Below are 72,089 nucleotides of genomic sequence, written 5' to 3' on the forward strand. Positions count from 1 at the left end.
CCCTGTTTCCTGCTGAAAAAAATCACACTGAGACTGACATCACTAGAAAAGGACTCTTGTCACAGCAGGCAAGAGCGGACCCTTACAGAAGTTTTGAAATTGACCAATCCACTGTGGCAGAGAATGTATAAGACTTGTGACCCACCTTAACCTTAAGTTGAAACATCTTTGGACTTCAGAAGAAGACAGTTTCCCCAGGCTCTTTACTAGGGTACGGTCTGTACAAAGTCCTCTGTCATGGAGGAGAAGATAAAGACTCCAGGGGAGAAGGGCAGCCCTCTGAGAGGACCATTTAGTGTTAACTGCTGTTTGGACAATTCCTGCCTGCTGTCTGAAAAGTGTTAACCAGGATCCTGTTCGTTGCAGGTGACAGATTCTGCAAACGTTCTAAGGCAACCTTCCTGGTTTGGAAGGGAAGGCAAAGGACTCACTCCATGTGTACCTGGGAAGGAGATCCCTCAGCAAACACGAAGCCAAGGAACAGTTCTGTGCTTCCTTTCCCACCTCAATCCACTTTCAATGCAACTTGACCACTTTCTAGACATCCTTCAGAAACTGCAGACCCCCTGGAACAGCCTTTTACTCGTACTATTTTTTTATCCGCTTTGAAGTGTGAAACTACTGACTCGGCCATTGCCTGCCTCTCCTCCATCCGCTTTCAAGATGTTCACCACTGCAGAAGCGTATTGCATCGTTGTACCTCGTCAAACTGTTTTGACAGCTTTAAGAAACCAACTCGGCCATCGACTGCCTGTTCTTCAGCCAGTACCTGGTTATCACTGCTGTTGGTCCGCATCGCATTGCTGGACGGCATCCAACCGACCTGACCATCTCAACAATGACTCAATTATTGGTAACATCTGACTCATCACGATACCGACCCATGGCAGAGTGCCAAGAAGCTTAGCTCGAGGCCATGAAGCCGCAAAAGAAGAAGACAAATGTATTCACTATGGTTCTGTGCCCTGGTCTGGTTTTAAGGACACTAGAGACAATTATGACATCACTCTTTACCTTCTAAAGACATATCCTTTGAACTTGATCATTGCCTGGGTTCAGCTGTCTTTAAATCCTGAGTCCTGCACTTCATTCAGAAGTCTGCATATTGCGTATCTTTCCTTAGAGGGGTGTTTTTTTGTTGTGTTTTTATTAGTTGCTTGTATTTTTTGTTTAATTAAAGACTCTTTTTCTTGATGGAAACTTTGTGGGACATTCTTTTATTTCGGTAACCCAGTACTATGGTTGTTTTGAAGCTTCTTTGCTAGCTCATGCCCCTCCAGAAGAGTATAGGCTGAACCTCGGCCCACGTTACCACAAGAGGTGAAGGAGGTACACCTGTCAGGTGGTTCTTGTTTCATTGTCATTGCTTCTGGTTTTATAGCAGAGCGGGGCTCAGTAGGGGCTCAGTAGGTGTGTAGTCCACTTCCTATCCCTGTCCTCCTACAGAGCAGTAGTCGTTTCACCCCAGGATGGCTGCTTGGGCGCTAAACATATCCGTACCCTGGGCCAAAGTGCCTGCAGCAACGAGCCTCAGACATGGGTGGAAACATCACTTTGACTGATCAGTGAAGACATGCTAAACAAGAACATGCGCTACTCTAGGCTTGGCAGCTGGAGAGGGTTGGAAGAGAGAGGGATAGGTGAGCAGGAGGGTGTGTGCAAGAGTAGGGGGAATGGCTTGGGCTAGAAAAGGTGTTACTGTCTTTTCATTGGAAATCTGCATTGGTCAAAATATATTCATCAGAAGAGCTACTTGCATGTGGGAAAGTCATTTCTCAAAAATGTTCAACAATCACAGAGATGTAGGGTTACTGAAGTAATATTACAGATAGATATACACCTGTCAACCAGGGTCGGACTGGGCATAAAATTGGCTTGGGCACCGATGATGTAGGTGCCCCACACTTGCAAATGTCAATTCATTCTTTTTGTGACAGTCTGTTTGAGGAGTACCGAAGGGGGAGGTTTTTGATAAAAGTGTGATGGAAATTGTGCTTTTGAAACAATGTTTATTCAGTAACACTGGTTAAACTACTAGCCGCATGGTGAAGTACCTCATCAACCTGGCCCACATGCCCACTTTGACCACCGGGCCCACGCTAGCATTTTGTGTTTTTAGTTCGGGCATGGCCCTTTTGTCCTATAGGCCAGTCCGAGCCTGCACTCAACTCCTTCAATGCCACTCCTATAGCTCAAGCCAGGTAGCTTTACAGGCAAAGGTGCCTGCTGTGCAGAGCTGCTTGTGTTCTGAAAGGTGCAGGCTCCACTTCAAATGAAATAACTAATGGGGTTCACGTGCCTGATTCAGCTATCTGTTTGTGACCTTGTGTTCGAATTCCGTAAAATAGTCCCTATGATTAATGTGCTTGCTAACCAGATGGTGAGTAGCATGCAGGGGACATGGTCTAAGACAGCACTGCAGGTTAATATCCTGGTGCAGAGAGCTGTGTGAAGTCACAGGTTCCAATTCTCGATCCCAAGAAATAGGAGTGACAGGGGATACCAGGATTATCTCAGTACTATGACCTGGCCTGGATAGAACCAATATACTTATATTAACATCAAAGATCATAGCACTAGTATTTCTATGTGGTGAGATCTGACATAGTTTACTCATTTAGATAGTCATAATTTCATCATTACTCAAAACAATTATAAAGAAACCATGTCTTTACATAACCAATCAATGAGATGAAAAACATTCAATTCAAATCAATAGACACTCTCTAATAATTCAACATTTTTATTGACATGTAGAAAAAACATTATAAAAGACTAATCTTATTATTCTAAAAAACATCTCATGTGTCAATGTCAGTGCACTCATTTACCAATTGGAATAATTAATAGTTCAACTGGTATGGCACATCATTCTCATCTCAACCCACAACAAACCGCAACAAACCACATGCTAAATATACCTCATTCATACTCAATCAGACAATTCATCATTTCATTCAATTGTAACATCTAAATCACCAATGTAAAACAACATACTAAAATACAACAATACAACCTCTTGTTCATTACAAATATGAACAATAAGAGTATCACAAATAAGCCACGTCAATTATACGGTCTAGTACAACAGAAAAAAGCTCAATATCATCTTTATCAGAGCTGTCACCAATGACAGAAAATTCCCCAACCCCAATTCTTGATCAGCAGCTAAATGGGCAATTGCACCTAAAGAATCCCGTTAAAGACCTGCCTGCACATAACACTTTGGAATCCTAATGGGGTCAGCTTAGCCTCTCATCTTTCTTTAGAGGACAGAATGAGTGCTTAATTTGGCCATCGCTTACACGGATGGGCTTGGCGGGTGGGACCAGAATTGGCTCGGGCTTGACTTGAGCTTCTAGGCACTGCTCAGTGAGAATGGAAGCGACCCAACCCCCCTCACCCACCAGCCCCTTGCTCCAGCATGTTGCTCCTGAGTGTCAGAAATATGTAAGTTTGCAGAAAACATACTGAGATGCGGAAGGTGCGTGGGCATGTCTAGTCCGCAACCATAGGGGTTCCAAATGTTTCGACTGAGAACCCCATGATCCCTTGCCTTTGACTTTACTTGCTAAGTCTTATGGGAGTTGTAGTCCGAATCATCTGGAGACCCAAAGGTTGCAGAAACCCTAGAAACCCTAGGGTACTTTAATACTACACCCTACATCACTCATTAACGTTGTTTTATGCATATTAATGGTCAATATGTTTGCGTTTGTAGGTGCAGGAAATAACCTAATTTTCCTAGAATCACATTTTTTTTTAATGAACTTTGATTATTTATTTAGAATTTTTGTAGTGTGCCAAAGCTCAAAACACGCTACTTCATTGATCAAGGATAAGGAGGCAGATCATCAGGTGTGTAGGTTCCAAGGCCAACAGCTTCTCTCTTATGTCATCCACATATCACTCTAAGCTGCTTATGTGAAATGACAGGCAACTGTGTGCCCATCACCCCACTGCTACCACGCTCCCCTCCTTCAATCATCCATCCCCGACCACGTAGGTTTCAGGAAAGTCTCCCATTCAGGCGTGATCTCACCTGTGACGACTAAGCAATAGACTGTGCTCTGGCACACATGGTGCGCACACTGTCTATATGTACAAACAGTGTTGGAAATCGAAAGAATGTAAAGGGGATCCCACAAGGGCCGGGGTGGGGGTGGATTTCCGAGGGGCGTAGCTAGCGGTTGGATTCTGCTCAAAGGAAATGTTCAAAATAATAGTTATAAAATGATGCAATTTCTTTCATGCTGCTTCTTCCCAAGATGTACATCAATTCCACTTTAAATCACTTCCATGGAAGTGCTGCACCCAAAGTAATGTTGGTAATGCAGTGATTTTGAGTACATTAAGAGATCCATAGACTCGCTCTACAGTAGCAAGCTACCATTGTAGCTCAGCAGGTTGACAGACTCTTGCTGAGATGTTATATTTTCAAAACGTGCTGTTAATCGTGTGACTTTAGAAATTCCTTATACAAAAAAAGTGCTATAAAATTATGAAATGGGTTTGGTCAAGGGGTGGGTTTGGCTGGTCTATGGGTTGGACTGTGGATTGGATGGGCTACTTATATTTAGGGCAGATGTGGGCGGTATTTCTGCCTAATTTTGCACCAATGAACCAACAGTTTAATTTCCTAATAACTGTCAGCGCAACAGAAGCATTTTGTAAGTGATTTCAATCCAGCAATTCACCTAAATCAATGCCTAGCGTGGAATACTCAACTGAAACCCTTATTTATTTATTTGTGTCTATAAGTTCTTTTATTTCTGAACGATGTACCACTTATATCACGCCCCTCTCTTGGAATCCCCTACCACCCTCCCCCCCCCCCCGCCCCAGTCACAATGAACTAGGAAGCAGGCTGGTTTGCAAAGTTAAAATATGTATTTATGTATTTCACAATATATATATCACATTATCTTTAATGGGCATACAATAATCAACAATGGGGTGATGTCACACTAAACAATCTCTTTAATCTCAAGGAGTAATGATGGGCAAAAACAATGCAGCACAGCAATAATACTTTTGTGGGTGTATATTCAAATCAAATAGCAGTGTGGTTACTATTTCCCCCCTGCAAACTCCATAATCCCCCATAATGCAATATAAAGAAATGGAAGGGGAGAGCAAAGGTTTAAGGAATGCAGAATTCAATACAATATATCAATCTCAATTTCCCCCAGCAAACACAAGAGAGAAACAGAACTGATTGGCAGACTTGTCAAAAATGGTTTTAAAGTTGGCTCTGAATGAAATGGGAAAAACACTGAAAATGGTTTTAATTCACTGAAACGGTTTAATTCTAATGGGAGCTGCTTTATCTGGTTTCAGACAGACACTAGCAATGATTTGAGAGTAATAAGCAAGTTGAAAACTTAATTTTGAGGTCGGGTGCAATGAAAAGCTATTTTACACGTTATAGATTTTAGCCAAAGGAAACAATTGCGGCAAACTTTTCTGCGCGTAGTAAGCGCGATTGCGGAAAATCTGAGATGTGGTTTGGGGTTCTTTAGAAAGCTTAGGATGTTAGCTACAAGTGTACACTTAAATTCCATTTCTAGCATAAAATATGAAGAAGTTATGGACGTTTCGTGGAGGTCGTTTTTTTTCAGAAAGAGGCAAAATTGTAAAACAAGGATTTGCTTTTAAAATACAAACAAGGTTTCTTTACACTAGGGATGGACTATGAAGAAACAAACTGCACGGATGCTCAGCCACTTGATCAAGGCAACTGCCAGCCGAGACGCTTGCCTTCTTCAGATGCAATATATCAGCACAAAGATGATTTTAACAATATGATTACAGAAGGACTATAGGATAAGAGAGAGAGTTCAGGCAAGACAAAAAGGATGTCTAACAATACAGTTCTGGATATAAGATAGATTTGATTTGTATAGGGATGACTATGGACAGTACATAGGCTAGTGACAATCCTATACTCCCTGTCCACACTCCCTGTGTTCTCATTCTGCTCGATCTCTCCTCTGCCTTTGACACTGTCAACCATGCCATCCTGCTCAACTGTCTCCGTGATAACCTGGGTATCACTGGTCAGGCTCTGGCCTGGCTGACTTCTTTCCTCTCCGGTCGACCCTCCCAGGTCCAAATGGGATCCTTCCTCTCTGACATCTTTTTCTCCACCTGTGGTGTCCCCCAGGGATCCAACCTCTCTCCCTGGCTTTTCAACCAGTATCTGGCACTCCTTGCCCACCACATCGCCGCTCTCTGCCCCTACTTCCAGTGCTATGCAGACGATACCCAGCTCATTTTCAGGCTACCCTCGGCCTCCTCCTCTCCTTCCCTCATCTCCGACTGTCTGTCTGCTATCCAGGAATGGTGTGCCGCCAATGACCTCTGCCTCAATGCCAGTAAGACTGAGATTCTACTCATCGGCACACCCACTCCCTCCTTCCCTGCAGCTCTCTGGCCGGCCTCCCTTGGCCCCCTTCCTGCCCCTACCTGCAAGGCTAAAAACCTTGGGGTCATCTTCGACTCCACACTCTCCTTCTCTCCTCATATATCTGACGTCTCTAAGAAGTCACACTACCAGCTGCACCTCCTCAGAGGTATTCTTCCCTTCCTCTCCTTCCCCCAGAAGCTCACTGTCTCCCGAGCCCTGGTTCTCTCTAGGCTGGACTACTGTAACAGCCTCTATCTTAATCTGCCTACCTCCACTCTCCGCCCTCTGCAACTTATCCAGAACAGAACTGCGAGACTTGTCCTTGGCCTCAAGCCTAGGGACCGTATCTCTCCAGGACTGAAATCTCTTCACTGGCTCCCAGTGGCTGCGAGGATTAAGTTCAAAACCCTCTGCATTGTCCACAAGGCCTTCTGGGGCCTGGGACCTAAATACCTTCAACTCTCTCTTCCTAAATATCTTCCTTCACGAGCCCTTCGCTCATCCGTCTCCAACTCCCTCATGGTCAGCCGCTTCTCGAAGCAACGAGCTGGGGGTAGATCTCTCTCCGCAGCAGGGGCCTCCCTCTGGAACAGCCTTCCTGCCTCCCTGAAACTTGAGGAGAACCATCTCCGGTTCCGGAAGCACCTCAAAACCTTCCTCTTCGCTTCTGCCTTCTCTCTCCCTCTCCCCTGCTAATCCTGCTTAACTCCCCACTGAATTCAGCACTAAACCTGCATCTGGGCCACTCTCAGCAACCTCGGTCCAGGGCCCAGCCACTCTCCACTTGCACTGCCTCCCTGGCTCCCCCTGCACTGTGGGACTGTCACTGTATCCCTACAGCCCCCTTCCCAGCACTTGCTCTGCACTTACCTCGCACTTGCCACCAGCTGGCCCTTTTTATTTATTATTTATTATTTATTATTTTTTACGCTACTTACCTTGTACTGCACTTCCCCCCCACCTCCTCCCCCTGCACTTCCTCCTTTTCCCCTTACCTCTGCACTTGCGCGATCTGAATGACACCTGGCCTAGTAGGATCGTTTGTCTGTCTTTCCCCTTGTTTCCCTCCCTCCCTGCCTCGTCGCGCCTTGAAACACTTGTGTATAGGCCCGTTACAAATACCATATCATATCATATCATATCATACTCACTACCAATGTTTTGAATGGAACCGTCAGGGTTCTGGTTCTGGTCAGGGATTCTTTCGGGGACAGACGGCTGGGCACACCGGACTGGTCTGGTTCAGCGATCAGCAAGGCGCTCTGGACACCGCATGGCAGGACTGGACAGCAAGGTGCTCTGCTCTACACTGCAAAGCACGACTGGACTGGATCTGCAATGGCTCTCTGGTCTGCACAGCACAGCATGGCACCAGACGGGGTTTAATCTGCCCTTCTGGTTATGAAGATGATTCTTTGGCAGGCAAGCAGTTACAGTACAGCCTGGCTGCTTCTTTGGTTTTCTCTTTAAGTTGAGGGATGGGGATGGGTTCTGGAAGTTAGGCCCAGCTGAAAGTGGTTCAGCTATGCTCTGATCCTTTCTGCTTGCAAAGTTTCTGTGGTCTGGAACAAGGAGTATGAATGGATCTCCTTCAGAGTGCTTCACCAAATTTGAGATGGTGGGAGGATCAGTGTCTTTTCTTAGTCCTCAGCTGTCTCTATTTATGTGTTTGCTAAAGGGGTGGGCAAGCTGAATTATCCTAGGCACACCCCCTAGGTAATCTATTGGCTAGAGTCTGCTCTCTCCCTTGATTGGAGGTGAAAACAGAGTGTCATCATGATGATGCTGTTTTATGAGGCAAAACATCCTCCCCTTTGCCTTTTGCACATAAAATCTATTTTTGATATAATACATCTTTACATGTGTACAATCTTTATACCAATAACATACATAGATCACATACTTTGTGGAGCAAATATTCTTCCAAGCCCCGTAGCTGTGAAGTCTTGAGTCTGGATTTGACACATTTTTGCACTTTTTGTCTGGGACACGATATCTAATTTGTCCAAAATTATGTACATACGTGCACATAGTATATGGGCATAATCGTACGAAGTTCCATGCTTCTGACATAAATACAATTGCTACAAAACTCGAATTTTCACTGTGCCTTCTCAGAACATCACAGAGGGTTCTGGGTCCTTTTAAAATGTGCACAAAAAAATCACATTAACAATGCTGTTAATTCTATAATTTTTGCAAATTCGCACAGTCGTTTATCAGTCTTGTTCAAAAATATGCTTTCTGTGCTTGGTGAATCAACAAAAGTGTCTGTCCCCGCCTCCATCTCCATCTTTGAGCTCAAGAGCAATCTCCGCCCTCTACCTCCTGGCAGATGCCACTTTGACACTTTACAATCTGTATATCCTTTCAGCCCAGGAAGGTCCATTGTGCTCCTCCAGCAGCAGCCCAAAATCTCCTCCCCTGATTTAATCAACACAAAGGTGTTAGCTCCTGGCCTTGGGGAGAAGGAGGAGAGATGCCTTTTTTGGGGGGGAAGCTAGGGGGAACTGGTTTGGTGACTTTGAGTTCAGCTTAAATTCACTGTCAATATATTACATTTTTCTTGATTTAAAATAAAACTTGCAATTTTTAAACAAGCAATTAGAACTCTAATTCCAGTCTCTAAACCATGGATATTAAATAGTTGCAACCTATATTACTTTTGATAACAGGTCACTTAATTCTCAGACATTTGATTTCAATTGCATAAGTTTAAGCTTCTGATGCAACTAATGACAGCTGTCATACAGGCAGCTGCTGGTACTGTGCCCATATTTTGACAGATTTTCACAGGGAAGCACACTTTTTACTGTGGATATTTTGATGACAGATTCCGCTTTCCATGACATTGTACGTTCCAATTGATTCCTTAAATGAAGTGGCGGGTAACACCCAGCAAAGATATTGGATTTGGATGTTTAGTGGTGTTTTGGATCATTATTTTGTATTTTCAGCAACCAAGAAAAGGGGATTTAAGAGGAATTTCCGGGTTTCTTTCATTAAAGCACTGCCTTTCATGCAGTTTCCATTTTTACTTGGTGGGCAGCCCAGTAACATGTTTCAGCAGTGAGGTATCCTTTCCACTACTGTCAACAGGCAAAGTAGATTTGGCAGCCATCTTTCCGTGTTTCAATGCGCAATTTCCATGGGTTTTGGCGTGCATAGTGCTTTTGCGGCCATTTTGATGATTCTTGCACCATCAGCACCCAGGGATGTCGCAGGGCAGAGCCTAGTGGGTCAAAACATCCCTCAAGCCCCACCTCGCGACTCTACTTTTGACCGCCCATCAAGGGGAAGTCAGGAGATTGGCATGTTCCATTTTTTTCTGTTTTGGTCCAAGTGGAAACATTTGTCTGCTTCTCCCATCAGTGCTGGATCAACAGGTTCTCCTTGCCGGTTCCAGATGAGAGTATGGAGCGATACCCCGGGGCCCTTGTGTCTTTCCTTTCGGTCCCCGAGTGGTCCTCCTTGGTTCTTAAGAACCATGGTTTCAAATTCTAGGATGACAAAACAGAGCATATTTGTAGACATTTCCCCACCACTATTCATGTAGTGGGGCAGACACATACATTTGACATAGAATGACAATCTTTTCTGTTGGCAATTATTACTGATTTTCAACAGATGGAATAGTTTTATAGTTGGAATTCTAGGGGTCTGGAATGTCCCCCTCTGGGTTTACAGATGAATCCTTTAGTTGCAGCAGAGTGTGCTGAGGATGGCAACACTTCAGCTGGATGATGTGGACCCACTTACCTTCCCCTTCTGCCAAACTGCCTTTGGGGATACAGATTTTGTAAGCGACTGGTGAGATTCTGTCTACAATTTCAAAAGGTCCCTGCCAGCTACGAAGAAATTTGCGCTGCTTGGCCTGGCTCCTTTGGAAATTGTACAAGTAGACCCGGTCTCCTACTTGGTATTCTTTTCTAGTTGTCTTAAGGTCATAGTGGGTCTTCATACTGTTTGCAGATTTTTCTAGATTTTGCTGAGCATAGGCAAAAGCATGTTGAATGTGTTTTTTCAGATTTTCAACATACTCATGAGTTGTGGAGGCATTAATCAAGTTCTGCTCTTGGGTTCTGTAGAGCAGATGCTGGGGAAACACCATCTTTCATCCAGTCATCAGCTCAAACGGTGGCATTTTAGTTGCAGATGAAGGGGTATATCTGATGGCCATCAGGACAAGAGGTAGGCAAATGTCCCAACTTGGCCCAGAATCTGCCACAAACTTTTTTAATATGGTCACAATTGTCTTGCTGTATCTCTCAACTATACCACTAGAGGCTACCCGTTAGGCAATTTGTAGTTTCCTTTTGACCCCAAGTATCTCCCACATCTCTGCCATCACTTCGCTAGTGAAGTAGCTACCTCGGTCTGACTCGATCCTTTGGTGTAGTCCAAAATGCGAGAAGATGTGGTTGATCATCAGGGCAGCTGCCTATTCTGCCTTGCAATTTGGGGCCAGGAGACATTCCACCCATTTAGTGAACAAGCATGTCACAGTCAGCATGCAATTGCAGTGTCATCCCCCTCTTTTGGAGAGGCGCACGGTGTGTGAGGGATGTTGGCTGAAATTGTGCACACACAAGACACCCCTTCAAGTATTGGTCGAGGTCCTGCCCCATGTGTGGCCAGTATGCAACCTCTCTTAAGATTTCAAGTGTCGTATGAAACCCCCGATGACCGGCTGTGGCCGCATCATGGGCGTGACTTAGCATCAGGCTTCGGAATGAGGTGTGGACCAACCACTGGTCATGGCCAGATATGGATCTCCTCACCAACAAACCGTCTTGAATTTGGAACATTTTTGGACATTTCATCAACACTCTGAGGTCCTCTTTCCCGATGTAATCGGTATCCGTCAGGTGAAAGTTCTCAGGTTCCTCAATGCGTTGATAAAACTTACCAATCATTGGATCCCCTTTTTGAGCCATAATCAAATTGGCATCTGGGGTCTCCTTACTCCATTGTGCAGTTTAGAGTTCATTGCGAGCATTTGTCTGGGACCTAGTGATAGCACGACCTGGATTTCCCCAAACAGGGACTCGATCTCAAGTAGATCCCCTTGCATGGCTCCAGTTTTGGACATCTGATCAGCTAGATCCTTTCCAGTTTTGTCTGGTCCCTCTACTTTAGAATGACCCTTGATCTTTTTCCAGTAGATGGTCATCCCATTCGAGGTGACCAGATCATCAATATTTTGGATTAATTTTCCATGTTTCAATGGTTTGTTATTAGCACATAACATGCCTCTGGTTTTCCAGTTAACCAGGTGCTCCACGAACCTGTTCGTACATAATCCAAATCTGTGATTATGACCAGTTTGTGGAGTTGGTGTTGGACAGCAGTGAGGATGGCCTGATGCACAGCCATCAACTCTGCCACTTGACTACTTTGGGGATTGATTTTGTACCCAGCGGAGGGTTCTGGGGCATCCTCCACCCATGCATTTCCTACGCCAGCCACAAGTTCTTTTTCCCCGTTGTTGTCAACATGGTAGGAGCATCCACCACATAGACAGTGGGCATTCCCTCACACTTGTCTTCTTCAAAGACTTTGTGTGGGGAATTAAGGTATGCCTCCATGTTGCCCTTGATTTTAAGACTTTCGTCCTCGAGAAAGTTTTCTCTGGCACAATCATGCAAGTCAGCCAGACCTTGCGCGAGGGGACTCTTCTTGTTTTGGCCATATCTGGCCTCCACAGGAAAGCCTTGCATTGACAGAATCCAGGAAGTAATTTGGGAATTACTCACATTTCCGGGCCAGATTCTGTCACTTTGGAGATATTGCAGAGGCTGGTGTGGAGTCTCCACTATGATGTGTTCCCCCTGGATAAACGGGCGGTAGTTCTTCAATGCCCACACCATTGCCAGGAGTGCCTTCTCACAATCGTTGAATTTTTCCTCCACAGAGGATAAAGTCTTACTCACATAGGAGATTACTTTATTGACCTTGTCATGCTTTTGATATAATACTGCAGTCAAGCATGTATTTGAGAACCCTGTCTCCAAGAAGAACTTCGTGTTTTTGACAGGGTAAGCTAGGCAAGGCGCTTGTGATAGGCTTCTTTTGAGTTTCTTACTGCCTCGGCTTGTTCTGGACCCCACTCCCACTTGACCCCCCCTTCAAAAGATGGATCAGGGGTCCTGTGATCTCTGTGTAGTCCTCAATTAACCTTCTGCTGTAATTAGTCAGTCCAAGGAGGCTCCTTAGTTCCCCGCAGAGTTGTGGGGTCTTTTAATTTCTGGAGTGCTTCGACTTTCTTTTCCTGGGGACAGAGACCCTGAGGAGTAATCTCATGCCCCAACAAATTGACATGTGTTTTGCACCACTGTGCCTTTTGAAAGGAGAGTTTTACTCCGGAAGCCCTCAACTGTGTCAGAACATAACGTGTCTCTGCTATGTGTTCCTCCACAGTTGAGCTTTTGATTAAAACATCATCTACATAGGCCAATTTACCCCTTTCACCCAAGTCGGCATGGCCTTGTGTAGAAATATGTTGAATTAATTGCCGGATTTGATGTATCCGAAGGGAGTCCGGGTCCATGTGTACTGCTGCCCCCGAAGGTGAAAGCCAGCTTGTATTGGTCCTCCCTACTGACAGGTACAGTCCAGTACCCATTGGTCAGGTCTATTGCAGTGAATACCTGTGACTCCTGGATCTGGGCCAGCCCTGGGTCAATGTAGGGAAGAGGCCATCGGGAAGTATGGAGCCGTTTGTTGAGCTCCCTAAGGACAGCACAGAGTCTCCACTGGCCGTTTGGATTCAAAATCCCCAGCATCAGATTATTGAAGGTGCTGTGGACTGGACAAATTATCCCATGGGACTCAAGGTTCTTAATTATTTCATAAGGGACTCCATTGATGCAAGATGCAAGCGATATTGCTTCACAAACACTGGAGTCATGCCAGGGTCCGTGGGAATTGTTGTTGTGTGGATGTCGGTGCGACTACAGTCATATGAGTCCATCGCAAATAGATCTTGAAAGTCTAAGAAAATTTGGTTCAATTGTTGCTTCTGCTCTGGAGTCTCACAGGCATCAGCAAGGTTGACTCCCTCTTCAACCATCTGTCTGAAACCTGGAAAGATGTCCGGTTTTGCTATCTCAGGGGCCTCCTCCAAGTGGGTGGAGAAGTCCCTGATCAGAGTGCTGATTTGGACTGGTGGCTTCAGGTGGGCAAGGCAGTCCTCGCGGACTTCGAATATCACCTCATCCCACCTGAAATCACAGGTCACAACTTCCTTACCATAAGGGCAGGAAGTGTACACCAGGATATTCCCCCCATGCCGGGTGAAGATCCTGTCTGGTGTTGCGTCATCATCGCTATCACTGTCAAAACAGTCCTTGGGGATTGGTCCTAACAGTTAAATACCTAAATCTATGGAAAAATGTCGGTCATCAACCGCCATTCCAATAATGGTGCCTGCGGCGAGAGTGATACTCTTTAAGTCGCTGTTATCCACCTCTGTTGGAATGGTGTCATGTTCTATGTTAACTAGTGGTGTTGGGTTTACCCCCAACCCTTGCTGTTGGAAATGAGCATTGAGATGAATATAGGTGTCAAGGTTTTTCAGTTTTTGTCCTCTTTTAACTTTCACTTCCAGTGAGAATTGTCGGGTCCGTTCTGGGATGGTGTTTTCCTCCCCAATCGGAATTTCAACTGCATAAGGCAGCAGTTGAGCTGACCTAAATGCTTTCCTTTGGTCATTAAAGCCCATGGGATTACCCGCTAATCGGGACCAAGCTTTGAAGTTTATTAAGTCCAAACTAATGGCAAAGTGATTGAGAATGTCACTGCCTAAGTAAAATGCGGCAGGGACATCTCACACGACCCAACAATTATGGACTATGCTCTTGTTGCCTATGGACATTTTGAGCATACACCTGCTAGGCAGCAGATGTTTGGAATTGGGTGTTTCTAGGTCCCTTTCCCATTCGTCTATCAGTTTAAATGTGGGCATGGCTGGATCTTTTGGGAGTTTGCGTAACATGGCTTCGCTGATGAAGCTCTTACCGTTGTTCACACACACTCGGGCGAGAACAGAGTCCTTCCCTTCATTTAACTGAATAGAGATGAACAACTTCTCTCCAATTTTCTGAATATCAGCCAGGCTTTGACCTGATTTTTCATCTTTCTGGACTAGAGGAGAGGTATTTTCTGATTGTGAATTTGTAAAGAATTTCAGAGTGTTTCCTTCCAGTGTGGAATGCCACCATAAACTGGAAGGAAGGTTGATTTTCAGAAATAGTGTGGACCCCCCATCACCAGTTTGTTGTCCTACTGCAATTACTGTCACATCTGGGATTTGGTTGTTCTGGAAGTGAAATTCTATTTGGTCAGGGTTTTGTTCAACCATGTGGCATGTGCTGTTTAAACTAACATGGTTGACACTTTGTTTCAATTTTATTGTTCGGATAGTCTGGGTCCAGAGGACATTGTTTACACAATCTATTAGGGGTGACAACATCCACAGGAAGGATGTCATTCCCTAGTAAACAAGTGGTGCCCTCTGGAGTCACAACTATAACCGGGTGCTTCACCTTGTGTTGCCCAATTTTAATATCCAAATCTGCAGTCCCCTCAACGAGAATTTCCTTCCCATCGAAGTTCTGAAGTTGTCCAGGAAGAGGGGTGAGAAGAATTTGGTATTTCTCCCCCCTTCCACAATTCAGTTGATCAAAGGCCCTTTTTGACAGAAGGGTAGCTTGGGATCCAGTGTCCACCAGTGCCAAAATTGTACACTGCCTCTGTATTTAGGCCGGGGCATAGAATCTTCCCTCCTTCTCCTCAAGGGGGCAAAGATAATGTACATTTTTGGACAACTGGTGGGTTAGCTTCTTAGTTTTGGAGACTGACAGGAAAGTGATTTGGGCAGGATTCTGTTTGGAGTCTTGGGAATCTGAAAGAAAAAGGTGACAGCTAGATATTGGGGACGTTTTGGGTTCCCCTGTTTCTGATTCTGGGCTGCCCCCCCCGTTTTGGAGGCAGTCACCAGGATGGGTTTGATCCAGGGGATTTTCATGCTGATGATTCTGGGGCTTGATGATGGGCGGTGCTAACTCGGTCCCCACATCTACCCAGTCTGGATTTGGATCCTTTGGGACCCATTTTTCTTTGGGAGGAGTTCCCCCATCTCTGAAGGAGAAGATCCTTTTCCCAGGATCCTCTGAGGATCCTTCTCCTTCAAACTAGAAGATTTGTACCTCCTCCTCAAAATGGGTCTTTTTGGACTCTTTATTTCTCCTACCCACCCCTCTGCTCCTTGGGTTGCAGACTTTCAGCGGCAGGAGATTTTGGTTCCAGTTCCTGAGTTTCCAGGGGCTTTCTACAAGTGGGGAAGGAAGCTTCCTCCAAAGCTTTACACACCCCATCCCCTTGTGCCTCCACCCTGGGAACCGGTGGGTTGTCAGGGTTCTTCCCCGTCATTGCTCTGGAGCACCAGGTCCTGGATTTGAGGCATTCTGCGCTGCCATGCTCATCTGAGGGTTCTTCTGAGCCCTCAGCATGTGACCCAGATCCTGTGCCATGTTTTGGACCTGGTGCTCTAGTTGTGACACCCGCTCTGGCTTGTACGGGGTCCTTGTGTCTCCCGTGGGCTGATCCCGGGAATGGTAGCTATCCCTTCTCCCAAAATACCCCGGGGTAGGAAAGTTTGGGGACCCCTCCACCATTGGCCTCCACTCTCCCGGATTGGGCTGTTTGGGCTCAGGGAAGTGGGGGAAAAAGGATGGATGGTTTTGGGGGTTAAAGTTTTGCGGGTACCTTGGGAAGAAATTCTGTCCAGTATTTGGGGGATTACTGCCCTCCTGGGGAAAGTGAGGAGGGAAGTTCCCTGGGTTAGCTGCTGTCTGGCTGGATCCCATCCCCCCATTGGGCCGGAGGAGTCCATACATAACCCAGGATGGGTCTATTGCCCTTGTAGCGTGGACTGATGTAGTCAGGGGAGTTAGGGGATCAGTTTTTTAGGCCCCCCCATCTCCAAATCTAAAATGGGGGCGACCTTCACCTCCGCCACTTTAGCAGCAGCAGGTGTGTTGGTTGTTTTGGGGCTTTTGGGATTATTTTTGTTTTCCACTAGCTTTTGCACCTCATAAATGCACGTGGCTTGTTCGATGACCCAGTCTACTGATCTTTTCTTGTGAAAGTCCCTCACTAGCTGGGTCATGATGTACTTAGGGAGAGCGTGGAAGAAAGTATTTACAAACTCTTTGCTGTAGTGCGCACCCTTCTAGTGGTCTGCGCAAAGGCACATTTCAACTCTTGCACAAATTCTTGTGGGGCCTGATCTTCCCCAAATTGCAAGTTATAGGCTCCCTTGCCAGCCTCCTGAGGATTCCTGTGCTCAGAAAAATGTTTCAAGATGGCTGCCGTATAGGTGGACCATCTGGAATGATTCTGTCCTCCAGCGCCGCAAAGAAGCTGGAGTACTCGGGAGAGAAGGTCCACTTTACATATTGAATACAGCTTTGGCTGTCCTTCAAATGGAAAGTCTCCAGCATTTGTTCAAAGAGCTCAAGGTGCTCCCAAACGGAAAATTTTGCATTCTTATGATAGGGCATGATGACGCTCCTAATGGCCTTTATTTGTTTTAGGGGATCCTTGAGCAAGGCCCTCTTGACCTTGTTGGCTTTTTTGGTTCGGGTGACCCTGGTCCACTCATCCTCTGACTCAGAGGCACTGCTACCAGAGGTGCCTGTCTGATCTTCTAGGCTCTCCCGGATTCTGCAAGCTTGGGAATGGCTGGCAGAATGTGGGGGCCTAGTTTCTTGAGTCCTGTCGCGCTCAGAGGAGTCTTCTGATTACTCCTTGCTCCCAGGATTTGATGAGTATCCCCCACCCCACTGTCCTAGCTGGGCAGAGGTTTTCAGGATGCCCTTAGTGGGCCTACTCTCATGGAGTTCCCCACTAAATGTTACCATCTGGTCTATGGGTAAATAGTATTTTTGAGGATCCATTTCTCTGACCCTCCCCTCATTGGAGTCTCCCTGATCAGAAAATATGGTCCTAGCACTTGGGAACCCATACACAGATGCCCGCCCATCCATTCCTGGGAGGTGCTGATCTATGAGCCCCATATTCCTCATTGGATTGAAGTCTGCCATCCCTGTAGCCCTTGACTCATGTGCGCCACTGGGCATGGGGGTGGCAGGGTTCATGGGGTTGAAGAGATGAAAGCCTCTGGTTCTAGGGTTCCTGAGGTTATGCTCAGTTGTTTCCCTTTCCCAGCGGACCTCATATCTCTCAGCCCCTGCTCCCTGTTGCCATGCAAGAACATGACCTTTTTGTTCCTCTATCAAGGCCTTGCTAGTCTCTATCAGTTGTTCCTGCATAGCTACCTGTCTGTGGAGCCTCTCATTTTTCTCAACGAGAGCCTCATTGTCTCTATGTGCTTCCTTTGTTATTTTAGAGCACTGGGCCAATTTTTGCTGCAGGAGGGTTACCTCCTGAGTCCTGTCCTTACTGGCCTGGTCACTCTTTCCCAGAGCATGTTCCATCCTCCTGGAGTGCTCTAACAGTTTTGTATAATCTTTTTGGAGCTCACCCAGTCCCTACAGTGCCAGGTGATTTTATTCCATCTTATCTTTTAAATAACTGACCTCCTGGCCTAAGGTGTCCCTTTCCTGAATAAGAGTACCCCTCTGTGCAGCCAGGTCATCCCTTTGTATTTGGAGTGCACCAGCTTTCTGGCGCTCCTCATCAAATTCTGTCTGGGTGTCAAGGTCTTTGAGAATTAATTTATTATTCTCTTCTGTTTCTTGGTCTAGGCGGTTTTGCAGGGTGACTACTTGCTCTGCGCATGCTCTATTAAAATGTATTTGCTGTTCCAGCTTTCTCTGGCTCTGTAGTAGAGAGTCCAAACTTTCTTGGCACTACTTCTGCAGGGCCAGCACTTTGGTATCCTGCTCTACCTTCTCCTGCTGCAGGATATCCATATATTCTTTTATTTTTATCAGGTACTGCCTGGTTTCATTTTCTGATTCATGGCTCTTTTGTAGCCTTTGCTCTGCACAGTCCAGATCAGTTTGGGCTTTTTCTAATGATTGTAGTTGCTTGTTTGCTAGATCTAGGTTCTCGGCATATTTCTCCTGTATTGCTCCAATGTGGAGGTACAGATATGCTGCTATTTTGGCAATCTTACTTTGCTCTTCTTTTACCTTAGGGGCCATATACAGTTCACTCAGTGCCATATGTAATGGACCCTGATCCTGTCATATATTTAATCCTGTTGCAGTGCCCTGTTACTTGATTTCCTGCAACCACACATTCTGATCCTGCTCTGTCCATTCACCCCTGACAAATAATGTGTGCAGTAGTTGTTCCCTTGCCATATTAATTTCTACTAAGGTCGCCATTCTGGAAATATTAATTTCTTTTCTGATTTACAGGAGTTATTTTATTTTTGCAACACAGACCAATTCCTTAGAGCGTTCCTATTGAAGGATGCTTTTCACAGTGTAACACAGTGTGGTAGCCCAACAGGGTTTATGTACCCCGTCAATTAGCATCCTGTATTAAGCTGTCACAAGTGGTATGTCTAATTCAGAAATCCTGGCACGAGCCCCCAAACTTGTAAGTGATTTCAATCCGGCACTTCACCTAAGTCAATGCCTAGCGCGGAATGCTCAACTGAAACCCTTAATTATTTTTTTGTGTCTATACGTTCTTTTATTTCTGAAGGATGTACCACTTATATCACGCCCCTCTCTTGGAATCCCCCCCGTTCACACTGAACCAGGAAGCAGGCTGGTTTGCAGAGTTAAAATATTTATTTATGTATTTCACAATATATATATCACACTATTTTTAATGGGCATACACAATAATCAACAATGGGGTGATGTCACACTAAACAATCTCTTTAATCACAAGGAGTAATAATGGGCAAAAACAATGCAGCACAGCAATAATACTTTTGTAGGTGTATATTCAAATCAAATAGCAGTGTGGTTACTATTTCCGCCTGCACACTCCTTAATACCCCAAAATGCAATATAAAGAAATGGAAGGGGAGAGCACAAGTTTCAGGAATGAAGAATTCAATATCAATCCCAATTTCCCCCAGAAAACACAAGAGAGAAACAGAACTGATTGGCAGACTTGTCAAAAATGGTTTTAAAGTTGGCTTTGAATGAAATGGGTAAAACACTGAAAATGGTTTTAATTCACTGAAAGGGTTTAATTCTAATGGGAGCCGCTTTATCTGGTTTCAGACACACACTAGCAATGATTTGAGAGTAATAAGGAAGTTGAAAACTTACTTTTGAGGTCGGGTGCAATTAAAAGCTATTTTACACATTATAGATTTTGGCAAAACAAAAAATTAGCGGAAGAACTATAAGGAGGTGAGATACTGTTTTGGGTTTGTTAGAAAGCTTAGGATGTTAGCTACAAGTGGACACTTAAATTTCGTTTCTAGCATAAAATATGAAGAGGTTATGGACGTTTTTGTGGAGGTCATTTTTTTCAGAAAGAGGCAAAATTGTAAAACAAGGATTCGCTTTTAAAATACAAACAAGGTTTCTTTACACTAGGGATGGACTATGAAGAAACAAACTACACGGATGCTCAGCCACTTGATCAAGGCAACTGCCAGCCGAGACGCTTGCCTTCTTCAGATGCAATATATCAGCACAAAGATGATTTTAACAATATGATTACAGAAGGACTGTAGGATAAGAGAGAGAGAGTTCAGGCAAGACAAAAAAGATTTCTAACAATACATTCCTGGATATAAGATAGATTTGATTTGTATAGGGATGACTATGCACAGTACATAGGCTAGTGACAATCCTATACTATGGATACGCACTGCCAATGTTTTGAATGGAACCAACAGGGATCTGGTTCTGGTCAGGGATTCTTTCTGGGACAGATGGCTGGGCACACTGGACTGGTATGGTTCAGCGATCAGCAAGGTGCTCTGGACACCGCACGGCAGTATTGGACAGCAAGGCACTCTGGTTTAAACTGCACAGCACGACTGGACTGGATCTGCATTGGCTCTCCGGTCTGCACAGCACAGCACAGCACGGCACCAGACGGGGTTTAATCTGCCCTTCTGGTTATGAAGATGATTCTTTAGCAGGCAAGCAGTTACAGCAGAACCTGGATGCTTCTTTGGTTTCCCCTTTAAGTTGAGGGATGGGTTCTGGAAGTTAGGCGCAGCTGAAAGTGGTTCAGCTACGCTCTGCGCCTTTCTGCTTGCAAAGTTTCTGTGGTCTGGAACAAGCAGTAGGAATGGATCTCCTTCAGAGTGCTTTGCCAAATTCGAGATGGTGGGAGGATCAGTGTCTTTTCTGAGTCCTCAGCTGTCCCTATTTATGTGTTTGCTAAAGGGGTGGGTAAGCTGAATTATCCTAGGCGCACCCCCTAGGTAATCTATTGGCTAGAGTCTGCTCTTTCCCTTGATTGGAGTAGAAAACAGAGTGTCATCATGATGAAGCGGTTTTATGAGGCAAAACATCCTCCCCTTTACCTTTTGCACATAAAATCTATTTTTGATATAATACATCTTTACATGTGTACAATCTTTATACCAATAACATACATAGATCACATACTTTGTGGAGCAAATATTCTTCCAAGCCCCGTAGCTGTGAGGTCTTGGATCTGGATTTGACAAATGTTCACACTTTTTGTCTGGGACACGATATCTAATTTGTTCAAAATTGTGTACATATGTGCGCATAGTATATGGGCATAATTGTATGAAGTTCCATGCTTCTGACATAAATACAATTGCTTCAAAACTTGAATTTTCACTGTGTCTTCTCTGAACATCACACAGAGTTCTGTGTCCTTTTAAAATGTGCACAAAAAAATCACATTAACAATGCTGTTCATTTTATAATTTTTACAAATTCGCACAGTCCTTTATTTATCATTCATTTTCAAAAATATGCTTTCTGTGCATGGTGAATCAACAAAAGTGCCTTTCTCTGCCTCCATCTCCATTTTGCAGCTCAAGAGCAATCTCCACCCTCAACCTCCGGCAGAGGCCACTTTGACACTTTACAATCTACATATCCTTTCAGCCCGTGAAGGTCCATTCTGCTCCTCCAGCAGCAGCCCAAAATCTCCTCCCCTGATTTATTCAACACAAAGGTGTAAGCTCCTGGCCTTGGTGAGAAGCAGGAGAGATGCCTTTTTTGGGGGGGAAGCTAGGGGAACTGGTTGGGTGACTTTGAGTTCAGCTTAAATTCACTGCCAATTTATTACATTTTTCTTGATTTAAAATAAAACTTGCAATTTTTAAACAAGCAACTAGAACTCTAATTCCAGTCTCTAAACCATGGAGATTAAATAGTTGCAACCTATATTACTTTTGATAACAGGTCGCTTAATTCTCAGACATTTGATTTTGATTACACAAGTTTAAGCTTCTGATGCAACTAATGACAGCTGTCATACAGGCGGCCGCTGGTACTGCGCCCATATTTTGACAGATTTTCACAGGCAAGCACACTTTTTACTGTGGATATTTTGATGACAGATTCCGCTTTCCATGACATTGTACATTCCTAATGATTTCTTAAATGAAGCGGCGGGTAACACCCAGCAAAGATATTGGACGTTTTGTGGTGTTTTGGACCGTTATTTTGTATTTTCAGCAACCAAGAAAAAGGGATTTAAGAGCCATTGCCAGGTTTCTTTCATTAAAGCACTGCCTTTCATGTAGTTTCCATTTTTACTTGGTGGACAGCCCAGTAACATGTTTCAGCAGTGAGGTCTACTTTCCACTACTGTCAACAGGCAAAGTAGATTTGGCAGCCATCTTTCCGTGTTTCAACGTGCAATTACCATGGGTTTTGGGTTTTGGCGCGCATAGGGCTTTTGCAGCCATTTTGATGATTTTTGCACCATCAGCAACCAGGGATGTCACAGGGCTGAGCCTAGTGGGTTAAAACATCCCACAATTTATTTGTGATTAACCAGTTTGACAAGCATATATCATCTTTATAACTATAACGTGTGATAAAACACAAAGCAAAGGGCACAAACATTGCAGTGTATTTGTGTGGTAGTCTGATTTAAAAAAAAAAACACTTTTCAAAGAAAACTAGTGAATGCCAGCAGCATTTTTAAGTTTGGAAATGACTTTGTTTTCTATGAAAGTGTAAAATGCACATTTGGAAAACAATAGTGTGCCCAAAATGAGCAATGCCTTCTTTCAACAGTAATCTCTCAACCAGCCCACCTCCCACCGCTCTCCCACAGTGATAGTCATGGCCCATTGATTCCCGTGGTGTTCCTTTCAGGAAAGAATAAAGGAAACAGGCTAGGCAAACGGAGCCAGGAAACGCGCAAGTGAGGGCTGGGGAAAGGAGGACATGGCAGATTAGGTCACCGAGCCCCCAGCTTCCTTTGCTCTGCAAAATTACTGTTTTTACCATGCTAAATGGGCCTAATTCACATTGCAAAGAGTACTTTTGCTGTGTAAAGTGACTTTGCACTGCAAAAATACACTTTGCACCGCTCTGTGAATTAGGCCGATGGAACATGTTTATTGGCAGTGCAAAGTCACTATGCACTGCGCTAAACATTCCATGAATGGGCCTATATATCATGATATCAGCCCAGGTGTTTAGCGCAATCACATCGTGTAAGATGCTTCCAAGAACGTTATCAGATCATGCTCCGGTGGTGCAATATAATCTAGAGCACCTGACGTCGCAAGCCAGGCCATGGAGGTTTAAGGGAGCCACACTAACAGAGGAAGGATATAAACAGGGGATTTTATTTATTTATTCAATTGTACATTTAAAACGCACTTAATACCAGGATTGTGGTTTCTAAGCATGGGATCGTGATTTGAACCTGTGTGGCGCTGCGTTGTCGTGCTTCCAAGACAAACACATTGCCTCTAGGCTATCCTTCCTCACCAAGTGGACATAGAACTATACATCGAACAAAATGAATAACGGAGAATAACACTGTTGAGAGGCAAATGAATGCGTCATTCATTACGTCGCCCTCTCCCCCGACTCGATATCATAGAAAGAAAGGTGTGCATCATTTATGGCATCTGCCTTCTCCCCGCCGCTGTATCTGTATATATATATATGACTTACGTTTTTTTCATCATGAATAAGACGAAACGTCAGTTGTGATGTATTTTGTGTTTTTAAACTGTTGTCAAGCCTAAGATTGATTGAGAGCTCTGAGATTTCCTTGATATCCACAGCTATCCCTATTTTATATGGATTGTGAGTAAAAAAGGTCTTTGTCAAATTCTTTGGTCTTTTCTGTTATTGGGCATATGATTTCAAGGCCTGCCCTTTCTGCTTTACCCAGGAGTTTCCACCCAATCTTACCAAGACTAGCAAAAATACTGGCAAACCACATTAGGCAGCACATTCCAGTATTGGTACAACCTGATCAAATAGGGTTCTTTTCCGCTAGGTCTGTAGTGCTGAACCTTCACAGGGGTTTCACACTGATGCATAATATAACCCTTGGTAGACGGGCAGTGCTGGCTACTGTCGATACAGAGAAAGCTTCCAACTTTGTTGAATGGCTGTTCCTCTTCGAGAAGCTGCACTGCATGGGTGAAGGATCAGGATATTTGGGCATGGTTAAACTCCTGTACTCTGCACCGAGAGCCATGGTCTGCACAAACCACACAACCTTGCTGCCATTCACTCTTCAGAAGGGTACGTGCCAGGTCTATCTCCTACCCCCATTCCTTTTTGTACTGGTAACCGAACCACTAGCATGCTTGTTACGTATGTACCATGCACACAGAGGCATCCAATTTCGGAATATCAGCACGATTGTGTCATTATATGCGAATGACATGTTGCTTTTTATAGAGAAACCTGCAGGCAACCTATCCCCAGTTATGGAGGAGATTAATAATTGGCAACCTAATGGGCCCTATGAATGACTGGCGAACATCTGAGTTACTTCCCCTGACCCCCAACATGCAGAGGGTGGACAAGGACTAAGGTTTTATCTGGCAAGAGGATAAGATTAAGCAGCTTGGGGTAGTGCTTCCTACAAAGGCTCGGGAGCCATACTTGAGCAACTATGTCAGAGAGCTGGAATAATTGGACTGCAAGGTGGGCAGATGGGTGCAGCTGCCCATCTTGCTAAACCACAGAGTCTCAATGATCAAAACGGTTGTGGTGCCAAAACCTCTGTATGTATATCAAAACGTACCCTTAGATTCTCCCGGAGGAGTATTTTAGGAGTGTCAGAACTATGATAATGAACTAAACTTGGCCAGCTAGTGTGCCGCTCATAGCGATGAATACACTATGTGCCCAGATGCCTTTGGGCCAGGTGCGCTATACAAATAAACTAAATACAAATACAAATACTATCCCTTGCATATGATAGGGGAGGGCTGGCAATCCCAGATATGTAATTATAGCATTGGGTGGCGCAGGCAGTGTTTGCGGCTGGGTGGCTGGGAGATCTTGGGGAGACACGACACGCTAGGCTTGAGAGCGAAATCTGCACCCCTTCCCTATTGGAAGCCCTAATATGGCGCACACAGAGGAAAGATAAGAACAAAATACAGCCATGACATGCCACATGGACGGCATTGAGGCATTTGCCAGGGGTGCCAGTGACATTTGAGAGCCAACTGGGTGCTCACTTTAGTAGCCTGAGTATCATTAAAGTTTGAGATCTATATGTGAATGGTGTGTTTATTACACTTGAACAACTTCGAGACAGAGGGCCTGTCAATGGTTTAACTATACTCCTATACTAGAGGTTGCGAATAGCACTGACAGAGCACCTGCGGGTAGAGGCGTTGTTAAGTGGGGGGCAGAGAGGGCTATAGCCCAGGTATTTGGTTGTAGCCCCAGATAGAAGCTCAGGGGCTACAACCAAATGGCTACCTAGCCCCGAGTCCCGCCAATCCCGACATTACCGTAGCCCCAGATCTTTTCCAGACCTAGCAGCACCCCTGCCTGCGAGGCTTCCTGGCTGACCAAAGCATGGCCCCCATTACTGACTCTCTAGCATCTGGAGCCATCGGTTCACATCCTGTCTCCAATTTATACCAAAATACATAATGCAGCGGGGAGCACTTCACTCTTGCAGCACAAGCCCACTGGGAGGAGGCACTGGGGATACTGTTTACAAATGCGGTGTGGGCCAGAGTGTGCCAACAAACACAGAGAATATTCACTAATCTGGGGCATGAGCTGATACATATCAAGTAACTACACCAGGTATGCTATACCCCACACATGATACATGCGTACAACAGAGAGGACCCAGCTATATGTAAGAGGCGTACAAGGGACCAGCCAGGCATTTTACGCATTTGGTGTGGGGCTGTGTCGAGGTACAGGATTTCTGAAGAGGGGTTGGAAATACACTGGGCCTCATCACGAGTTGGGTGGTAGCGCTTAAATGCGGCAGTAACAATATTACTGCCACATTTTAAGGGTCTGCCCAATCACGAGTCTGGCAGCATTTACCCCCAGCTCCAAGCTGGGGGTAAATACACAACCTTAACGGCCATTTTCGGGCGCAATTAGAGCAGTACTTTTAGCGCGCGCTAATTGTGTCTAAAATGCCTCATTGGGTCCATTGGGGAATGGGGAATACCCATTACCACCCAACGCTTGATCCGGCACTAATGGCACTGCGCCGGGTGGCAGTAATGCTATTGGGCTGGGCGGTATCCCGGCAGTACTGCCGGGATACCGCCCAACTCGTGATGAGGCCCACTGTCCAGAATAGTGGCAGAGGAGTTACATTCAGAGCCGAAATTGTGGCTGAGGTCTATTTCACTTTCAGTCAATGAGGGCACAAGGTTTATCAACCTGTGGTAGCTAGATGGAATAGGGCAATGAGCTGGGGGGGCGCAAGAGACCCAAAAGTGGAAACCTGGCTGAAGGACCCATGTTACTGCCATGACTAGTCGACGCTGTATGCCTCAGTGCAAGCTCGACTGGAGCCGGGGGATCGAGCTTCCCCGTGGAGGCAGCTAACCTCTGGAACAACCTACCACGTCGCTTGCGTTCTGAACCATCTATCGCCTTTTCGGAAAAAATCTCAAGACACACCTGTTCAACTAAGTAAGACCATATAACCCTATTTACTGAACATACCATGTCTATAACTAGCGCCTAGATGCCCATTGGCTGTGCACACTCCTATAAATGTAAATTTAAATAAGTAAATAGGCCATAAGACGTTTGGGCCAGAAAGAGGGAATTCTTTGCAGCTGTGGACAATACAGATGCAACCCTGCAGTAGGCAGTCTAAGAATGGGTGTTGGGAGGGCAGGTCCCCAGGACCATAGGTCATAGAAGGGATGTATGGCTAGTAAGAATAATTTGAATACATTTGTGAACTGTGGAAGGAAAGATATGAAATGCTGTTCCATAATCATGTCTGTTCACTAACTCCAGATCCATAATGAATGTGACTTTCTTTTGGTTATTGTTGATCCTAATTCTTCTATTTAATGGAAATACAAAAAAAAAGTTTTAAAAAAAAGAACTACAACTTCTCTCAGGGGTGAAAGAACAAAATAACCTCTTTTAGGCACAAAGGGTTTCCTCCTCTTGTAAAGTGGTATTAGTGTCTTCTGCAGCCAGAAGCATGTTATCAGGAGATGATTAGTTCAAGCAAAGGTGTAAAGGGTATAAAGGTACACAGCCAGCATAAAGGGCAGTCCTGGGACTCGTTTGAGAGCAGGGGAGTAGTACAATGGCATCCTAGTGGGTTACATTACTCTTCGACCTCTGCTCCCGAGATCCTTCGATGTCGGGCACATCCACGTAAGGGAAGATCAATTTGTTTTATTCCAAACCGCATTGAAGAATGAAACCATGCCCGCTTCAGCCACAGTTACAATAAAAGGTTTGCTTCGTTAACCACTAAAAGCAAGAATGTTGTTATTTTGTCAACTATAAAACAAACGGCAATATCACAAACAGGTAAAACACATGTAAGTAAAATAGGAAACAAACGTTGGTGTAGTATAACATATTTCTTCCATAACATAACAAAGTCTCCCTCTTAACCCCTTCCTTTCTTTGAGGTTGGAAGATCCTCCTACTTCACCCAGCCTCTTCTCTTTGCCTTTTTCTATTCTCCCTCAGATAACATTGTGGTTTTCTCTGGGGGGCTTTGAGGGACTATGACGAATCAACTTGAGGGGCACCAGTGGTACACGGATGAATATCGGTTTCTAAACCATCGATCAGCCCCACACCTCTAGTACACAGGAAGGGAACGAAACAAATTGGAAAAACAAGCTAATTATAAACATCCTTATCCAATTTTGGTAACGTGGACAGAACGGCAGGCTTATCTCCGCAAGTGGTTTGTAACAACATTACAAAAATTCAAGTATTTCCCAATGATAAAAGGGACTGTCCAGTCAAGGTTGTGTAAAAATATCTACTTCATCATAATCACAACCGATAGTTCTAGCACACTATGAAATACAACTGACACTGTAAAGGAATGCAGAGGACAGACAGTTTCAAAGAAGGAAAATTGATGCACTCTGGATACTGACAGGAGGGTAATCAGTATAGTAAATAATCCCAATGGTTCAAAGATACTTGGTTTCCACAGAAGGGGAGCAATGGGTGGTTAAATGTCACTACGGGACTTTGGAGAAGGACTAGGGGTCAGACCACAATTTACCTTGTCATGTAGGAGTTCTTGGTGCTCGACAGGTTCAAGACAGTTTCAGGGCACTTTGCTGCTTCTGCGACAGAGTTCAAGATGGGAGACAGCTGCAGGTATCAGGCGGCAGGCAGTTCGGGGAGCGAAGCTGAATGGATGGCTGCAGGCTGGCCTACACAGTGGCTCGGTGTCAGGAATCGTCTCTGTGCTGGTTGGTGGTTCTGAAGCACTGGTCGAGGCGTCTCAGTCGGCTTTAGTGACTGCGGCGTAACAGAAGTCAGCGGTGCAGTCGGTGGCAGCTTGAAGGGCTCGACTGGCTCAAAAATGTCCTTTAAGGCGGATGTCAGTAGATTCATGTTGATGCACTACTCCTAGCTTCCTCGCTGGGCTTGTGTTGTCTTTTAAGTCGGGTGACCCAAAGCTGAGGAGAGTTTTGCAGGCAGCTGCCTTGTCCTTAGTTTGGTTCAGAGATTCTCGGGCACTTCCCACCTCCTAGGACACTTTCTGCAGAGCCTAGCAGGGCATGCAATGTGCCGGCTGGGTACCAACTTTGGAGCTGCTGGAGGGTCTTCTGGATTCAGTATCTCCCTCTGTTCCCTGGGGGATGTTTACAGGAGTGATCTTGCTTCCCTCTTGAAAGTCCCATCCTTCCTTCACTGCTTCACTGGCCAAAGATGTAAGGCAGACTTCACCTTCACCCAGGGTCCGATGTAGAGTTCTTCCTTTTTCTTCTGGGGAAACTTCAGATGATCGACTAAAGGAGGTGCTCGGTCCTCTTTTAAAGCCAAATGGACCACAGGGATTGGTGTCGGCTAAGCCTACCTTAATGAACCAATCATGGGTCCCCACCAACAATCTCCTGTATGCAGAGGCGTTGCTGGGGAGGGGGGAGCTGAGGAGGGCTATAGCTCTGGGTCTTTTGGTTGTAGCCCTGGATAGAAGCTCAGGAGCTACAACCAAAAGATTAGCGAGCCCCGAGTCCTGACAAGTCCTGACATTAGCGTAGCCCCAGATCTTTTCCGGACCTAGCAACACCACTGCCTGTATGCATGAGGTCATAAGCAGAGTGCTTTGCAACAGAAAAAGTAAAGGGGTGAAAACATGTAATTCTAAGTCCCATGCATCTTCCTGTCTGTTGTGGATCAAAAGGTCCCTTTTGTTAATTGAGCTCTCTGTTGTTCCTGATTAAAGCGGCAGGTCTCCCTTGAACCTGCGGTAAGACCACATTTCTGGCTCCGTCAATCAATATACTCGTACCTTCTGAATGGGGTCTTCCTGCGAGGATGGATACTGTAAACATGCAGTCCCAGATATGACATTTCACTGTCAAACGATACTGAGGGCTGGCATCTGGCTAACAGAGTGCATGTGAAAGGGTGTTGGAGTTTCCTGTCTCCTTTATTATCCTGTGCTGCCAAGCCCCATGTGGGCCTGTTTGAATTAAACTCTGATTAGTATGCAAATTCTGCCACCAGCTACAGAGCTCAACAAAAGGGTAGGGCCGATCCATGGAGCCATTGCTAGTAAATTAGTCTGGCCTTGACAGGGGGAAGATTTGGCCCTCTCCCTTCTGAGTTGACATGGTGTACTCTTGGCTGTCATATCCCAACTAAATATTACTTGGTGGACTGTCCACCCAGAGTACAAGTGTCTATGTGTATGTCGTGCAGTGAACATATGAATATGTGTGCGGATTAGCCCCACACATTTTCCAGAGGTTAATCAACCATCATTCAATTTCATTTAAACTTTCAAAACAAACCAGACAAGTGTACACCCACCGTGCGGATTATCGAATTCATCACAGGGACACATTACTCAGCACTTTGGACAAACGTTGGTGCTGTAAGACTACTACGTTGGTGATTGGCTCAGTATAAAAGCGGAGTGGCATAACATGAAATGACCCAGGAAAGTTTGCATTGCAGGCAAGGAGAGAGTATTATTATTAAGCCCACAACACTAAATGGGTAGACGTTGATGGTTGCAGGGCATCGCTCTTCCTGGATTGCGTGCTTCATACCATAGGGCATCCTCACATTATTCAGGCCCAGAAAGAACGCATGCCCCCCTTTTATGGCCTTAACCCAAGGCTGAATGCGGTCAACGTGCCCCAGGGTTGGTTCCTGCATATCCCCACACAGAAACTACAGCGTCCGAGGTTCTTTTCATAGCAGAGGACACAGATAGTTTTTTGGGCAGCAACCGCTCCTTCTGAGACGGCCTCCAGTGTCATATGTTTGCATGTATGTATGTATGGGATTTATAGAGCAAAAACCTAGCAAGGAGGCAAAAGAGCATAGTTCATAGAGGACACCCACGGCTTTACAAGTAGGGTATGCGGCTGCAAAGGAGGTGGGATGGTTTAGAGTGAGCATAGAAGTGGGAATCTCCAGATGAAGGGAGTAGAGTTCAGCAGTGGTCAACAACTGCCAAGATGTTCATTGAAGTGTAGGGGTTGCGACTACTTCCTGAAGTGTAGGATGGAGAGGGGCTGACTTTTCTGCGTTGGTAACTTTAAGGTTTTTCCCTTTTTCCGTCGTTGTGTTTTCTGGTGGTGCGCTGGCCTGTGCCGATGTTGAGTTTCTCGGCCAGTTACAGGTGTGCTTTAGTTGTGACTGCTTTGTAAGATGTACAGGCTGCCTTTGGCAAATGTGTCATATGGGAATTCCCTCAGTTATTATGAGAAGAGAGTGAGCCTGGTGATTTCAATGAGACATTGCCTAACCTCCTTCTTGCCTTAAATACTGTATGAGCTTGCACTTGGAACCCCCTCGCCTACCCCAATGCAAACAGACAAAAGGAATTCAGAACCTGGGTATACCGGCCTACCCTAACGTCATTCACCTGCCCTAAAAGTAGCTGATGGTTAAGAATAAAGGTGCAGGCTCTGACACAGGCCAGAGAGTTCCACTGGTCCCTAACCCCAAAAAGGGCAGTAATATAGCTTTCTTTAAGCCCAGCATTCGGAGCACATACTACAAACTTGGCAGTAAACAAAGGGATGGAGGGCCCTCCAAGCAGGATCAGGCTGCAGCATTTATTTGGAGAGCTATCACCTGTCAGTCGGACCTTTTTTGTTCCCGGCATAGACAAGAGGCGACCTTATCGGCTATCATTTATGCTCAATTCCCTTACACTCCATAGCCTAGGCCGCCTGAAGATGTGTGGAGGCTCGTGGAGGACCATTTCAAAACAATATTTGCTGGTTGCCTTGCCTATAGCTGGGGAAACTGTCTGAGGCAGCAGTGTAATTGTAATTGGTTATTTATGGACAATGAACCTGTGTTTCTCTGTGTCGTCTTGCTTCCCAGGCGAGCGCGTTGCCCCGGAGCTATCCTCCTGGCCCATAGTGTGCTGCATAGTTTACAATGGAGATATTTCCTAATGCAAACGCCAATGGGCGATTTCCTTTGAATTACCAGAGAGCGATGTCACGTCTAATCAGGGGAACAGACAATAGGACATCTGGGTGTTTCATTATTGAGAGATAGAGCCTTTGCAATGAATTCTCAACACCACATTTACTCAACATTGGGGTTTTGAGATGTTCTTACTAAAGAAAGTGAAAAGTAACACCTGGTCCAAATCAGTGTGTAAGTGCGGGCACTGGTCAGTGTAGGCTCTTGAACACAGGTTCTCAGACTTGGCAGTCTTGACATGGCTGTAAAAGGATGGCACATAGATGGGGTTCTGCAAGGAATGGAGGTATCTGACAGGAAAAAGCAGAACCCTTGAAGGGACTGGACCCTATTTAAGCAATAATCACCCATTCCATGGGCTGGAAACGGTGATAATGGCCCGGGGCCAGAGTTAAAGGCCCAAATGTAGCGAGGACCTTAGCCAAGGGCCCCCAGTGCCATTACCACCCGTTCCAGCCTATGGAACGGGTGATTATTGGTATTAGCACCCGGGGTTGCCAATCCCGTACTCTGGGGTGATAAGACCAATGTATTTTCTTTCTTTGAATGGGTTGCCTCTCTGTGTCCCATTTATTGAAAGAAAATACTTGCACAAGATGGCCACCACGGGGCTGGAAGACGGGGCTCCAAGTGGAGCCCCTCTTACATTTCCATGGCGGCCCAGCAGGGAGAGGGAGCAAAGTGGAGTCTGCGGGCACTGCCACTGCAGTAAGCAGATAAGTGGGCCGGGGGTTGGAGGGACAAGATAATGGTTGGGAAGGGATAGTGGGGGAAGATGGCAGTGCTGGGGAAAGCATTCAACAGGTTGCTTGGAACGGGGGCTAGGGGGCTAAGATCTTGGGATTCAGCCCACGATCCAAGCAACCTGATTGGTTGACCCCCACCACAATGCCCGCCCACGCCCTCCCGCCCCCGGGTCTCAAATGAGTGGCCTGGCAGCGGATTTTCCCCAGTAACCGATAGCCATGAGCAGAAGACTGGCCCTGCCTCTGAATCAGAATGAGGGCAATCCAACCGTGGACCAAAACCTTATCCATTAACAAGGCTGGGTTTGTCACTGGCTACTTCAAGATGAATTCAACAGTTTCCAGCCAAATGTTGGGTGTGGGTATATGGAAAAAAGGCACGGCTCACAGGGTAAACATCAAATGCTGTTAGATTTCTTTGACAGGAAACATTTAATTTATGCATGCAATTTCCAAGAGGTCATAGCAACGGTATCCACTACAGACAGTTCTGTTGCTTGACATTTTTGTGGACAGAGTTTCGGAAGAGAATGGACTTTGGGAAGCGTGAGATTTCACTCGTCAGTGCATCTGTTTATTTATTTATTTTGACATTTGTTTAACGCACCAAGCCCGAAGGCATCTGGTGAAACATTTTTCACAGCATCTGTGGGTTATTCACTGGAGGTCTCGTCTCCATGAGCGCTGTGCATTTATTTCATAATCAAGACTGCTGTTGATTGCAGTTCATTTCTTTTAGTATTGAATGCCTGCATGGTGATACATTCAATTGCAAGATGATTTCGAGGGATACATCTTGTAGAAACTATAGGCCTGATTCACAAAGCGTTTTTCAGTGGGATTTGCACATTGAAAATCGTGCTGTGAATCAGGCCCTGTGTAGCTCATTGTTTCATATAAAAGGTCCAATTAGGCAAATGTGCTTTATTGGGAAAACACTTTACAACTCTGGTGCAATTGTTTTAGGATTTAAATATATTTTATTATCTTGGACTGTATTTTCAAAGAAATCTTTACCAAACAATGAAGACTACTTTACACAGCTCAGAGCTTTTAGGTCATTGCCACCACCAGCCAACTGCAATGGGTCTGAAACGAGAGTGCTTATGCTCCCAGGACAAGACGTGTGTGCACATCCCAAACTGTAGGGCCAACGCGTCCTTTTGCAGCACTTAATTTAGGTCGCATCACAGTGAACTGGATGGACACCAGCCGGCCCATAAAACGGGGGTCTCCAAACAGCCCTTTAAAATGAGCAGCAGAACCAGTGAGATAGATGGGGATGCAGATTCGTACTCTTGCATCAAATAATAATGACAACTCAATAGTTTGGCAAAGGGAGTCTGTTTAATGACAAGTACAAAAAACGGGGAGTTCAATGAACATCAGTAACCGCTCGATCTTCCTTCTCGCTTAAACTCCAATTAATTTTAAAAAAAACACAACATTTATACCAGAAACTTGTCATCATTGACGTGTAATCTTAAAAACCTAACATGCAACTTGATTGGTTATAGGAAGGTAACTTTAACATAGGTACTATATCTGTTTATGGTAACAGGGAGAGGGGATTGGATAATCAATGTCAGGTGGGGCAAGTAAGCCCTTCCTTGAAACTGGCAACTGTAAACGTCACTAAAAGTATGACGTCCCATTGGCTCTACTCTCTATAGGACCCTAGATTACATGGTCCACTATGATTGGGTTGGCATCGATCCCACACATATTTTTCCACTTGCGCTTAGCAGCATGCAGAATAATTAGCCAGGTGCGTGGCGTAAGTCTGCACCCCAGCTTCTCTCCAATTATTTTACAACCATTCATCACCTCAGTGGTCGTGTGTCAATTACTATTTTGTAGTTTGGCCTTGAGTCTGCTTCTTGGTCTGAGAAAGTTAAGGAGTATAAGTACGGCAAAGCTCCATGCATAGGTGTTAGAGTCTCATCCCTTTCTGCCTACCTTGCCACATAATTAGAACATTGTGAAATCGGCCTCTTCTTCATGCATTTACGTGTATTTGATTTAATTCTGGTAGTCTTCTACCATCTGTGGTTTATCTCGACCTTGCTGAACAGGATACTTTGTTCTTTTATTCTTAATTGTATCCGTTGCTGGCCTATTCCAGCCTGATACAACCTAGGCTTTTTTGCATGGTTACCTTCAGCTGGCTTTCTCTCTGTCTTAATTCTCGATTTGTTTGCTGCAACATTCTCCTCTTGAGACCTTTAATAACATCTGTTCAATTCTGCTCATGTGCATAGTGGATTTTCACTTATCTATAAAGAACTTTTGAGGTAGATATATGTATAGTTGGCGCTTGCCGCAATCTATTTTACTACTAAGCATAAGCAAGCTTCATGATTTCTTTGCTTCTTGCGGTTTCTTGCATCTGTACACATCTAAACTGACTTAATGTCTTTATCGTGTATATGGCATAAGTTTCTTAATCTTGAAATCACTGTTTCACCTTAGGCTCACGATTTCACTTATCCATGGTATTTCGTCTCTTTGTCAGTATTCTCAGGTCATTATATCTTCTATATGTGTATCACTCTGGTTTCTTATGATGTCACCATTCGTCTTCCTTTAGTATCTTCGTGGCTTCTTCAGGTATTTAGGTATGACAAACGTCTTTTTGTCTTGTCTGTAGATATGGTCTTCTCAATGGGTAACTTACTGTCCAGTTTTACTTAGGTGTCGGTTCTTAAATAGGTGCTGTTATTCTGATAGGCACTGGGCAGAGCCCAACTGCAGCTCTTTGCTGGTTTATCTGTTCTCCATACGTCACATATTTTGGCATGAATGTTCCTGGTACTTGTGCTTTATACCAAGCAACAAGCTAATCTGTTCAAATACTGCATTAACAAAATGAGAACCATTGTCTGATTTCATGGCTTCACACACTCCCCATCTGGGAAACACCTCCCTTACCAAGAAGTTGGTCGCACATGTAGAGTCTGGGTGTGTACATGGACCTGCTTCTATCCATATAGAGAATGGACACACCACAACAATTAGATACCTATACCTGTTACATACTTGAATCATATAGACATAATATATATGCAAGTACTGAAAAGGCCCATTAGGCCTTGGGATAACTCCTCTAAATACACGTAGTGTATGCCCAGCTGTGAACTGCTGGCAAATTATACAGTTCACCATAAAAAATGCAATGTGTTCTGCCAAGTTCAGTATGAACTTCAGCAATCATTGCTGCTGGATTCTCCTTTGTCATGTGCGCTGGATAGTGTAACTGTAAATAAGGCTATAGGCATCACAGGTTTAACAGTGCTGTCTTGTCACCACAAGCTCTTGGAAGGGTTTAAAGAACACCCTTGTCACTTCCATAGGTTCTTCTCTTCCTGTGGTGCCTCTCCTTGGAGCTCCACTAACTGAGTTCTTGCCATATTGCTATAGCCCTCAGGCCCACTTCATGCAACAATCATTCTCTCATGCACATCAGTTATTTCCCCACTCATGATTATTTTGTCTTTAGTCACCACACGCTTCATAGTTCACGCAATCATGTATTGGCTCTCCTTCAGTGACTGTCTCTGCTATAAACATAGCTGTGTTCACTATTTTGCACTAAACTATTTTAATAATTGGATTTGATATGACCACTTCATAAGCAGAAGCTCTCTGATATGTCAATGTGCATTTGGTTTTTCTAAAATGGCAAATAATGCATGCTCAGCGAATAACGCATTGGGCATCCCATCACAATGGTTGTAGCATTTTCTATGGCGAACGCTGCAGCAGCTAAACTTTGTTCGCACGGGAAGTGACCCCTCATCACTGGATCTAAATTCCCACTGTAGTATTCAAGAGGCTTGTACCCCAATGTGGTTCTCTGTGTGAGTACTGCTGTCATATCACTGCCATTCATGTGTGAAAACAGGTAGAATTCCTGAGCATAATTGGGTATCGCTAAAACTCGCGCCGTGCAAATGGCCTTTTTTAGTTCAACAAACCCTTCTTGCATGGTCTCAATCCACACGATTTTTTATTTCATTCCCTGAGCTTTCTTCAAGGCTTGTAACAAGAGTCTGGTATAGGCACTGTAGTCAAAGACCCATGCCCTGACATAGTTATGATATGATATGATATGATATGGTATTTGTAACGCGCCTATACACAAGTGTGTCAAGGCGCGACGAGGCAGGGAGGGAGGGAAACAAGGGGAAGACAGACAAACGATCCTACTAGGCCAGGTGTCATTCAGATCGGGCAAGTGCAGAGGTAAGGGGAAAAGGGGAAAGTGCAGGGGGAGGAGGTGGGGGGGAAAGTGCAGTACACGGTAAGTAGCCTAATAAAATAATAAATAATAAATAAAAGGGCCAGCTGGTGGCAAGTGCGAGGTAAGTGCAGAGCAAGTGCTAGGAAGGGGGCTGTAGGGATACAGTGACAGTCCCACAGTGCAGGGGGAGCCAGGGAGGCAGTGCAAGTGGAGAGTGGCTGGGCCCTGGACCGAGGTCGCTGAGAGTGGCCAAGATGCAGGTTTAGTGCAGAATTTCAGTGGAGAGTTAGGCAGGTTTAGCAGGGGAGAGGGAGAGAGAAGGCAGAAGCGAAGAGGAAGGTTTTGAGGTGCTTCCGGAACCGGAGATGGTTCTCCTCAAGTTTCAGGGAGGCAGTAAGGCTGTTCCAGAGGGAGGCCCCTGCTGCGGAGAGAGATCTACCCCCAGCTCGTTGCTTCGAGAAGCGGCTGACCATGAGGGAGTTGGAGACGGATGAGCGAAGGGCTCGTGAAGGAAGATATTTAGGAAGAGAGAGTTGAAGGTATTTAGGCCCCAGGCCCCAGAAGGCCTTGTGGACAATGCAGAGGGTTTTGAACTTAATCCTCGCAGCCACTGGGAGCCAGTGAAGAGATTTCAGTCCTGGAGAGATACGGTCCCTGGGCTTGAGGCCAAGGACAAGTCTCGCAGTTCTGTTCTGGATAAGTTGCAGAGGGCGGAGAGTGGAGGCAGGCAGATTAAGATAGAGGCTGTTACAGTAATCCAGCCTTGAGAGAACCAGGGCTCGGGAGACAGTGAGCTTCTGGGGGAAGGAGAGGAAGGGAAGAATACCTCTGAGGAGGTGCAGCTGGTAGTGTGACTTCTTAGAGACGTCAGATATATGAGGAGAGAAGGAGAGTGTGGAGTCGAAGATGACCCCAAGGTTTTTAGCCTTGCAGGTAGGGGCAGGAAGGGGGCCAAGGGAGGCCGGCCAGAGAGCTGCAGGGAAGGAGGGAGTGGGTGTGCCGATGAGTAGAATCTCAGTCTTACTGGCGTTAAGGCAGAGGTCATTGGCGGCACACCATTCCTGGATAGCAGACAGACAGTCGGAGATGAGGGAAGAAGAGGAGGAGGCAGAGGGTAGCCTGAAAATGAGCTGGGTATCGTCCGCATAGCACTGGAAGTGGGGGCAGAGAGCGGCGATGCGGTGGGCAAGGAGTGCCAGATACTGGTTGAAAAGCCAGGGAGAGAGGTTGGATCCCTGGGGGACACCACAGGTGGAGAAAAAGATGTCGGAGAGGAAGGAGCCCATTTGGACCTGGGAGGGTCGACCGGAAAGGAAAGAGGTCAGCCATGCCAGAGCCTGACCAGTGATACCCAGGTTATCACGGAGACGGTTGAGCAGGATGGAATGGTTGACAGTGTCAAAGGCAGAGGAGAGATCGAGCAGAATGAGAACACAGGGAGTGTTGGAATCGAGGTTCAGGAGCAGGTCCTCACGGATGTTCAGGAGAGCAGTTTCCGTGCTTCTGGCCGCTCTGAAGCCGGATTGATGGTCATGAAGGTTACCAACATATTCAGCATGGAGGTTAAGCTGGGAGATGGCCAGTTTCTCCAGGAGCTTGCCCAGGAAGGGAGTAATGGAGATTGGGCGATAGTTGGCCGGGCAGGAGGGGTCGGAAGAGGGTTTCTTGAGGAGGGGGTGCACAAGGGAGTGCTTGAGGGGGGATGGGAAGACTCCAGAGGCGAATGAGTGGTTGCAAAAGTCAGCCAGGGCAGGAGCCAGGGAGTCGATGTGGTCCTTGATGGTTTTGGAGGAGCAGGGGTGAACCTGTTTAGACGAGGCTTTCATAGATCGGACTTGTCTGGAAACCTCATCAGCAGAAAAAGGTGGAAAAGCAGAGAAGGAGGGCGGAGGGGCGGCTGCAAGAGAGCAAGAGGAAGAGCCGGGAAGAGAGGGAGGGAGGTGAGAGGAGGAGAGCGAGGACAGGATGTCCTGAGTTTTTGAGATGAAGTGCGAGGCCAGTGCAGTGCAAAGGGCCTGGGAGGGGACAGGAGAGGTAGAGACTGCAGCAGGGTTGGCCAGCTCCTTGCAGATTTTAAAGAGTTCGGCCGAGTTGTTAGATGCCTCAGAGATGCGGGCTTGGATAAGGGCTCTCTTCTTGGTGAGAACGGAGAGCCGGTATTGCCTTTGGAGCAGGCGGCAGGCCAGTTTGTCAGAGGATGAACATGAAGCACGCCATTTCCTCTCTGCCACCCTGCACTTGCGTTTTAGGGTGACGAGATCCGAGTCATACCAGGAGTTACATTTGGCTTTGGGCTTCAGGCGGATTCTCATGACGGGGGCAAGGATATCGAGAGTATCAGATATAGAGGAATAGAGCATGGAGAGGGCTGTGTCAGGGTGGGAGTCAGCCGAGGGGGGAGAAGGGGGCGAGAAGGTAGCAGCGAAAGCCTCAACTGACACGCGCTTCATGGGTCGGATGACCGAGAAGGTGGGAGGCAGTGAAGAGGGTGGCTTTGCCTGTGGGTTAGGGAGGGAGAGGTAGGAGGATAGGAGAAAGTGATCGCTCCAGGAGAGAGGAGTGGAGAGAGGGAGGGAGAGGGGAAGGTCAGAAGAGATCAGAGCATCAAGAGTGTGCCCTGCAGAGTGAGTAGGCCCAGATGGGAGAATAGAGAGTGAGAGAGAGTTGCAGAGTTCGCGAAAGAGACCAGTGGGGGGACAGGAGGCATCGAGGTGGATGTTGAAGTCACCGAGAAAGAGGAGTTGGGTGGTTGAGGACAGGAGTGAGGAGAAGAGGTCAGCCCACTCAGAGAGGAAGGAGGAAATTTGACCAGGTGGCCGATAGATAGTGGCCACGGTAAGGGAATGGCTAGGAGAGAGAGAGAGTCGGCAGACAAGACATTCAAAAGAGGAGTAGGTCTGCGTAGGAGTGACAGTGGCAGGAATCCACTCAGGGAAGATAAGGGCAACACCACCCCCTGAACGGTTAGGCCTGGGCACGGAGAGGATCTTGTAGCCATCAGGTAGGAGTGTGTCGAAGCTGGTGGCAGAGCTGGCAGTGAACCAAGTCTCAGTGAGACCGAGGACGTCGAGGTCCAGTTCCTCAAGAAGGCGACAGATATCAGAGGAGTGCTTGATGGCAGAGCGAGAATTTAGAGTGGCAATGTGGAGAAGGTTGCCACCCTTGAAAAACTTCCGGGGAGGGGTACAGATCAGAGGTACGCCCTGCGGAGGTGTTGGAGAAGGAGTTGAAGAGGGAGCAAGAGAAGGGGCAGGGAGGGAGGGGAGAGGCAAGGTAGCCGAGGACAGAGGAGGGGGGACAGCGGGAGCGGAGAGGAAGTTGATGAGGCATGGGAAGCGTCTATTAAAGAGGTGAGGGTTGGCCTGAGGGCCTTGGACCAAGACGGTCCCGTTAGCATAGACATTAATGATGGCTTTAGAGGAGTGGAAAGGGGCCAAGAGGACATCCCAACGGGTGCCACCATTAATGGGAGAGGTGGAGAAAGGAGAGAGCACAGCGACCATGTGAAGGGTCCATAGTTCAGGTGAAGGCACGAAAAAGAGAATGTCAGTGAGAGTTTCCTTGGAGCAGGCGCTCGTGTAGGTGTCAGCGATAGGGAGGCCTGGGTTGGAGACCAGGATGTCCTTTTTAACTTTTTCCTACCGGATTTAGTGAGGAGAGCAGGATAGTCAATGGAGAAGCAGTTAGAGTAGATAGGCGAGATAGAGAGCACCATGGAGTAAGAGGGGAGGCGGACGACACGAGTATGCAGACAGGAAGTGAGTGGAGGGCACTAGTTTACCACAATGCAGAGCAAACAGTAATGCGTAGTAGGTCAGGGCCACCTAAGTTTGAGAATCCTGCGAGGGGAGAAAAAGCACCCTAGTTGAACACAATGCAGAGCAAACAGTAATGCTTAGTAGGTCAGGGCCACCTAAGTATGAGAATCCTGCGAGGGGAGAAAAAGCACCCTAGTTGAACACAATGCAGAGCAAACAGTAATGCTTAGTAGGTTAGATAGTTGCATAATCCTAGAAAACTCTGCATTTGTTTTATCGTGTGTGGTTTAGCTGTCTTTGAAATGGCTTCAGCTCTTTCAGGGGTAACCTTTTTTGCCTCATGTGAGATTAGCTGGCCTATATACAACACTTCTTGTTGACAATATTGTAACTTCTCCTTGTCAACTTTGTATCCTTTCTCTGTCATGCTGCAAATTAGAATGTCATCCACGTATTGCAAGACAACACTCTCTAATGAGATATTTCTTAAGTCCCTCTGCTGGACTCTGTTTAAAATCGAAGGAGACTCGCAGTACCCTTGAGGCAGCTTTGTGCTTTTCAGACAAACTTGTCTGAATGTAATCAATGTCAAATCTTGTGAGTCTTTGTGCAACGGGATTGAGAAAAATACATTTTTCAAGTCATCGTGAAATACCTTGCTTCAACGGGTATATTACATGGGATTGTGGACGGGTTAGGGACTAAAGGGAACTCGACCTTGACTATCTGGTTTATTGGTCGTAAATCTTGGATTAAACGCCAAGACCCTTCCTGTGATTTTTTAATAGAATAAACCAAAGTATTTCATGACGACTCTGATGTCACTAAAATGCCCTGCTCCATCATGGCAGAAATTGTCTTAAAAATCCCTTCATCTGCTTCCCTAGACATGGGATACTGTGGTGCTTTTGGTAAAATTGCTCCTGGTTTCAATTTAATCTTCACTTCTCCGACTCCTTTCATTAAGCCTACGTCATAAGGGCCTGTAGTCCATACTGAGACAGTCACCTTTGCCATGTCATCCTCAAAATATTCAGGACGTTTATGTGCCAGAATCATTCTCTGAGGCACTTCTCTTTTGATAATTTCCACCAAATAGATGAGAATAACCTCAACTGTCATCTCATCTTCGCGTGTTTGTTCTTCAAACAGATCGCCATCAGTGACGTCAGTTAATCTGAAACCTTCCCCAATGGTGATTTCTGCACAATATTGTCTGCCTTCATCATCACAACAGTCAAGCAAGGCCATTTCTCTTCGCACTGTGGCTTCTTGTATTGTCAAGGGAAACACTTGTCCCTTTTCCTCATGCATAGGTATTCGCGGTCTGAATAAAAACTCATCTGGGGTTCTCATGTTTTTGTCTGCAAGGCCCGGTAGCCATGACATTAATATGTATACTCCATAAGCGAATATTTCTGGTTCCGGTGGAATAGCTCTCATAGCCGTTTGTCCTGTGTATGCTCTAATCATTTCACATATGTTCAAATAATGCATACCTGGAGTTGAACATACTATGCCCTTCTCAGTGAACGAGATTGTCATGTTGAACTTTGTCATTGGGTCTCGTCCCAATACATTCACCAGGGCTTTCCTTGAATATAGCAGTGGCACATTCATGTCACATTCTCCTATGGAGACTGGAAGTTCTTTTGTAAACGGAAACTTGTTGCTCCTGTGAAGCCCTGAGTACTTATGGCATTGGCAGACAAAGAAAACTTGCCTTCACGTATACACGAGCGTGTTGCACCTTGGTCAACTAAGAAAGAATATTCATCATACCCTATACAGACATCTACCCTTGGTTCCTTGTGAGGGTTCAGTGTCACTGATAGGATAGAACACATCAGGTCTCCCAGTGAGCTGTCCTAGTCCATATATAATCTTGTCCCATTCTGAGTGAATGGATTTTCCCCGTCACTTGTGACATTTCGCTGTGGAAAATTTGTCACATTCTGGGTTGAATACTTTGCTGTACTCCCAGCGCTTGCTACTGCACCGTGTGATACTGTGCAACTCCATTTGCATCCTGCTGTGAGAACGCAGGAGGATTCACCAACCCTCCTCTTGTGAATTGGTTGTTTTGCACCATGCCTTGACTTATGCATGTGCATGCTAGATGCCCTGTCATTCCACACGTCCAACATGTCGACAGTGGTCTGATTATTTGCGCATTTTGCATACCCTGGTTTCCATTTTATATATTTTGAAAACCTCCTTGATTGTTTTGAAAACCTCCCTGATTACTCTGCCACCCTCTTCCTCGAAAACCTCTTCCCCTTGGGTAAAGCCTGTTACTGTTTTGATCATTGATCTGCTGCATGTTAGATCTGTCTGTATTAGGTATCATTGCCCCCTCACTGGCATACTTTGATAATTTCTTCTGCACCGTTTTAGCCTCTTCACCTTTTCGTGCAGCATCCTTTTTTCCATTCTTTTCTTGCAGCAGCCTGCAATAGTGCGCAATGGTCAACTGTATTTCAGACCATGGTTTAGCCTCAATCCCTAACAATTTCTTGAGCTGCTTCTGTACCTGTTCTGGCAGCCTTTGGCATAATTTATGGGTATAGATTTCCCCCAAGATTCATGAGTTTCCAGCACCCACGCATCCTGGAAATTCTGAATTTAAAGCAAAGGATCATCTGACTCCTTCATCTTGCGTGTTATTAAAGCCCCCATATCAGAAGTGTCCGGGTATAGCACTCGAAGCGCTTTCCATATCGCGGTTCTGCAATTGTTAAACAGTGCTCCGTCATGCACAATATTGACTGTAGTCACTCCAGGCTAACCTGCCCATGTCCACACATCATCAGCTCTATCACCAAGTTTGGCGATTAAAAGACCCTTAATATCCCCAATAGCTAGCGTATTCCCTCCTGTCATTTTTTCTAACTCATATATCCATTTTCCTGTTCCCAATGTCAGCATTGGGAGCTTATTGTTAAGGTTTTCTCTGTCCATAGATACCCTGTCCATGTGAGGCCAAGGTATACATTGTGGCCTCGCTCCTCCTTTATCTAGTAAAGGGAACTGTGACACATGACGCTCCTTTCCTCTCTCAGAATTTTTCTGTCTACCCGAGGGGTAATATTTCTGCATCACCGTCTATCTGGAAATGTCCTTAATCTGCTCACATAGGGTTGTGGATACACCCCCCTCTGACTGTCTGATACTCCTTCATGCCAATCTGATTGTGTGGCTGACTCTGATATCTTAGGTGCAGACCCACTAGAATCTGATCATCTTATTCCCTTTCCCCTAGAGAAGCATTTTTTGTATGTTCTCTCGGCTTCTCTTTCTTCACATTTTTTCTTTCTGCGTCCGATGTTGTCTGTTCCCAACTCGTGCAACTTCTCTCATCCTCCTCATTTCTGGTTAGAGTCAGCCTATCCAAGGACAGCGCTCTATTTCTGCTACTTCGGGAAGCGTCCTCAGTATCTTACAACTGAGTGCTAATCCTCTCCTTTCCCTTGGGGTACCCTTTCTGGCCCCAAATCATCATATGTTCTATCGATCGTCTCTCTGATGCTTCTGGTGTCGAAGTCATCTTCGATATTGGCCCTAGAAGTGCATGGTACTGAATCGTACTCAAGGATGAATTCTTCTATATCTTCCCAGCCTACTACTGGATCAGGTTTCTTAACCTCTCTTTCCAGATATTCAAGATCCCATGCTCTCTGTCTCTTTTCCTCTTCACTCCCCCCTCTGGGCAATTCATCAACCACTCTCACTTCTTCCTTTGTATCCACCTTTATTTCACCCTCTGGATCCAAACATAGAGGTCTGAAGAAATGTCTCTTGGGGTCCAAATCTTTATGACTCCCTTCAAGCATCCTGCTGTTCTTACATGCTCATCTTTGTTCCATGTCATTAATTGACATTCTCCACTTGGATTACAATAGATCCATCTTCCCAGATATTTTTGTGTTTCCTTGGATACCGAAAATGTGTTCCTTCTGGTCCATAAATGCTGGCTTTCACAAAGTCTCTTATTTCTTCATCAGTCAGGTCCTTGGGCTTCCATCCTGACTCGACATTAATCATGATCATCATCCCTATGGCCTTTTTTGCAGTTTTCTGGTGCTGAGATATTATTATCCTGATAACACAGAATCCAAGCAATATCATCACTAGCAGGGCTCCTAGGAATTTGAATGCATCTGCCATCTTTGCGGAACCCATGAGAACAGTGATCCAAACCAACTGTCGTCATCAACTTCATCTATCATCTGATTCTGTAGGTTTGTCAGCATACCTATGGCTTCTGTTAAAATTCATTTTTCGTCATTGTAAGAAGGTATGAAGGTGCAACATGATTCTCCAATTTTTGCACAAATACCTCCATCCATAGCTGTGACCATGTCAAGGACATATCCGTTCTGGAGAGTCAGCAGTCGAATTGCCCTTAACTCTTCCTTGATTGCATTGAATCCTTTTATGGTCGTGTTGATGGTCTGCAGTAACTCCCATCTGGTGATCTGCAACCATTTAGTATTTGCTCCAATTTGAATCCTTGGCATCAGAATTGTCATGAACACTGATGAGGTCAGGCTGAACAATCTGTGTTCATACGGGATCGAATGAAAGGCTTCTTCTGATTTGGCAGAAAAGTATTTCTCTCTCTTCATTCGGCTCATCAGTTCCACAGATCTCTTCTTTCTCAGGTGAGCATCTGCTTTCGGGAAACTGTCAATATTCAGATCACTTTTTGGAATCACCAATGCTCGAACATGGACATTTACTAATGTACATATACCTCTCCAATTCTTCAGTAGTCTGATATATGCTTTGTATCCACATGCCCAATAATGATCCATGATCACTGCTGCTATATGCATCATTCCTGCAGCATCAAAGATGCGTCCAGAGTTCTGATTTTCTCCCACTTTCCTTGTACCATTGTTTCTGAAGCACAATTCGTAATTCTCCAATGACACCATCTGTAAGGGTCCTCCTCTGACTTCGACCCATGTTAGCAGTCTTGCAAGTCTCGGCCATAATGGCTTGCATCCATTCTGCACTATGTCAATAGAAGGCTGGTAACGACCGATGACCATCCATGCTCTACAGATCACTACTCCTTTCTCTCATCCGTCTGGAGAAAGCACTGTTCCCCCAATTTGCATTTGGCCTATTTCTTTCCATCTTCCAGCTTCTTCTGTAGTTTTCCCTTGGATGTTCAATCTTTTGTTTGTCTCTCTTCTGATCTTTTGCTCCTTTAACTCCAGGCTTCTCATATCTGATCGCAATGTTCATTGTTTTTTCATTGTTTCTTTTCTTTATGTCCTGGGCATAATCGTCTTCATTTGGATCAGTTGCTTCAGTTGCCCATTTGAGTGACACATCACTTCCCATGAACTGGCCTCTGGTCTTGCACATTGTTATGTGTGATAGACAGTGCTCTGTTGTGACATCTATTTCCACAGCTACAAAGATTCTTGACTTCCCCATGATGTATGGTAAGAGTGCACAAACAAAGCATTCTTCCTCTGAAGTTCGTCTTCCAACTTCTTCCATATGTTGGTACCATATCTTATTTCCCAAGTGGGCTGTGCTATCCAGGTAGTCGTTTAGTTTGTTAATGTCTTCTCGTGTGCTTCTTCTGATTCTTAAGGTATTTCTGTAGCTTGCTATGACGGTATAGCTTCTCTTTGCTGGAGGATTCACAGGCATCTCCATTAATGATCCATTAAATATGGCATGTCCATATTTATTCTGCTATTGTCTCAGCATGTGGCTGCATTGAAGGACACAAGCTTGACCCTTCCATCGCTGGATCAGGTGTGCTTGTCAATGCTGTCCCTGTTCGTTTATTATCTAACTCCTTTTGTTTCTTTAAAAGTTCAGCTTTCTCCATTTATCTTTTGGCTTCACTTGGTGTGCAACTTCTCATTGTTGGTTGTCCAAACATCCCCCCTTCTTTGGAATGTGGTTCTGCAGTTGTTGAAAGGACTTCTCCACACTTCAAAAAAGCGCCACACTGGGTATTTGTGAAGGGTAGGTTGGTTTATTATATTAAATTGAAAATGCCCTTTGCGGATGACACGTGTTTCGACACACCAGTGTCTTTTTCAAATCAGGGCTGGTGGCAATGCTGATAAGTAGCATAAAGACAGTGAACATATGGCAAGATAGACGGATATACATTACAATCATAGGTCATGATAAAACAGATTGAAAATGACCCATACCGAAAAAAACAAATCATGGTGTGGTGTAGTCACAGAGAAATAAGGAGGGGTGAAGGGTAGGGAGGTCAAAGGTAAATCATATTGAGAAAAAACAAATAAACAAAAACAAATGACAAAAAACACAAAAGCGTTATTAGCAAATAGGTAATCAAAAGTAAAAGACAATTGCTTAAATGATTGACATTTTTGGAGATTTTTGCCCTTGTCGGCCTTACCTAAATCTCAAGTCAAAAGGTTTCAATTGGGTGAAACACACAGTGATGGGTTAAATCCCCCTATGAGAAATCATATCAAAAATAACACATTATAGGTATTTGTGGTTTGAAAAGCCATAGCTTTTAAACAGAAAGAATTTGTGTTATATGGAGTGTAATTTATTCTAACCAAAATATGTGCCAATAATGTTATGTGTGCCTATCAGAAAAACAAGTTTGTCTGACACAAACAGGTTTAAATCACTGTAGAGTACACACAAGCGGGCGTGCCACAGACTTGCTGTGAAACTATAAGTTGCCGTGCATTTATTAAATCATTTTACTAAGCAGTGGAAAAGTTAGACTAAAACATGACCGAGCGTGCCGGGAAGCGGCAGAGAATCAGGGTTGGATTGCAACCAAGCACGATAGCGCTTGTGACATGATATAATTATGTCTGATAGAAATATAGTATAGCGCTGAAGCCTACCTCCTGGTCCGCTGAAGTCTGCTGCCGTCTGGATTGTGCAGAACGCTGCACTGGCACAGTTTACATAGGTTGTCATAGCAACCCAAAGTCCTACTACTATTTCTATTGAGCCTCATCTAGGAAGTCAGGCAAGGAGCAAAAGTTTGTCAATCATTTAAGCAATTGTCTTTTACTTTTGATAACCTATTTGCTAATAACGCTTTGTGTTTTTTGTCATTTGTTTTTGTTTATTTGTTTTTTCTCAATATGACTTACCTTTGACCTCCCTACCCTTCACCCCTCCTTATTTCTCTGTGACTACACCACACCATGATTTGTTTTTCTTTCAGTATGGGTCGTTTTCAATCTGTTTTATCATGACCTATGATTGTAATGTATATCAGTCTATCGTGCCATATGTTCACTGTCTTTATGCTACTTATCAGCATTGCCACCAGCCCTGATTTGAAAAAGACACTGGTGTGTCAAAACACGTGTCATCCGCAAATTTAATATAATAAACCAACCTACCCTTCACAAATACCCAGTGTGGCGCTTTTTTTAAGTGTGGCGAAGTCCTTTCAACTATTGCTCTAAGGGTTCGGGGTCACTAGTGTCCCCTTTATTCTTGCACCACACAACCTGCAACACCTTCTCGAATTGGAATAATAATCAGGCGTATGGTAACTTTGTAAGTTGGTACCAAACAAAAAACCCCGGAGTTGTGGTACAGCGTGGTTCTGCAGTTATTGACACTAAAACTAGGTCTATATGCACTCATCATTTGTGTGTGTCTTTCATTAACCCCTTCTCATGTTTTCTTTGACGACCCTGTCTCCGGCGGTTCAATTTATTTGTTACCACAAGTGTGTGTGTATTATTGCTAATCACATCCATCTCAAGTTCACTCATTCCTCTATCAGACCTTCTAGGGAATGGAATGACTATGTAAGCTCTGGGCACCTTCGTGGGTTTCATGCATACATCATTTGGTGGGTGCACTAGAATCTGAAAGCTTTGTGCACCAATAAAAAAAATGTGGTTTGAATCGTCAGTGATAGTAATACAATAATGAACACTATGCATAGGTAAATAATTCCTCTGTAGGTCAATTTACAGCACTTATTTCTTGGCCAATATGAGCGTCTCTCCTCCTGAGGGAGGACAATATTACTATGTTGTTTGCCCATCTCGATCATCTAAGGAAATAAGACACACAGGGTAATTCATAGAATTTCGCAGAAAAGTGTCGCAAGCGTCTGGCGCAGAGTGTCCGCGTGCGATTGTCTGCGCCAGGCGCGTGTGCCAAAACCGATTTACGCGCACAGCGTATTCATGGATTTTAGGCTCCCAAACCAGCCGTGGCGCAGAGTATCGCAGCGACCCTGCAGCAGTGCCAGTAACGCCCCCAAGACGCCCTCCCGCAAGGAAAAGCCATCAAAATCTCTAAATCATCGCAAAGGGCTGCGCTAACCCTGGACCAGTTTACAGGGCTGCCAAACAAGGAACGCAAAGCGGGTAACGTTCATATCAGGGGTACGCGGGAAGTTTTACATGTGATTAGCCAGGGTACGTCGTGTATGACAGGGGTACGCGTGAAGTTTTACACGCGATTAGCCAGGGTACGTGTATTACAGGGGTACGCAGGAATTATCACACGCGATTTGGCTGGGTACGTGTATGACAGGGGTACGCGTGAAGTTTTACACGCGATTAGCCAGGGTACGTGTATTACAGGGGTACGCCGGAATTGTCACACGTGATTTGGCTGGGTACGTGTATTACAGGGGTGCGCGGGAATAATCACACGCGATTTGGCTGGGTACGTGTATTACAGGGGTGCGCGGGAATTATCACACACGATTTGGCTGGGTACGTGTATTACAGGGGTGCGCGGGAAGTTACACACGCGATTAGGCTGGGTGGGTCCTCACAGGTGTTCTCTGTACACCCTCCACGGCCCCTGCAGGCAACCCACAAAACAGGGGACTACCCTGCACACCTGCTCATGTCTCCCACCCCCCACTCCCCCCCACCAGTGTGGGGCACCCTCCACCAGGCCCCCACCCATGTCTCCCACCACCCCCACCCCCAGCCACCATGGGCAGCCTCCGCCAGGCCCCCACTCATGTCTCCCACCACCCCCACCCCCCCAGCAGTGTGGGGCACCCTCCACCAGGCCCCCACCCATGTCTCCCACCACCCCCACCCCCCAGCCATCATGGGCAGTCTCCACCAGGCCCCCACCCATGTCTCCCACCCACTCCACCCCCCAGCAGTGCAGGGGCAGCTTCCACCAGGCCCCCACTCATGTCCCCCTGCACCCCCACCCCCCAGCATCCAGGGGCGCCCTCCACCAGGCTCCCACCCATCTCTACCACCACCCCAACCCCAGCCACCATGGGCAGCCCCCACCAGGCCCCCACTCATGTCTACCACCCACCCACACCCCCCCGCCACCATGGGCAGCCCCCACCAGGCCCCCACTCATGTCTCCCACCCACCCCCACCCCCCAGCAGTGCAGGGGCAGCCTCCACCAGGCCCCCACTCATGTCCCCCTGCACCCCCACCTCCCAGCATCCAGGGGCACCCTCCACCAGGCTCCCACCCATGTCTACCACCACCACCACCCCCCAGCCACCATGGGCAGCCCCCACCAGGTCCCCACTCATGTCTCCCACCACCCACTCCTCCCCAGCAGTGTGGGGCACCCTCCACCAGGCCCCCACTCATGTCTCCCACCCACCCCCACCCCCTAGCCACCATGGGCAGCCCCCACCAGGCCCCCACTTATGTCACCCACCCACCCTCACCCCCCAGCCACCATGGGCAGCCCCCACCAGGCTCCCACCCATGTCTACCACCACCCCCACCCCCAACAGTGCAGGGGCAGCCTCCACCAGGCCCCCACTCATGTCTCCCACCCACCCACTCCCCCCAGCAGTGCAGGGTCAGCCTCTACCAGGCCCCCACTCATGTCTACCCAGCCACCATGGGCAGCCCCCACCAGGCTCCCACCCATGTCTACCACCACCCCCACCCCCCAGCCACCACGGGCAGCCCCCACCAGGCCCCCACTCATGTCTCCCACCCACTCCCACCCCCAGCAGTGCAGAGGCAGCCTCCACCAGGCCCCCACTCATGTCTCCCACCCACCCCCACCCCCCAGCCACCATGGGCAGCCCCCACCAGGCTCCCACCCATGTCTACCACCACCCCACCCCCCAGCCACCATGGGCAGCCCCCACAAGGCCCCCACTCATGTCTCCCACCCACCCCCACCCCCCAGCCACCATGGGCAGCCCCCACCAGGCTCCCACCCATGTCTACCACCACCCCCACCCCCCAGCAGTGCAGGGGCAGCCTCCACCAGGCCCCCACTCATGTCTCCCACCACCCCCACCCCCCCCAGCAGTGTGGGGCACCCTCCACCAGGCGCCCACCCATTTCTCCCACCACCCCCACCCCCAGCCACCATGGGCAGCCTCCGCCAGGCCCCCACTCATGTCTCCCACCCACCCCCACCCCCCAGCCACCAAGGGCAGCCCCACCAGGCCCCCAATCATGTCTCCCACCCACCCCCAGCCACCATGGGCAGCCCCCACCAGGCCCCCACCCATGTCTCCCACCACACCCACACCCCAGCCACCATGGGCAGCCTCCGCCAGGCCCCCACTCATGTCTCCCACCACACCCACCCCCCCAGCAGTGTGGGTCACCCTCCACCAGGCCCCCACTCATGTCCCCCTGCACCCCCACCCCCCAGCATCCAGGGGCACCGTTCACCAGGCTCCCACCCATGTCTACCACCACCCCCGCCACCCAGCCACCATGGGCAGCCCCCACCAGGCCCCCACTCATGTCTCCCACCCACCCCCACCCCCCAGCAGTGCAGGGGCAGCCTCCACCAGGCCCCCACTCATGTCTCCCACCCACCCCCACCCCCCAGCAGTGCAGGGGCAGCCTCCACCAGGCCCCCACTCATGTCCCCCTGCACCCCCACCCCCCAGCATCCAGGGGCACCCTCCACCAGGCTCCCACCCATGTCTACCACCACCCCCTCCCCTAGCCACCATGGGCAACCCCCACCAGGCCCCCATTCATGTCTCCCACCCACCCCCCAGCCACCATGGGCAGCCCCCACCAGGCCCCCACTCATGTCTCCCACCCACCCCCACCCCCAGCCACCATGGGCAGCCCCCATCAGGCCCCTACTCATGTCCCCCTGCCCACAGGCCCTGACAATCCTCAAGCATGGGCCTCATGGCCAGCCACCACAGCCCAAAGACACAACCAAGTATTACATGCGCCCATGATACTACTCCAATGGAAACAATGTAAATCAACACATGTGTCTCACACACACACAATGGTTGCAAGTGAACCTGAAAACCCATACCATGACATGCATGAAAACAATGAGATGAAACCACACATTGAAGAATGAAAAAATCCAAATAATGTATTAAAAACAACAGTAATGGCAATCAAAATCAAACAAAATACACAAGTAAATAAATAACAAAATTAAGCTGGCTGTCCCTTTTCAAATTAAAATCAATAAATGATAATCCAAAAAAATGTCTTCCAAAGTTCAAGTCCATGAAAAGGAAATGAAGGGAAAAAAGAAATAGAAAACCATTGCTCCATGTGAAAAAATATTCATAGTAAAAAAAATATCCAAATCCAAAGTCCAACTATGTACAAAGTATTCAGGGTCCATCATCCCAACAGAAGAAATGAAACCTACCAAAAAACCAAATGGAACTATATACAAAAGGTGGAGCAGTGTCCGTCGACTCCAAAGAAAAATAAACTATAAAGGAAACCTATCACTAAATAACTATATACAATGGCGGCGGGCCAGTCCAGCGGCTCACTTAGTGGTGTTCCGGGCCAGGGCATCATCAAACTCCTCGTCTATGTCCCGGAGGCGGTCCTGTTCCATGGCCCCGAGGGTCCGCAGGGACACCGACATGTTCACCTCCAACTCCCTGCGGATTGCCTCGAGGCACTCGGCCCGCCTCAGGGCCCTCCGCATGGAGTTCTCCGCCCTGACCATCGTGAGCCGCGCCTGTTCCGCCCGCCGCCGCTCCGCATCTATGGCGTGGCCCAACCGCTGCCACACGGAAGACACTTCCCGTCCAGGGTCCTCCTGCCCTCCGGCCGATGCCTGCCCCTCCGATGTTGAAGGCCCCGAGCTATCGTGGCTCCCACCTACAGCCTCCTGCTGCTGCAGCTGCTGCTGTCCATGTGCCCTGTCCGATGGTGCCCGCACATCCTCCTCCAGCTGGGGTGCAGTCGTTGATGTGGCCACCCCTGCTGGACGTCCGACTCCCGACTGTGGCAGGGATCTGTTGTCCACCAGCCTGGCCGCACGGTCGGAGGCAGCTCCACAGGGCACCCAGGTGACACATGGGTGGGAAGATGGCATGGAGGACGACTGGGGAATAGGGGGTTCCATGGAGGAGGGGGTCGGAACAAGGTCCAGGAAACGGAGGAATCCAGCCCTGGTGAGCTGTCCCAGTGGGTCAACGCGGTCAACGAGCCATGTGAGAAGACGTGCAGACTCATCATGAAAAGACTGCAGGTCAGCTCGCATGGCCCGTTGACGCAACGCCACCCCACTCTGGACAGGCTCAACCTGGTGCAGGATAGCCACATCCGCAGGGAGAGGAAGGCCAGGTGTTGTAAGCCAATACCCTCCCTGAGAACGGATCTGGAGGTAGGCATCCCCACTGGTGCAAGATGATGCAGTGACAGGAGCAGGGACATGATTGCACACAGGCACCTCCGCGGCGGCCTGTGCTGCCTCCTGTCCCTGATCCTGCACTGCACCACTAGCACCAGTGGAATCCCCACCTCCAGACCCCGCCTCTGTCGCTTGCACGGCCTCCTCCTCCTCCAAACCCCCCACCAACCTGGATGACTCTGTGCCATCTTCCTCCGTTGGGCCCTGTGGGGCCCCAGCTGCCCCTTCTGCTGCCGAGGAGTCCAACTCCAACCTCCGCCTCTTGGACCTCCCCTCGGCAGCTGCAGCCTGGGACACGGCACTGGACTCCTCACTCCCCGACGAGATCAGAACCTGGGAGGGGATCCGGGCCTTGCATCTCCGGCTGGTGGTGCGACCCCTGCCGCTGTGCTCCACAGCACCTTCTCCGCCCTCTTCATCAGTTGACGCTGCAGACAGGGAGAAAGAAAACACAGGCATCAGGGCACTGTACAATGGACTCATACACACATGACAGTCATACATGAGTGGCATTGGTAAACCTCAGACATGGCATCACAATCCCCAACACACATGTCATTTCAACTTGCACACATGAGCCATACCACAGCCATATTGCAACAGCCAGCACCATCCATTCACATACAACAGCATGAGCAGCCAAAGGTCATCCACACATCACATGCAACATAGGGAGTACACTACACATGCACACACACCACCAAACTTGCATGCATGTGTACACCTCCGCCAACTGTCGCAGTGTTCCGATCGACATCCATGTCACACCTGACAATCATTCCTCCACATCCTGTGCCATGCAAGCCCACACACACAAGCACCATCCATGTGTCACACATGAGACCCCTCGCATGTGTCACCCTCACGGACCTGTACACCTCCCCCTACTTGCCCACATAAAAATACATGTTCAACCTGCACACTCCTGGCACACCACACGCACAGCTTACAATCAGTATGCATGTACACTTACCGCTCGACTCCAGACGGGTCTGCCTCTCAAGGACCTGGACGTGGAGCGCTGGGGATATGCGTTCCAGGACCCTCATCTGATCTTCTGACAAGTGGCCCCAGCGCCCCTTAGCATCCGCTGCCTTCAGGAGGCGCCGGGCCTTGTTGAGGGTCCTGGACCTGAAGTCCTCCCAGCGCTTCCTGACACATTCGTAGTCGCGGACTGCCACCTCCTCCGCGTTGAGGGCAGTCACGATGTCCATCCAGATCCGAGTCCGTCCTTCCTTGTCGGCGCGCAACCTTCCGAAGAGGGCATCATACTGCCCCAGGACATGCTCCACCAGGACACCAACTTCGGTGGCAGTGAAGCTGGTGGCCCTCTGCCTCCTTGGTCGGGGGTTGCCACTGGTGCCAGATGTTGCAGTGCCCGACATGGCAACCCCAGAGGCAGGAGTGGGTGGGCAACTGGGTCCTGGGGCTGGGCTGTGGGGCGATGGAAAAGCAGTCGGGAGTCTTCAGCTCCAGCAGGGGTGGTCACAGCAACAGCACCCCTGGCTGATGTGCAGGCAGCAAATGTCAGGGCACGTGGGCAGTAGGCAGTCAGGCAGCAGCAGATGGCAGGTGGGAGCGTGCTCCGGGCTCTGGGGGGCAGTAATTCGGCCTTCTGGGCAGGGGCGTGGTCTTCCGTGTGTGAACGCGTGGCCAGCTTGATACGGAGTGATTTTGCACGTGAAAATCCAGCACGTCTGCGTGTAATTCGAGGAAAGGCCCTTAGCGCGTAAGCGCGTCAGCACACGTCTGTACATTCATTGGCCCAAAGGCCACCAGCGTATGCGCATCTATGAAGTCACGTGCACGTTGAATATGGCACACGTTTGAAATGTTGCGTGTTAAAAAAATGAAAGACACGTCCGAGTGTCAAAGCGTGTAATTGGTGGAAATGGCCTTAGCGCGTACACGCAGAAGTGACAAAGCGTGTAATTGGTGGAAATGGCCCTAGCACGTACACGCGGAATTGACAAAGCGTGTAATTGGTGGAAATTGCCCTAGCGCGTACACGCGGAAGTGACGCTGGACGTGTGGGCCTGCATAAAAGGTACATGTAGAACACCATTTCCTTGTACGTGCTTTTCGTGGAGAGCGAGTGGGTGAAATCTGTACTTCTTGTTGTTTCACATGCGATTTACTTCACAGCGTTTCAAGTTCGTACTCCCTGTTACCTCTGACAGATTTTTCTCTTTTTTCTCTTTTTCTGGTTTTCCTGGGCCTGTTCCCTCAAACAGCGTTCCCTTCTACTGTTGTCCTGTCTCCTCAGACAGCGTACAAATCTTCTTTTGGCGGGGGTGTTGCCAATGCACACACGCGCTTCTTTTTCACGCTCTTTTTCCTGGCAGACGGTGAGTCACGCACGTATCTAACATCTGTGCTTGCCCCGTGTGTAGCCTACCCCTTCAGAGGTCATTCCAGGCTGCGTGTGACACGCATACGTTCATTCTTGTGTTACTGGGTGCCACAGCGTAGTGCAGGTTTTTTTTTCTGCACATGTGGTCTAGGAGGGGTTGCGTGCACGTCATCTCCCTTTTTTGGGCTTCCTGTGCGTTGCGTGACCCGTCATCTTTCCCCAGGGGTCACATTCAGCCTTGCTAGAGCACTAGGGTACAATTACCATCTGGTACCCAACCCCTTTGACCCCCAATTGCCCAGAACAATAGTTTACAGCCACTCCCATACGCACATTAACATCAGTGCCATGGTTGGGAGGCGAGGAATCCGTAAGGGTGGCAGAGGTGGACGAGCCACAAGTGGTGGCCGTGATGGATCCGGTAGGGGACGTGGTCGTTACTTGCAGGGTGACCCTGTCCCCCCATGTGTGGAGGACCAGTCAAGGGCACCCATAATCCCCACCCACCCCCCCTTGTTGAGGCTGAGGTGGCTGACACCATCCATGCTCAGCCCTTGTTGGACCAGTCCATTGTGGCACCAGACCTGGCTGGCTCCATGGCTGATTTCCAGGTCAGCAGGCCTATGACACGTGCGTTGGTGCACGTTGATGTCATCAGGCCACGTGGATCAGGGGCAGCAAGGTCATCTGCTGCCCCAAGTAGGCAGGGTGGAGAGGCTGCAGGGGCAGCTGCGGCTACATCCACCCCAACTCTCACACACCCAGCCAGGACAGTGTCGGTCCTAGTCCATCCTGCGGACATTCCCCCTGACACCATTACACCTGAGCCAATGCCTGCACCAACTGCCATGCTGAGTGTGCAATCCCACACTCCTGATACAGAGTCCACCAGGGCTCCTGCCCCTAGTGTCCAGAGCAGCGTAGGACACTCAGGATCACCACCACCTTCCAAGCGGAAGAGGAAGAGTGCTCGTCCGGCACAGGCTGATGCCCCAGATACAGCTACACAGTCCGGCCCGTCGAGGAAGCCCAGCTTCACGGATGCCGAACTGAATGCACTTGTCGAGTATGTGTCCGCACATGATAACGAAATGGTCATTGTTGCAGTATCCAAGACCACACCTGCACAACGCCAGGCACACTGGCAGACCGTTGCAGACATCGTAAGTGCCCTTGGAATTGTGAGGCGCACAGCCAATGATTGCTATAAGCGCTGGAATGACCTAAAGCGCAGGGCAAAGAATAAGCTGGCCTCAAGTCATGCCGCAAGTCTAGTGACTGGAGGTGGTTCTCCAGTAGAAGACATGGAACTCACTCCACATGAGTCAGTCGCTGGGACCTACGTCACGGAGGAACAGATCCAAGGCGTGGGAGATCTTCCTGATTATGAGGCATTGTCCGGTGAGTGCACATGCATGTTTGTGTCATCCATGTGCATGGTGTGTGTGTGAGGGCTTCTGTTTGTGTGCCAGGTGAGGGTGTGTGCGCCTGAGTCGTTTGGGTCACCCATGTGCTTCATGCAATAAATTCTGCGCAGCAGCATTTGGCCATAGCAGTATCCCTTCTGCCAACAGTAGACATCTAGCCCAACAGCACGCCAGTTGCCCTTGAAGTGTCACCTTGCCACAACATTGTTGCTTATTTTTCTCTGTTCATTCAGGCAGATTGTTTGCATTCCAACATTTTTATTTCTCAGTCCTCTAGTCACATGTCTGACATGGCTATGGTAAAGTGGAGTGACTTTGTTACCTGGATATCATTTGTTTAGACATGTCCCTGTGCAATCGGACCATTTTGGACTGGCAGCTCCAGGTGAAAAATCAGACCTGTTTGAATTAGAAAAGCTATTACATGAGGGAACTGGACTGAATGAATAAGTGCTGCCCTCCTCTCCATCTTCACTCAATAGCAATGGTATATGCCATCTGTGTGATGGCATGTGTATTTCACCTGGCAATCACAGGCCAATGTGTGATGCCAATGCTAGGCAGCATGCAGAAAATGTGTTCATCTTCCATCTTGGTGTCATCAGTGTGTGCCATTTGCCTACCCTTCATACGCAGTGAGGGTGCATGCATGGGAGGGTTTTAGTCATGTGGGACATGTGTCAATCAAGTACTGGTTCTGTTGCTTCTCAGCCCTCATTGTGTGCCATGTTGCTAATGCCTGTTTCCATTTGTTTGCTTTTATGTCTTTGCAGGGGAAGACGCACCTGATACTGCTGGGGTTGTGGAGATGGTGCAGACCCAGGAGTGGTCTGAGGGCCGACCGACCACCAGTGAGGGACGTGGTGTGGTGGTGGGTGAGAACCCACAACTGCTGCAGGTCGTGCTCTCAAGGGGTGTCTCTGGCTGCACCTCCCCCGAGCTGTACTCAGGTGTTGATTTGGATGGTGAGACCTACGTGCCGTCGCAGGTGAGTGTTCCTGGGAGGGATTCTGTTCTGTCCGACCCACCTGCACCAGGGTCAGAACCCTCAATGGGGATGTCAGTGTTGGCAGCTACGCCTTTGGTGGTTATGGATGCAGGGTCACTCTCCGCGACATCTGATCCTGTTCCTGGGCCAGCACATCAGAGGGGGAATGCAGTCCTGCAGCCACAGGCAGTGCCGGCACAGCAAGGCGCAGTTCGCCTTGCCCCAGACAGGTGTGGTGCCCGCCGACGTGGTGGCCATACGCCACCTGGCAATACCGCATGGGAGAAATCCATTTACGGTATGGCAACCCAACAGGCAGCATCATCAGAGATGATGGCTCAGGCCATGGATAGGGTGGCCACTTCCATTGTCCCCCCCGAAAGGCTGATGGAGCGACTACAGCAGGCAACCGACTCCATCTGCCAGTCACACAGCGAGGACATGTTGGCATCCAACAGGGACAGGCGGGCGGCACTGGCGACTCTGCAGGAAGCCATCTCCATAGAGTCCCAGGGCCACAGGGAAGCCCTGAGGCTGGAACTCCTTCACCTCAGGACGACTAGTGTTGAGCTTGAGGCTTCAACAAACCGAAGGACAGAACAGCAGCTGGAGCGTCTCACCCGTACGCTCTCAGCTGAGATGCAGGCAACTAGGGCGGAGGTCCGGGCATCCCGTGAATTGTTGCATGGCGACCTCCGCACACTCATCCTCCAGAACGAGACCTACCACACCCGCATGCTTGCAGCCATGGAGGAACAGACTAGGGCCTTGCGTGGGCTGCCTCCCATAGTGCCACCACCTCCGGATGCAGCTGCACAGGGTGAGAATAGCGACAGCAGTGATACTCCCACAATAGGGTAGCCGTGTGGGCCATGAGCCCATGGAGGTGTTTTTTTTTCGTAAGATCCACACAGGTGGGTTTTGGTGTGCACCCTGTCCTCGGACCTCCTGGGGGCCTCCCCAAACCCCCAGGGCCCATTAATGGCCATTTTTGATTTTTTGTTTTTTCTTTTTTTTTTTCTTTTTTTTTGGGACAGTGTGTTGCCTTGTGTGGCTCCCGTGGGCATACGCTGCATTGTGGCTGGGCACATGCAGGCTTGTCATGTATTTGGTTCAGATGCTTGGGTTTTTGTCACACACACCCCTCCTGCTTCCCGTTTCCATGGGCTTGCAAAGGGTGTGCCCAAGTGACATTGACGTACATGGTGACATTGGACTCCCACTACATGTGTCGGTAGTCTAGTCAATACTGTGTATACATTCCTAGTGCATATTGCTGTTGTGTTGTACACTGCATGTTGCATTGATGTGTAACTCATCATCCATGTCTACCTCCTAATTTGCAGGTCCTTTCCTCATGCCTACACAACGCCCTCTACTTTGGAGATGGAGTCCATGTTGGCAGCAGTGCACCTACAACTCTACATGGCGGCAACACTGTACAGTTGGAAGTGGTGGGAGTGCAGGCATTTCCAGGTGGTGAGACTACTAATTCCTTGCATTCGTAATGTCATGTTAATGGTAGTTTTGAGGGTCAGTAGCAGATAAGTGTTATTGCTAAATACCTGCTCAAGTGTGTTGTTGGTCCTGCATTACAGTGAGCATTTCAGGTGTCGCGAGTTTCAATTGGGGACACTGTACATTGTGACACTTGTGTCATGTTGTGGGGATTACTTTGTTTACCCGCACATAGCATGACATGGCATGGTGTGTCGTGTGGCGGTGCTGGGGATGGGTTGGGTGACATGGCACTGTCCTCATGTTGCATTTTGCAAGTGGGTATTCATTTTAGCAGCATGAATGTGTTTTTTCACGAAACTGCATTGGTGGTGTCTGTGTAGGTAGGGATGCACACATTGTAACACTTCCAGGTGAACAATCTCAGGCTGATATGGTTTTGACGGTTGATTCTCCAGACATTCAGGATCAGTGTCAGGTTGAGTCATCATTGATTGTCAGATGGTATGTGCCAGGGCAGTGTGCACTCCACAGGGGTGTGATTTCTATGTGAAGTAATTTGCCACTAGCTGTGTACGGGCTGCCTCCCCCCGTGCCCTTTCCCCTCCCATGCGCAGCAGGCGTGCATGTGGTTGGGGATGTGGGGGCACCACCATGTCCACGGCCAGGCCCCGCCGTGTTGCAACGTTGTGCAGGACACATGCTGCCACTATGATCCTGCACACTACTGGGGGAGCGTATAACAGCTGCCCGCCAGAATGGTCAAGGGAGCGAAAGCGTGACTTAAGCATCCGAATGTGTGCTCCACTATGCCCCGGGTTGCAATGTGGGCTGTGTTATACCTTACCTCGGGTGGCGTGGTGGGGTTCCGAATTGGCGTCATCATGTGGGGGCTGAGAGGGTAGGCACTGTCCCCTGTGGAGGAGGTGATGGGTATCATTGGTGGGGTTGTGACCTTGCTCAGTATCTGACATGCATGCATGTGCAGTGGCATTCATACTCACCAAGCAGCCATGTATCGCCATGCCGCCCAGCTTCTAGGTCCCGGCTTAGGGTGGACATTCGGTAAATGAAGCTGTCGTGGGTGGACCCGGGATAGTTGGCATATACTGAGGTGATGATTCCCTTGGCATTACATACTACCTGCACGTTGATGGAATGCCAGTGCTTGCGGTTCCTATAGATGTGCTCAGATGCCCTCGGGGGACGTAGAGCCACATGGGTGCAGTCGATGGCACCTAGCACTTTGGGGAATTGTGCCACATCGTAAAAATCCAGGGCGGCAGCATGCCTTTCTGCAGGTGTTCTGGGCAGGTATATGTGCCTGCGGACTGATGGGCGTGCAGTGATGATGTTCAAGACCTGGTGTAGGTAGCGTGACTGCGTGGCCTGTGACACCCCACCCACTATGGCACTTGTCCGCTGAAATGATCCAGTGGCTAAGAAGTGCAGTACATTGAGGACCTTCTCCAGGGGGCTGAGTGCTTGGGAGCACAGGGTGGGTGATGTGAGGTCATCCTCCCACTCACTCACCAGGTCCAGTATTATGTGTGGTGGAAGCCTGTACCTCCCATACACCTCGTCATCAGGCATCCCGAAAAGGCTGGTTCTGGGTGTGAAAATTCTGGCCCTGACTATCCTCCTCCTCCTCCTTTGGTAGCCCACGGCCACTGCTGCTAGGAACGGTATATTCATCCTGGCGTCTGAGCTTGTTAGTTTTTTGCACGCAAATTTATGCGTCACAGGTCGACGTATGCCTGCTTCCTACTGGCGTACGTGTTTCTTTGCGCGTGTTGTAGGCGAGCGTGTGAAACTTCCCGCGCACCCCTGAAATCCAGTACCCAGGCCAATAGCGTGTGGAAATTCCCTCGCACCCCGGAATACACGTGTGCATATGTACTCGCGTGTGTAATTGCCCGCGCACCCCTGGAATACACGTACATAGGCCAATCGCGTGTACGCGCACTTTTGTCCAATTACACGCGATGACACTCTGACTTGCAGTCTTTCCACGTGTGTTCCGTCATCACGTGCTATGAGGGAAACACCCGTGCGGGTCACGTCACAGACGCGCTTATGCGCTGAGGGCCTTTGGTCCAATAGAATCGCGTATGCGTGCTGACACGCTTACGCGCTAAGGGCCTTTCCTCGAATTTCACGCTGACATGCAGGATTTTCACGTGCGAAATCACTCCGTATCAAGCTGGCCACGCGAAAACCCACGGAAGACCACACTCCTGCCCAGAAGGCCGAATTACTGCCCCCCAGTGCCCTGAGCAGCCTCCCACGTGCCATCTGCTGCTGCCTGCCTGCCTGCCTGCTGCCACCGTGCCCTGCCATTTGGTGCCTGCACATCAGCCATCTGCAGGGGTCCAGTTGCTGTGTCCACCCCTGCTGGAACAGAAGACTCCCGACTGGGATTACATCGCTCCACAGCCGAGCCCCAGGACCCAGTTGCCCACCCACTCCTGCCTCTGGGGTTGCCATGTCGGGCACTTCGACATCTGGCACCAGTGGCAACCCCAGGCCAGAGGGGCAGAGGGGCACCAGCTTCACTGCCACCGAAGTTGGTGTCCTGGTGGAGCATGTCCTGGGGCAGTATGATGCCCTCTTTGGATCATCCCGCGCCAGCAAGGAAGGACGGGAGAGGATCTGGGCCGACTGTGTGGGTGCCATCAACGCGGAGGGGGTGGCAACCCGCGACGTCCAGAACATCAAGAAGCGCTGGGAGGACTTGAGGTCCAGGACCCTCGTGAAGGCCCGGAGCCTCGTGGAGGGGGGCCAGGGCCACATGAGTTCCATCCATATGAGGGTCCTGGAACGCGTACGCCCAGCGCTCCACGCCCAGATCCTTGAGAGGGAGACCCGTCTGGAGTTGAGCAGTAAGTGGCCAAGCATTGCTGTGTGAGACAGGGCATGTTGCGGTGTGCTGGTTGTCTGATACTTGCCTGTATGTGTGACATAGGCCATGTACGCATGTATGTGTGCAGGGACATCATGGTAATGCATGTGCGACCAGTGATGTGTGAACCACATGGTCGTTGCATGTGTTTAAATGCGACATGGGGAGCCCTATGCAGATTTTACACATGAGAGCATGCCAGTCTCTGTTCCTGGACATGGGTGAGGGTGAGGGATGGGTGCTGATGCCAGGTACATATATGGTAGCCATGTCTGTGTGCCTGACCTGCGTGTCTGTGACTTGTGAATGCCATGGATGCATGACACATGTGTGTGACAATGCACAGATTCACTGATGCAGCCTAGTTATCCTTGAATCCGCTGTGTTTGGGGTGTATGAGGCCAGATGGATGTGACTGAGGTGAAGTGTGTGCATGTGATAGGCATGACCCATGATGCATGTGAGTTCCATATCATTGTATGTTTCAAGAGTCCATTGGACATGTATGGAAATGTCCATGGCATGCACCATGCCTGTTACTGTGTGTGTTTTGCCTGGACTGACCCATGTGTTGTGGAGGGACATGATGGAAGTGTACTTTGACAGTGGTACTCATCTGCTATTGCTTCCTGTCTAGGGGACCATTGTACAGTACCCTGATGCTTGTGTTCTATGTCTCCCTCTATGCAGCGGCTAGTGAAGAAGAGGGCGGAGACGGCGCTGTGGAGCAAGGCGGCGGGGATGCCCCCACGGCTGCAGCGGAAGGGGTGGGTGAGCCTCCACAGGGGCCTGCTACGGCGGAAGACAGTGAGGAGCCATCCAGGTTGGTGGTTTCCACAGAGGAGGAGGAGGCCGCCACTGAGGCACACATGGGGCCTGGTGGGGGCATCCCTGCTGGTGCAAGTGGTGCAGTCCAGGGGCAGGAGGCAGCACAGGTCACCGTGGAGGGGCCTGTGCATGTCGCTGTCCCTGACCCTGTGAGTGCACCACCATGCACCATCAGGGATGCCCTGTCCCAGGTCCGTCCGCAGGTAGAGGGGATGTCCATGTCACCTGACTCCCCTCCACCTGTGGACGAGGGGACCCGTGGCCGTATGGAGAAGGTCTTGATTGGGGTTGCGATGCGCGCGGGTGCAATTCGTGATGATGTGCGTGCTTCCCGGGAGGAGCACGCACGTCATCAAGAAGAGCACCGTGCCGACGTGGCCCAATTGGGATCTTCCATGTTTGGGGGTTTCCTGCATGTGTCGGCCAATCTGGCGGCCCTCTCCTCCTCTGTGGAGGCTATACGCCGGTCGTTCTCCTTGCCGTCTTCCGGCCCAGATGCCACCAGGGCCCACTGTGGACCTGCCCTGTCCAATGCAGCCAGCTCGGTGGGGATCCCATCCCTGCCACAGTCGGGAGTCGGAGGTCCAGCAGGGGTGGACACCACAGCAACTGTACCCCAGCAGATGGAGGATGTGCCAGCATCATCAGGCAGGGCACGTGCACGACGGCGTTGGTGGATTCCATCAGCCTGGATGCCGTCGTGCTGGCAGAGGCAGTTGCGTCGGAGGCAGCAGCAGAGTCAACGTGGGAGGCATCATGGCTCGGGGCCATCAACATAGGAGGGGCAGGCATCGGCCGGAGGGCAGGAGGACCCAGGACGGGAAGTGTCTTCCGTGTGGCTGCGGTTGGGCTAGCAGATAGGTGCGGAGCTGCGGCGGGCGGAAGAGGCGCAGCTCACGATGGTCAGGGCGGAGAACTCCATGCGGAGGGCCCTGAGGCAGGCCGAGTGCCTCGAGGCAATCCGCTTGGGGTTGGAGGAGCAGATGGCATCGTCCCTGCGGACCCTTGGGGCCATGGAACAGGACCGCCTCTGGGACATCGAAGAGGAGTTTGATGATGCCCTGGCCCGGAACACCACGGAGTGAGCCGCTGGACTTCCCCGCCGCCTTTGTTTATAGTTCTTTAGTTTTAGGTTTCCTTTGTTTCTTCTTATGATTTGGAGTCGACGGACACTGCTCCACTTTTTGTATATAGTTGCATTTTAGTTAGGGTTTTTTGTAGGTTTCCTTTGTTCAGTTGGGCTCATGGACCCTTGGATGTTTTGTACATAGTTCTTCATTGGATTGTTTTATTTTTTTTGTTTTTATTTATTCACCATGGAGCAATGGTCTTTGCATTTATTTTTCTCTCGGATTGATTTTATTTTTAATGTGACTTTGGACAACATTTTTTTGGATTTGGATTTGTAGTTTTAATTTTTTTTGACGGACATGCAGCTTATCTTTTTTTCATTGCCATTGTAGTTTGTTTCATTTCATTTGCATTCAATTTTTTTTAATACAATTTTGTTTTCATACTTCACTGTGTGGTATCATCTCATTGGTTTCATGCATGTCATGTTGGGTGTTTTCCAATTCAATTGCAACCATTGTGTGTGACGGACATGGGTTCATTTGCTTTATGAACATTGGGGGTGTAACATGTAATTTCCATTTCCATGTGGGTGAATGGGTTACTTGGTAGGGCCTTTTGGCTGTGGAGGCTGACCATAACGCACATGATTGGGGATTGTGAGGACTTGGGTGCAGGGGGACATGTGTGGGGGCCTGGTGGAGGGTGCCCTGCACTGCTGGGGGGTGGGGGTGGTGGGAGACATGAGTGGGGGCCTGGTGGAGGGTGCCCCTGCACTGCTGGGGGGTGGGGGTGGTGGGAGACATAAGTTGGACATGAGTGGGGGCCTGGTGGAGGGTGCCCTGCAATGCTGGGGGGTGGGGGTGATGGGAGACATGAGTGGGGGCCTGGTGGAGGGTGCCCCTGCACTGCTTGGGGGTGGGGGTGATGGGAGACATGAGTGGGGGCCTGGTGGTGCTGCCCCTGCACTTCCGGGGGGTGGGGTGATAGGGGCCCTGAGTGGGGGCCTGGTGGAGGGTGCCCCTGCACTGCTGGGGGGTGGGGGTGATGGGAGACATGGGTGGGGGCCTGGTGGTGCTGCCCCTGCACTGCTGGGGGGTGGGGGTGATAGGGGCCATGAGTGGGGGACCGGTGGAGGGTGCCCCTGCACTGCTGGGGGGTGGGGGTGATGGGAGACATGAGTGGGGGCCTGGTGGAGGGTGCCCCTGGATGCTGGGGGGTGGGGGTGCAGGGGAACATGAGTTGGACATGAGTGGGGGCCTGGTGGAGGGTGCCCCTGCACTGCTGGGGGGTGATGGGAGACATGAGTGGGGGCCTAGTGGTGCTGCCCCTGCACTGCTGGGGGGTGGGGGTGATAGGGGCCATGAGTGGGGGCCTGGTGGAGGGTGCCCCTGGATGCTGGGTGGTGGGGGTGCAGGGGGACATGTGTGGGGGCCTGGTGGAGGGTGCCCTGCACTGCTGGGGGGTGGGGGTGGTGGGAGACATGAGTGGGGGCCTGGTGGAGGGTGCCCCTGGATGCTGGGGGGCGGGGGTGCAGGGGAACATGAGTTGGACATGAGTGGGGGCCTGGTGGAGGGTGCCCCTGCACTGCTGGGGGTGATGGGAGACATGAGTGGGGGCCTGGTGGAGGCTGCCCCTGGATGCTGGGGGGTGGGGGTGATGGGAGACATGAGTGGGGGCCTGGTGGAGGGTGCCCCTGGATGCTGGGGGTGGGGGTGTTCGGAGATATGAGTTGGTCATGAGTGGGGGCCTGGTGGAGGGTGCCCCTGGATGCTGGGGGGTGGGGGTGCAGGGGGCCATGAGTGGGGGCCTGGTGGAGGGTGCCCCTGTATGCTGGGGGTGGGGGTGCAGGGGGACATGTGTGGGGGCCTGGTGGAGGGTGCCCCTGCACTGCTGGGTGGTGGGGGTGGTGGGAGACATGAGTGGGGGCCTGGTCGAGGGTGCCCCTGGATGCTGGGCGGTGGGGGTGCTGGGGGACATGAGTTGGACATGAGTGGGGGCCTGGTGGAGGCTGCCCCCGGTGGCTGAGGGGTGGGGGTGGTGGGAGACATGAGTGGGGGCCTGGTGGAGCCTGCCCCTGGATGCTGGGGGTGGGGGTGATGGGAGACATGAGTGGGGGCCTGGTGGAGGGTGCCCCAGGATGCAGGGGGGTGGGGGTGATGGGAGACATGAGTTGGACATGAGTGGGGGCTGGTGGAGGGTGCCCCTGGATGCTGGGGGGTGGGGGTGCACGGGGCCATGAGTGGGGGCCTGGTGGAGGGTGCCCCTGGATGCTGGGGGGTGGGGGTGCAGGGGGACATGTGTGGGGGCCTGGTGGAGGGTGCCCCTGCACTGCTGGGGGGTGGGGGTGCAGGGGGACATGAGTTGGACATGAGTGGGGGCCTGGTGGAGGCTGCCCCCGGTGGCTGGGGGGTGGGGGTGGTGGGAGACATGAGTGGGGGCCTGGTGGAGGCTGCTCCTGGATGCTGGGGGGTGGGGGTGATGGGAGACATGAGTGGGGGCCTGGTGGAGGGTGCCCCTGGATGCTGGGGGTGATGGGAGACATGAGTTGGACATGAGTGGGGGCCTGGTGGAGGGTGCCCCTGGATGCTGGGGGGTGGGGGTGATGGGAGACATGAGTGGGGGCCTGGTGGAGGGTGCCCCTGCACTGCTGGGGGGTGGGGTTGATGGGAGACATGAGTGGGGGCCTGGTGGTGCTGCCCCTGCACTGCTGGGGGGTGGGGGTGATAGGGGCCATGAGTGGGGGCCTGGTGGAGGGTGCCCCTGCACTGCTGGGGGGTGGGGGTGATGGAAGACATGAGTGGGGGCCTGGTGGTGCTGCCCCTCCACTGCTGGGGGGTGGGGGTGATGGGAGACATGAGTGGGGGCCTGGTGGAGGGTGCCCTGCAATGCTGGAGGGTGGGGTTGATGGGAGACATGAATGGGGGCCTGGTGGAGGGTGCCCCTGCACTGCTGGGGGGTGGGGGTGATGGGAGACATAGTGGGGGCCTGGTGGTGCTGCCCCTGCACTTCTGGGGGGTGGGGGTGATAGGGGCCATGAGTGGGGGCCTGGTGGAGGGTGCCCCTGCACTGCTGGGGGGTGGGGGTGATGGGAGACATGAGTGGGGGCCTGGTGGTGCTGCCCCTGCACTGCTGGGGGGTGGGGGTGATAGGGGCCATGAGTGGGAGCCTGGTGGAGGGTGTCCCTGGATGCTGGGGGGTGGGGGTGCAGGGGGACATGTGTGGGGGCCTGGTGGAGGGTCCCCTGCACTGCTGGGGGCTGGGGGTGGTGGGAGACATGAGTGGGGGCCTGGTGGAGGGTGCCCCTGGATGCTGGGGGGTGGGGGTGATGGGAGACATGAGTGGGGGCCTGGTGGAGGCTGCCCCTGGATGCTGGGGGGTGGGGGTGATGGGAGACATGAGTGGGGGCCTGGTGGGGGGTGCCCCTGGATGCTGGGGGGTGGGGGTGATGGGAGACATGAGTTGGACATGAGTGGGGGCCTGGTGGAGGGTGCCCCTGGATGCTGGGTGTGGGGGTGCATGGGGACATTTGTGGGGGCCTGGTGGAGGGTGCCCTGCACTGCTGGGGGGGGGGTGGTGGGAGACATGAGTGGGGGCCTGGTGGAGGGTGCCCCTGGATGCTGGGTGTGGGGGTGCATGGGGACATGTGTGGGGGCCTGGTGGAGGCTGCCCCCGGTGGCTGAGGGGTGGGGGTGGTGGGAGACATGAGTGGGGGCCTGGTGGAGGCTGCCCCTGGATGCTAGGGGGTGGAGGTGATGGGAGACATGAGTGCGGGCCTGTTGGAGGATGCCAATGGATGCTGGGGTGTGGGGGTGATGGGAGACATGAGTTGGACATGAGTGGGGGGCTGGTGGAGGGTGCCCCTGGATGCTGGGGGGTGGGGGTGCAGGGGTACATGTGTGGGGGCCTGGTGGAGGGTGCCCCTGCACTGCTGGGGGTGGGGGTGCAGGGGGACATGAGTTGGACATGAGTGGGGGCCTGGTGGAGGGTGCCCCTGGATGCTGGGGGGTGGGGGTGCAGGGGGCCATGTGTGGGGGCCTGGTGGAGGGTGCCCCTGGATGCTGGGGGGTGGGGGTGCAGGGGGGCCATGAGTGGGGGCCTGGTGGAGGGTGCCCCTGGATGCTGAGGGGTGGGGGTGCAGGGGGACATGAGTGGGGGCCTGGTGGAGGGTGCCCCTGGATGCTGGGGGGTGGGGGTGATGGGAGACATGAGTGGGGGCCTGGTGGAAGGTGCCCCTGGATGCTGGGGGGTGGGGTGATGGGAGACATGAGTTGGACATGAGTGGGGGCCTGGTGGAGGGTGCCCCTGGATGCTGGGGGTGGGGGTGATGGGAGACATGAGTGGGGGCCTGGTGGAGGGTGCCCCTGCACTGCTGGGGGGTGGGGTTGATGGGAGACATGAGTGGGGGCCTGGTGGTGCAGCCCCTGCACTGCTGGGGGGTGGGGGTGATAGGGGCCATGAGTGGGGGCCTGGTGGAGGGTGCCCCTTCACTGCTGGGGGGTGGGGGTGATGGGAGACATGAGTGGGGGCCTGGTGGTGCTGCCCCTGCACTGCTGGGGGGTGGGGGTGATGGGAGACATGAGTGGGGGCCTGGTGGAGGGTGCCCTGCAATGCTGGGGGGTGGGGGTGAGGGGAGACATGAGTGGGGGCCTGGTGGAGGGTGCCCCTGCACTGCTGGGGGGAGGGGGTGATGGGAGACATGAGTGGGGGCCTGGTGGTGCTGCCCCTGCACTTCTGGGGGGTGGGGGTGATAGGGGCCATGAGTAGTGGCCTGGTGGAGGGTGCCCCTGCACTGCTGGGGGGTGGGGTGATGGGAGACATGAGTGGGGGCCTGGTGGTGCTGCCCCTGCACTGCTGGGGGGTGGGGGTGATAGGGGCCATGAGTGGGGGTCTGGTGGAGGGTGCCCCTGCACTGCTGGGGGGTGGGGGTGATGGGAGACATGAGTGGGGGCCTGGTGGAGGGTGCCCCTGGATGCTGGGGGGTGGGGGTGCAGGGGAACATGAGTTGGACATGAGTGGGGGCCTGGTGTAGGGTGCCCCTGGTTGCTGGGGGGTGTGGGTGCAGGGGGACATGTGTGGGAGCCTGGTGGAGGGTGCCCTGCACTGCTGGGGGGTGGGGGTGGTGGGAGACATGAGTGGGGGCCTGGTGGAGGGTGCCCCTGGATGCTGGGGGGTGGGGGTGCAGGGGAACATGAGTTGGACATGAGTGGGGGCCTGGTGGAGGGTGCCCCTGCACTGCTGGGGGGTGGGGGTGGTGGGAGACATGAGTGGGGGCCTGGTGGAGGCTGCCCGTGGATGCTGGGGGGTGGGGGTGATGGGAGACATGAGTGGGGGCCTGGTGGAGGGTGCCCCTGGATGCTGGGGGGTGGGGGTGATGGGAGACATGAGATGGACATGAGTGGGGGCCTGGTGGAGGGTGCCCCTGGATGCTGGGGGGTGGGGTGCAGGGGGCTATGAGTGGGGGCCTGGTGGAGGGTGCCCCTGGATGCTGGGGGTGGGGGTGCAGAGGGGCATGTGTGGGGGCCTGGTGGAGGGTGCCCTGCACTGCTGGGGGGTGGGGGTGGTGGGAGACATGAGTGGGGTCCTGGTGGAGAGTGCCCCTGGATGCTGGGGGGTGGGGGTGATGGGAGACATGAGTGGAGGTCTGGTGGAGGGTGCCCCTGAATGCTGGGGGGTGGGGGTGATGGGAGACATGAGTTGGACATGAGTGGGGGCCTCGTGGAGGGTGCCCCTGGATGCTGGGGGGTGGGGGTGATGGGAGACATGAGTGGGGGCCTGGTGGAGGGTGCCCCTGCACTGCTGGGGGTGGTGTTGATGGGAGACATGAGTGGGGGCCTGGTGGTGCTGCCCCTGCACTGCTGGGGGGTGGGGGTGATAGGGGCCATGAGTGGGGCCTGGTGGAGGGTGCCCCTGCACTGCTGCGGGGTGGGGGTGATGGGAGACATGAGTGGGGGCCTGGTGGTGCTGCCCCTGCACTGCTGGGGGGTGGGGGTGATGGGAGACATGAGTGGGGGCCTGGTGGAGGGTGCCCCTGCACTGCTGGGGGGTGGGGTGATGGGAGACATGAGTGGGGGCCTGGTGGTGCTGCCCCTGACCTGCTGGGGGGTGGGGGTGATAGGGGCCATGAGTGGGGGCCTAGTGGAGGGTGCCCCTGGATGCTGGGGGGTGGGGGTGCAGGGGGACATGTGTGGGGGCCTGGTGGAGGGTGCCATGCACTGCTGGGGGGTGGGGGTGGTGGGAGACATGAGTGGGGGCCTGGTGGAGGGTGCCCCTGGATGCTGGGGGGTGGGGTGCAGGGGGACATGAGTTGGACATGAGTGGGGGCCTGGTGGTGCTGCCCCTGCACTGCTAGGGGGTGGGGGTGGTGGTAGACATGAGTGGGGGCCTGGTGGAGGGTGTCCCTGGATGCTGGGGGGTGGGGGTGCAGGGGGCCATGCGTGGGGGCCTGGTGGAGGGTGCCCCTGGATGCTGGGGGGTGCGGGTGCAGGGGGCCATGAGTAGGGGCCTGGTGGAGGGTGCCCCTGGATGCTGGGGGGTGGGGGTGCATGGGGACATGAGTGGGGGCCTGGTGGAGGGTGCCCCTGGATGCTGGGGGGTGGGGGTGCAGGGAGACATGTGTGGGGGCCTGGTGGTGCTGCCCCTGCACTGCTGGGGGGTGGGGTTGATGGGAGACATGAGTGGGGGCCTGGTGGTGCTGCCCCTGCACTGCTGGGGGGTGGGGGTGATGGGAGACATGAATGGGGGCCTGGTGGTGCTGCCCCTGCACTGCTGGGGGGTGGGGGTGATAGGGGCCATGAGTGGGGCCTGGTGGAGGGTGCCCCTGCACTGCTGCGGGGTGGGGGTGATGGGAGACATGAGTGGGGGCCTGGTGGTGCTGCCCCTGCACTGCTGGGGGGTGGGGGTGATGGGAGACATGAGTGGGGGCCTGGTGGAGGGTGCCCCTGCACTGCTGGGGGGTGGGGTGATGGGAGACATAAGTGGGGGCCTGGTGGTGCTGCCCCTGACCTGCTGGGGGGTGGGGGTGATAGGGGCCATGAGTGGGGGCCTGGTGGAGGGTGCCCCTGGATGCTGGGGGGTGGGGGTGCAGGGGGACATGTGTGGGGGCCTGGTGGAGGGTGCCATGCACTGCTGGGGGGTGGGGGTGGTGGGAGACATGAGTGGGGGCCTGGTGGAGGGTGCCCCTGGATGCTGGGGGGTGGAGTGCAGGGGGACATGAGTTGGACATGAGTGGGGGCCTGGTGGTGCTGCCCCTGCACTGCTAGGGGGTGGGGGTGGTGGTAGACATGAGTGGGGGCCTGGTGGAGGGTGTCCCTGGATGCTGGGGGGTGGGGGTGCAGGGGGCCATGAGTGGGGGCCTGGTGGAGGGTGCCCCTGGATGCTGGGGGGTGCGGGTGCAGGGGGCCATGAGTGGGGGCCTGGTGGAGGGTGCCCCTGGATGCTGGGGGGTGGGGGTGCATGGGGACATGAGTGGGGGCCTGGTGGAGGGTGCCCCTGGATGCTGGGGGGTGGGGGTGCAGGGAGACATGTGTGGGGGCCTGGTGGTGCTGCCCCTGCACTGCTGGGGGGTGGGGTTGATGGGAGACATGAGTGGGGGCCTGGTGGTGCTACCCCTGCACTGCTGAGGGGTGGGGGTGATGGGAGACATGAGTGGGGGCCTGGTGGAGGGTGCCCCTGCACTGCTGGGGGGTGGGGGTGATGGGAGACATGAGTGGGGGCCTGGTGGTGCTGCCCCTGCACTGCTGGGGGGTGGGGGTGATAGGGGCAATGAGTGGGGGCCTGGTGGAGGGTGCCCCTGGATGCTGGGGGGTGGGGGTGCAGGGGGACATGTGTGGGGGCCTGGTGGAGGGTGCCCTGCACTGCTGGGGGGTGGGGGTGGTGGGAGACATGAGTGGGGGCCTGGTGGAGGGTGCCCCTAGATGCTGGGGGGTGGGGGTGCAGGGGGACATGAGTTGGACATGAGTGGGGGCCTGGTGGTGCTGCCCCTGCACTGCTAGGGGGTGGGCATGGGGGTGGTGGTAGACATTAGTGGGGGTCTGGTGGAGGCTGCCACTGCACTGCTGGGGGGTGGGGGTGATAGGGGACATGAGTTGGACATGAGTGGGGGCCTGGTGGAGGGTGCCCCTGGATGCTGGGGGGTGGGGGTGCAGGGCGGCATGAGTTGGACATGAGTGGGGGCCTGGTGGTGCTGCCCCTGCACTGCTAGGGGGTGGGGGTGGGGGTGGTGGTAGACATTAGTGGGGGTCTGGTGGAGGCTGCCCCTGC

Source organism: Ambystoma mexicanum, chromosome 11 (assembly GCF_040938575.1).
Source record: "Ambystoma mexicanum isolate Mex_15411 chromosome 11, UKY_AmexF1_1, whole genome shotgun sequence".
Taxonomy (NCBI): Eukaryota; Metazoa; Chordata; class Amphibia; order Caudata; family Ambystomatidae; genus Ambystoma; species Ambystoma mexicanum.